At 33.5% G+C, this 72,089-nt stretch overlaps 2 protein-coding genes and 1 long non-coding RNA gene across 8 annotated transcripts; 1 reads left to right on the forward strand and 2 right to left on the reverse strand.

Annotated features, from left to right (window-relative positions):
• Window positions 1–3,627: 3,627 nt before the first annotated feature.
• Window positions 3,628–11,656, reverse strand: LOC112743593 (glutamine-dependent NAD(+) synthetase). 2 transcript variants are annotated; one of them, XM_025792872.3, is made up of 14 exons: window positions 11,515–11,656; window positions 9,252–9,454; window positions 8,839–9,167; window positions 8,402–8,625; window positions 8,100–8,203; window positions 7,861–7,995; window positions 7,579–7,747; window positions 6,606–6,741; window positions 6,305–6,443; window positions 5,807–5,983; window positions 5,538–5,705; window positions 4,833–4,928; window positions 4,266–4,394; window positions 3,628–4,158 (listed from the first exon to the last, which is right to left on the reverse strand). In XM_025792872.3, the coding sequence occupies exons 3-14, from the start codon at window positions 9,078–9,080 to the stop codon at window positions 3,946–3,948; spliced, it is 1,932 nt and encodes a 643-aa protein (XP_025648657.1). In that variant the 5' UTR covers window positions 9,081–9,167; window positions 9,252–9,454; window positions 11,515–11,656; the 3' UTR covers window positions 3,628–3,945. The 2 variants fall into 2 exon arrangements, with proteins under 2 accessions (XP_025648657.1, XP_025648656.1); XM_025792871.3 differs by having other exon boundaries at window positions 8,839–9,144; window positions 11,515–11,650.
• Window positions 11,657–11,935: 279 nt separating this feature from the next.
• Window positions 11,936–23,249, forward strand: LOC112743594 (uncharacterized). Of its 3 annotated transcripts, none has more exons than XM_072214368.1 (20): window positions 11,936–12,460; window positions 12,857–13,075; window positions 13,274–13,382; window positions 13,458–13,845; window positions 13,964–14,019; window positions 14,512–14,719; window positions 14,802–14,857; window positions 15,064–15,313; window positions 15,415–15,578; window positions 15,687–15,814; window positions 15,892–15,993; window positions 16,822–16,963; window positions 17,154–17,240; window positions 17,316–17,477; window positions 18,436–18,789; window positions 19,569–19,675; window positions 19,749–19,867; window positions 20,583–20,872; window positions 21,563–21,778; window positions 22,181–23,249. In XM_072214368.1, exons 3-20 carry the CDS (start codon window positions 13,344–13,346, stop codon window positions 22,586–22,588), a joined length of 3,276 nt encoding a protein of 1,091 aa, XP_072070469.1. In that variant the 5' UTR covers window positions 11,936–12,460; window positions 12,857–13,075; window positions 13,274–13,343; the 3' UTR covers window positions 22,589–23,249. The 3 variants fall into 3 exon arrangements, with proteins under 3 accessions (XP_072070469.1, XP_025648658.1, XP_072070468.1); XM_025792873.3 differs by having other exon boundaries at window positions 12,285–12,460; window positions 13,471–13,845; XM_072214367.1 differs by having other exon boundaries at window positions 12,288–12,460; window positions 13,471–13,845; window positions 15,064–15,169.
• A 14,815-nt stretch (window positions 23,250–38,064) lies between these two features.
• On the reverse strand, window positions 38,065–49,824 carry LOC140178311 (uncharacterized). 3 transcript variants are annotated; one of them, XR_011871032.1, is made up of 4 exons: window positions 48,808–49,824; window positions 48,643–48,735; window positions 40,775–48,562; window positions 38,065–38,255 (listed from the first exon to the last, which is right to left on the reverse strand). It is a non-coding gene; the product is annotated as an uncharacterized lncRNA (long non-coding RNA). The 3 variants fall into 3 exon arrangements; XR_011871031.1 differs by lacking the exon at window positions 38,065–38,255 and having other exon boundaries at window positions 40,608–48,386; window positions 48,496–48,562; XR_011871030.1 differs by lacking the exon at window positions 38,065–38,255 and having other exon boundaries at window positions 40,608–48,562.
• Window positions 49,825–72,089: the final 22,265 nt, after the last annotated feature.

Consider the following 72,089-nt stretch of genomic DNA (forward strand, 5'->3'; position numbering starts at 1 on the left):
TGTAAAGGGAAAGACCAAAGCAAAAACTGTTTAAAACTGCCACCCAGGAAGCGTGAAAGACCTGGGGGCAATATAGTCTTTGCATACGGGGTTTCCAGCCCATTATGAGCATTAAATACCCTACGCAAAGAATGAGGCGACAAACGGTCGTTCCAACAACGAACAGACACGCGCGCCAGAGGCACGTCCACCCCACGGACGGCCGACCTGACGACAACGCACGAGAGGAAAGATGACGCGCCACCAACGATCCTCACGGTCGTTGCTAGAGCGTCGGGGGGCACTGTTACGGCCTGGCCCAAGCAATTTACGCCGGCCCGACCCGGGCAGCACCCGACCCGAACGATCGGGAGTTAGACGCTCAAATGCCGACCCGGACACGCGTCCCTGACACACGTCCCTGATAGCTTCGCCACAGCTGTGCGAGGGAGGCCTCGAAGAAGGTGGGCCTGTCCCCGCAGGGCCCACCTCTGACACGATATATATAGGGAAGGACCTACCCTTTCCCCAAGGTACGTCATATACCACTCAACCCTTACTCGCCTGCACACTTCACTGACTTGAGCGTTGGAGTGTCTTTGCAGGTGACCCCCCTCACACAAAGTACTCGGGACATCGTCCACTCATCCTCGGCGTCCCAGAACCAGGCGAACCCCATCCAATCAATCGAAGCATCAATCCAAACCGTCCGGTACCCGACCTACCGAACAAATGACAAGAATCAAAAGTACTGAATTCGGTTTCATATTTATGACGTAAATGAAAGCTTAGGTGTCCAAGATGTTATCATTCACTCAAAGGCATCAGAAGATGAGATAGCTTCTCCTAAGCATAGTTCATTACTCCCTCACCAGCATTTCTGCAACATAATAAATGCAATTAAGAAACTAAACACAAAAGCGAAGAGGGACCAAGAAGGCAGAAGTAGCAAAGAGAACCATGCTATATTCATGTGTGCTGAAGAGCCCTGCTTTTAAAGGAAAACATCTTGGTTCTGTAAACTTTCGTCTTAAGCATAATTACCATTGATGAAAACAATGGTAACAGCCAAATCCATACAATTACAACAAAAAAATACTGAAATAAGATAACAGCACTAAATTTAGGTGATTTGACTGATTTCAGATTTATATGTCCCAGTATATATATATATATATATATATATATATATATAGAAAACTTAGATTTTGATCAATACAACCAGAGTTCAAACATAAAGAGCTAATAATAAGCAACCAAAAGATGAGTTTGCATTATTCCAACTCTTAAGTCATCAATTATCAAATGGAAGGAAATCCTTAAATAGAATTTTGAAATTCTCTTATAGTCTTACAATCTTTCCTTACTTGATGAGAGGGAATTTCTGAAATAGAAAATTTTTATTCTTCTATTTAACGCAAAATTTTGACTCATAAAAAATGTTTGTTTATTTATTTCAGAAATATGTCTATTTCGTATTTCTTTCTTATCTCCTTAGGTTTGGTTTGGTAAAATTTTTACTTTTCAAAAATAGTTTATAAAAACTAGTTTTTAGAAAATAGCTTTTTAAAAATTGTAGCATCTATGTTTAGTAAATTAAATTAAAAATAATTTTCAATAAGCATAAACAAGTGTATTTGGTAAAATTATTTTTAAAATTTAAAATACTATAATAGACATTAATATAAGAATTAAATTTGGATATTAATTAATGTATGAAGTTATATTAGATTTTTTATTTTGATAAGTACAAACTATCTTTAAAAAATTCTACTTTAGGTGCTTTCAAAAACACCCTTATATTTTAAAAGTTATAACTTATAAGTATAAGTACATGATCTTTTTTATTTATTAAACATAAAATAAGGAGTCTGTACTTTTTAAAAAGCACAAACTTTGAAGAGTTTTACCAAATGAAGCCTTGATCTTTTATGAACTAATTATTCTTTACTCCTATCTTTGTTTCTTTCTAGTATTTTAGTTCATACAAAGCATTTCTAATGGGTTAATACTCAAATTCGTCCCTGAAAGATCACGCGATCTTTATTTTCGTCCTCGAATGATTTTTTTAATCAAATTAGTCCATGAAAGATAAAATGTAAGTTAAATTAGTCCTTTTGTCAGAAAGTGCCACGTGGCAGGTTAGCGACACGTGGCATGCCACGTCTCACTTGACATGTAAAAAAGTTTTTAATAGTCAAAATAGTCCTTGAAAGTCCAGACGTAAGTCATTTTCATCCCTCAAATTTTAAAAATTAGTCAAACTAGTCCTTATATAATTTTTTTTATTTTTTTTCATAATATTAAATTTGAAATATTTTTTGATACTACTAATTTTAATAGAAATGTAATTGACAAACAAAACATTAGTAATCGTATCTTTTCTTCTTAAAAATTTTTTCAATAAAATTATCTCTCTCCTTTAGTTCTTCTCAAAATCTCTCTTATTCTTTTCTATTCTAAAACCTTTTTCTTACATTATTACATTTTGATGGAATATATATATATACTCAAAATTAAAATGTATGTATTTATTAACCTAAACAAAGTTATATGCTCAAAATCAAAATTTATGTATGTTAAACTAAACAAAGTTGTACCACTATTTTTTTCTACTACATCTTTTTAAAACATATAGGATGTAATGGTATAACTTACATATAGGATGTAATACCATAATGGAAAAAAAAAAAGATGTAGTAAAAAAAAATAGTGATACAACTTTGTTTAGTTTAACATACATAAATTTTGATTTTGAGCATATAACTTTGTTTAGGTTAATAAATACATACATTTCAATTTTGAGTATATATATATTCTAGTAAAATGTAATAATGTAAGAAAAATGTTTTAGAATAGAAAAGAATAAGAGATTTTGAGAAGAATTAAAGAAGAGAGATAATTTTATTGAAAAAAATTTTAAGAAGAAAATATACGATTACTAATGTTTTGTTTGTCAATTACATTTCTATTAAAATTAGTAGTATAAAAAAATATTTCAAATTTAATATTATAAAGAAAAAATAAAAAAATTATATAAGGACTAGTTTGACTAATTTTTAAAATTTGAGGGATGAAAATGACTTACGTCTTTCAAGGACTATTTTAACTATTAAAAACTTTTTTACATGTCAAGTGACACGTGGCATGACACGTGTCACTGACCTGCCACGTGGCACTTTCTGACAAAAGGACTAATTTGACTTACATTTTATCTTTTAGGGACTAATTTGATTAAAAAAAATCATTCGAGAACGAAAATGAAGATCGCGTGATCTTTCAGGGACGAATTTGAATATTAACCCCATTTCTAATATATTAAGCAAACTAAAATATATTCTAAAAAAATACTTAAACAAGAACAAACAAATAAGCAAAAGCAATTTTCCAGAAATTTTACAAATTCATTGAAATCTATTCTTCCATGATTTTTACAAACAATAATTAGCTGCCTCCTAATGACACTAAATCTTCCTAGTTGTGTCTTTTACATTATAATATGAGTTACATGTATACAAAAATAATCTATTTTAATATTTAGCTTTAATTATCCATGTTTATCTAACTTGCAACAGTCGAAGCTTTTCTCTCTTAAGGCATCATCCTCTTCCTTTTTTTTAAACTGCATTCTCATGGAGACAAACAATAGAAGCTGAAATGCTAGGTTGGATTAATTTCATTGCTCACGAGAGTAAACTGTACAATAAAAAAGGATGAAGCGAAATGATAGAGGTATTGTTTCTTACAGAAATCTCACAAACATGAGTATGGGTGACCGAACAATTTTCATTTAAATTTATTAATTTGGTAGACACTGAGTTTCTTAGCCACTCATACATCTCTATAGACTATATCAAGTGGGAAAAAAAAATGTACATTAATTTTTGAAAGATGAAATCTACATCTCTGTCTAGGCAGACTTCTAATTTATTCTGTTGTTTCATTCCTGGTTTGGTTAAATTTTAGTTAGAATCCGACTTTGGGATTGCCTGAACCTGCTGCAGCAACTCCCATCCCACCAACACCTTCTGATACAGCTGCTACATGGTCTCCTTCTTGAACAATGTCTTTCACATCCAACTCACTCACTAGTTCATCAATCTTCCGAAATTGATAGGGCCATCTCACATTATAGAGAAACTGGCGCAGATCAAACCTATTATCCTCCGGGGAATAACTCTGCAAGTTGAGTGAAAAATGGTAAACTTTTCATCACCAACATAATTATAAGAATACAATTAAGATTTGTACGAGGGCATACAACTCTACCCCAAGAAACTACATACCTCGGCATGATATGAAGGCGTCAAGACAGTCATTTTGTGCCGGTTGATTGAATAGTACTTGAAGAAGTGTTTCACTTTTTCGGCCACCTGTGATGGAGTCAATCTTCCACCCCATCTATAACACAGATTCTGCAACAGTAAATTACAAAAACTATACGTTATAGCTGAACCACCAAACAAACCAAATTCGTTGATTTAATGATGCAAGAAGTTACTCTCCTTTGAGTTTCATCGTACCAAGCAAAGAAATCAATATTTCTGCTAAGAAAATATCAGTGATGTTTCTCTTTTTTTATCATGAAATAATTGCCACAATTTTTAGTCTTAAGGAACAATAAACCACTTTCAGAGGCCTGTCAAATGGCTTGCAAATAGATTCTGCTTTTACTTTTTACATATTTCTGGGCCATTAAACTTTACATTATGGGATGGTCACGGGCAGAATTACCATATCTTTGACCTTTTCTTTTCAAACATTAATTCAGAGATGAAAACTTAGAACTGAAAAACCAGTGAAAGGTAGCAGAAGAAAATGAATAAGACAGGAGGGAGAAGCAAGGGATATACCTGGAACATTGAAACTGGACCACATCGGAAGATTTTCCGTAGTCTTCCATAGACTGACAGTTCCTCGTAAGTCATTCCCATATCAACTTCATCAAGCTGTTTAAAACAAAGAATGAGGTATTTGCTTACATATTTTAAAACCTTGAGTTATATATAAATTATCATTGCCTAGATAATTGCATATAAACCGAATAAGCAGAACATAATATGGCATTGCTGAAAAGGGAGAATGAAGAACGCAACTACTTGTCGCTGGACTTCACTAAGAGGTAAGAATAATAGCTTTCAAGCTCTCACATTGTCATAGGATTGAATTCATTCTTGGACACACTATTTGCTTTTATTTGGATGCTCACAATAAATGAAGCAAAGTAGTTCTTCCAAAGGATCTTTAATGACTAAATTAAGGGGATGTCCCTGAGATTTTTTTATTATAACCTGATTTAAGCTCTTCTTCCTCTTATATTGTCTTTGTACTTCATCTAGGGAAAATTTCATAATTACATTTCATTTTGATACACAGAAGTAGATGATGAGTTAAATTAATGAACTCCATGTTGTTGTAATGATATATTCCACCATTACCACCTCCACTTGACAAAAATCCCATATGGCGACAAAACACATACCAAATATGGTCGACTGAAAGGGTTCTTCAAGAGATTCAAGATCAGTGCCGGAAGATATAAGACAACAAAATATTACCTGAGTGTAGTTAGAACGTATAGGCTCCAGTTCAGCAGTAGGTGGAGCTGCTTCAATTTCTGCCAGAGATGAGTAACCAAGATGGATAGCTGCCCATCGCAGGAATGTCCTAAGGTCCTGCTTACTTATGCTACCAATAGGATTTATATCTGCTGCGCTGCAATCATACTGTAAAAGAGATAAACTTTGGTAACTGCTGTGTAATGGACCACAAAAATGAGAAATAATAGCAAGCAATGAAGAAAGTAATAATCGAAATCTGTGTAGACCTTTGTCAAGTAACCACGTAATCCTTCATCCACATTTGAGCTCCCCAAGACAAGATAAAACCCTGGTTTGTTGTGAACCCAAGGCAATAGTGATGCTAACATGAAGGCGAGCACCATCCTGATTCTAGCTTGTATGTTCTGCAAGCTTAGATTCTCAACATTAGATCCACCATCTACCTGTAAAGGCATACAAAGAAATTATTTGACCTATAACAGCATGAAAACATAAACAATTAAACACATCAGATTTCCAAGCTTTTAGTCAGGATAAAAATGGTTAGATTCCCGGCAACGAAGCTAAGTTTCTGCCAGTTTGACCAGTCAGTAACAAGGTCCCAATATCAATATGGAGATCTACATATGACTATTTATATTTGTAACACTTATTTATCTCATTATCAACATATTCTCGTGCAGAAGTCCAAGTGTATGAAAACAGAGAGTTCTGGTACTTGCTAGCTATGATTAAAATAATTCACTAGTCCATGCTTCATTTACCTTATAGCGTGGTCTCTTTCCTGTAAGTGTTTGGAACAATGACAAAAACGCAGATACAACTCCATCAATGGAAAGATCAAGGTGCCATGAACCAATTTCATCAGCCAACACCTTGGCCCGTGACCTTGTCATGTCCGAACTGCAAGGAATTTTTTTTTATAACATTATGATAACATGTGAGTGAAGCAGAAGTAGACTGATCTTTATAAACATTGATGAGGATCTATAGAAATAGCAGATATAAACTCAGTTGTACAGACAAAGATTGAAAAAACAGAAGGACATCAAATTTATTACTTACCTGTTTTCAGATCCCATAAAAACAGTATAGAATATTCGCTTGGCAAATTCTCTGCTATCAGTAGGATATTGTCCATCTTTGTAGTTTCCTATTCTTATTGCATCAGCTTTAACTTGTTCATCTCCATTTGCGATTTCTGCAGGCAGAAGTGAATAACTAATGAATGCCATATAAACTACAAGGTTTTGTTTATTCCACCTCTTCCACGTTTGAAAAAATGTAAAAGAAAAAAGAGATAGACATCCTGATTTTATTACTAGAAATTGTTTCAGATTGGTTTCAATGAAGGAATTCAAAACACACAGAACTAAGAAAAAGTACTATATCCATGAAAGTCCAATTCTATAAGCAATTCAATAATCATCTAATTATGTATCACCTCTTAACCACCCTTCCTTGAGATCCTTTTATTGGTGGTACTTAACAGAGGTTTGATTAGTGGTCAGTTGAATAGTATGCTTGTTCCTAAGGGTAAACCACAAAAAATGCACCCAAATTATTTTACCGCTGACAAAAATGTTTTTGAATTTTGTTATCAACAAAAATGCCCTCAAATAATTTGAAAACATGCCAAAAATGCCTAATCATGATCAAAGGCCTGCTCCGTTAATGGAAAAAATGTGATGTGGCTAACGGAGCATTCAACGTGGCAAGTGAGACTCTGACATTCTCCGTTTGTCACACCGTTCTTTTCCATTAACGTAGAACATTTCAGTTCATAGATGTGCATTTTTTTGTCACATTTTAAAATAATTTGAGGATATTTTTGTCAATAATAAATTTCGGAGACATTTTTGTCATTGATAAAATACTTTGGGTGCCTTTTTGGTGGTTTACTCTTGTTCCTAAATAAGCAGTATTTGTTTGTATGCACTATTAACATAGCTTCTACATACTGCCACAAGTTGGGCAGGTGATAGAAACTTGAAGGTATATAAGAATCTAACAGCACTTGACATCAATCCAAATGTACCTTTAACAACCAGCTGACACATGCAACCAACAATTGCAGCAACTGATGAACTGTCTGCTCCACCAGAAAGGGGAAGCAGAAAACCAGATGCTCCGCTTCTTCTTAAATAGTCCCATAACCAGCAACCAGGTCCAAATGCTATTTCCTCCTCAGGAGAGTGATACTTGATCTGCAAAGCATATATCATATTCAATTAGCAACTTGGCAGCCTGAGCAATTGAAGGAATAATATTGTGACATTATCTAAAAGTTGCAACTCAAAATGGTGACAACGTGCATTACCTTTAGTGGAATGGAAAGACGATGTTTAAGATTAAAAGGTACACAAAGACTATATGGTACTTCCACTGAAGGAACCTTAGTTTTACAACTTGCTTGCTCTTGAAAGCTACTTACGGATCCTCTTAGGCTTGCCACCTACCAATAGAAAAAATGGAGTTATGGAACCAAATCCAGTGTCAACAGTTGAGGATTAAAATGGCATTGCATGCATTACAGATGGGAGGTCATGCAACAAATACCATGTCTAGATCCATTTGTGCAACCACAACCTCAACATCCTTTAAAGAAAATTGTGACCCTTGTGCAATGAGATCACCATTGACCACAACACAAGCACAGCCATCTGTTACGAGTAAATTTTAAGAAATGAACAAAAGGGCCACATAAGTAAAATCTCCAAAAGCTGGAAAAGAAGCTAAAATAACAGTTAACATGTCCGTATAGCAACTTGCATATATTTGAAGGTATTCATTCTCCAGAATATGCATTAGACACCAACTTCAAAGCATTATATCATTGTATTAAGAGAAACATATTCTACCATAGTAAAGACGGCCACCATCGCATCCTTGGTGATTGCTATACATGTATACTCCGCCACGAGTGTGAGTGGCATCTATAAAAGCACGAAGACGAACATCAAGCTTTCTAAGTTGGTGATGACTTCCACTGGCATTCATAAATACTTCAACCCCATTCAATGCAAGCTCAGAATGTGGGGGAGTTGGAGTAAACAGCTCTTCACAAACTTCAGCCGAAATAGCTCTACAATTTTGAAATAAACATCGAATCAGAAGTTGGAATGACAATAAATAAATTAAGCATACACAAATACAAACACACAGTAGTTGGAACACACTAGTTCTTAACATGCATTTACACATTATCTGGAATTCGTAAGTGAACACACTAAATAACCCTAAAAAAAACTAAACTAATAAACACTTTAAAAATATAGCTTGTGATTATGCAACATACGTGTCCTTAAACTTCAGAAATCCATAACCAAAGGGAACCGATGTCTGGCCTAACGCCTCAGCTATCTCGCCGGGAAGCTGAAAATGGACAAGATGATCTCTCGGCTTCCACGCCGTGAACCATCGAAGTTCTCTATAATTGCCATCGTTCGCAAGCCACATCTTTGGGCGTATCATGAGAATCTTGCGATTCAAACAAAGAACCTGACAATTGTAGCGCTCAGAGTCCTTGATAATAGGCATTCCAATGCTACACACAATTCCATCCGTCAAATCACCAACTAAGATATCTTTCAAACATTCCCATCTGAAAACCAAAACCACAGCATACTTCACAAGGTAATCAAATCAATTTCCATCACTTTCTAATTGAAAAGAAAGAAAAATAGAAAAAGGAATGAGTGAAGTTATTACGCGTGTGTGACGGTGTCGAGTTCCAAGAAGTGGTCTTCACAGCCATAGCCAGTGAGCTCGAGCTCAGGGCCGAGCCTAATGACGGCGCCGGATTGTTTAGCGATAGCGATGGAGTCCTTGATTCGCTGAGTGTTTGAATCGAAGTCCATGGCCCATTGGTTGAGATTGCAAGTGGCAACCTTCAACAGCCTCATCCTCACGAACTTGGAACGGAAACAGAAAAGAAAGGTTTATTTGTAATGGAATGTAGCAAGTTGTTATCGAATGTGTGAATTTTGTTTCTTCTATTCTTTTTAGATAGCGTGTACATGTTAATATTTAATTTGGTCAACTAAACTTACGTATAAATCACTCACTAAAAAAAAAAAAAAACTTAACATATAAATCTTAATTTAGTCTCTTAAATTTTATTTGCATTAATTTAGTCTTTTAAATTTCATAAATATAATTCAGTATTTATTTGAGTATCATTAAATTAATAATTTTTTTTTAAAATTTTTTAATATCGACAAATTTCTAATAATAAAATAAAAGAAGTAAAATATAAAAAAAAAAGCATTTTTTTAAAAATTACAATTTACATTTTTTAAAAATTTTTTTAAAAAAAATATATTTTTACATAATAAATACACAAAAAATATTTTTATATTATTATACTTAAATATAATTGATAAATAAAAATATTTTTATATGAGATATTTAAACAAATTTTTTATTTTAAAAAAGATCTATTAAAAAAATAACTAAAATTTTTTTTTTATATAAAAATTCATTCAAACAAGTTCTCGTATTAATAATTTACATCACACAAATGTTAAATGGTGCTAGATAGTGAAATGCCAAGTTAAAATCTCTAAAATAATATGCTTTGATTTTGGTATTCAAATAGTCCAAAATATCATATCAGTTGTTTTGAAAGAAAAATTTTAATCAATACCATTTTTGAACGATCCAAAAATACCAAAACTAAACGATGTCGAATTTCAAGTGGCATACTACTATTTATGACAGCGTTTCATTAACATTTATGTATTAAAAATGGTGAATGCTACGAAGAAATAGATTCTCTTCAGTTTTTTTTTACATTTAACAGAACAGTATGATCTTTCACCTTTAATTTTATAAGTAAAATCAGAAATAAAAAAAAAAAAAAATAATGAATGGTTAGATTAAATACTGCACACCATCCAATTTTTTTTTACTGAAAAGGATCTATTCTCATGCTATGGTGTCTAAAAGATGGTGTTTATTTATTAAAAAAATTAAAAGTTATTATTTAATTTAAAAATATAAAAATAAATAATTTTTAAAAAATCAAAACTTATTACAAAAAATAAATTAAACAAAATTTAGACAAAAATTCATAAAGATCATAGAATTAACCATTAATAATTATTCTAATAACTAATATAAATCACGTTCACAAAATTTAGAGATTAAACAAAAATAATTAAAATTTTGAAGACTAAACTCAATATTGTCTCCTTATTATGTAGTAGAGGACTCAAGGAGCGTTTGAAAATGTTTAAAAGTTATTTTTTTAAATTTTTAACTTATAAAAAATAGTAATATTAATTTTTGGTGTAATTTTTAAAATTAAATTATAAATTTTTTTTGGTGATTAAATTATAGATTTTTAAAAAATTATTTAAATATTTATAAAAAAGTTAAAAAAATAACTTCTTTTATAATAAAAAATTTTTATTATATTTTTTTAAAATAAATATTTTTAAAATTAAATAAATAAATACAAAATAATTTATTTATAAGTTATTTTTAATATAAATATTTATTATTTAAATTATTTTTTTTAAAAAAGTTTAATTAAATTATTTACCGATATTATAAGAACCAGACCAGTCAATAAATCATTAAAATCAATAGTTCAACCGAAGTTCAATTAAATATCACAGATTCACAGCGCTTACCAAAAAAAATTAACTCAGCTTACAAACTTTCATCACAGTACTTACAAAACTACTCAGCAAACAAAAAATTTATGAATAGAATTAAGTCAATTTACTCAGCAACAGAATTATCACAGTGCTTATTAACAAAATTATGAATAAAATTATGAACAGCAAACAGAAATTTTATGAACAAAATTCACAAACTACACAGCATTCAATATTATCAGTGGTTATGAACAAGTATGAATAAAAAAATGAACAAATTTATGAACAGCAAAGTGACTGTGTTTAACAAATTACACAGCATTCAATATTCTCAATATTCAATGTTCTCAATTTATCACAGTACTCACCGGCTGCGAGGAGGAAAGGAAGTGACAGAAACACGGCGACACAGAGAGAGAGAGCTCGAACAGAGGAGACGGCCAACGAGCTTCCAAACGACGGCAAGGGAGCTTCCAAACGACGGCAAGGGAGCTTCCAATCACGGTGACACAGCTTCCTACCACGGCGATGGATCTTCCTACGGTGGCGGTGGAGGCTGCGTGGCTGTGGGGTTGCGGGGAGCTGCAGTGGCTGCGGCCTGCGGGGGCGGATGCGGGGGCTGCGTGGCTGCAGTGGCGGCAGAGATTGCGGTGACTGCGGGCGGTGGGCTGCAGTGCTGGGTGGCTGGGGGCTAGGTTTACTTGATGCTGTGTAGTTTCAGAGAGGAGAGGATAGTTGATGCTGGGTGAGTGGGTGTGGCTGCGTTGGTTTCCTTCTTTAGTTTCAGGGTTTTGCCGTTTTGGAATTTTTTTTTTCTAGAGTACAAAACGGCGCCGTTTTGGGAGGATTACCGGACCGAGAGACCTTTAAAAAACTGGCCGGTTCACTGGCTAACGGTCAATTCGACCAATTTTTTAACCAATTTATTTCAGACGGTTTTTAGATCTAACGGAATCGACCTATTGACTGGTTCTCATTTAATCAAGTTAAACCGGCCAATTCGGTTCGATTTTCAGAACAATGCTATTTACCAAACTGGACCTTAAGCTAGGAACGTAAAACAAACGCCATATCCGTGATTTTTAAAATATTTTTTCTGCATTTAAAATTTTAAATTAAAAAAAAAGACAACAGATTCATTTTAGTTTTGATTTGAGCAAAATTCCCGCCTCTCCCTCTGCTCAGTGTTTCTGATTCACGAAGCTTAATAAGATGATCTTCAAAAGCGACCATTAGCTTCATTAGGGATTCCTTCATTCTCTTCTCAGAATGAAATCCTCTTACAGAGTCAACAAACACGATGCTGCATTCAAGGTTCTTTTTCTTTTCTTTTCCTTTTTGATTTTTCAAGCCCCTCAAAATAAAGCAATGTGAGTTGTGATTTTCTGGCTCACGAGTTCTAACACTGTTTGTTCCCCGAGGATGGAGAAACTGTGAGCTAAGTAAAACTTTCACCTTAAGTTTGCTGACTGAGTAGAACTTATTCCCCCCAAATTTATCTTCTTCTTTTTTTTTTTCTTATAAAAGAAATCAATGTGGAATTATTTTAGATCCTCAAACCCTTGTTTCGTGATAAATTTGAGTTCAAAATTATCTGCTAATTAATAATTTGCGTGTTCGGTAGTGCTGACTAGTGACTACTTATATTGTTACAAAACTAAGAGTTAATTTCTAAATGAATTCTTTTTATTCTTATTTCTTTATTTGCAGCTGGGTTTGGAGGAGGTAATCGGATTGACGACAAAAAACGGCAATGGGTTAGCTTCAAGTGGCTTGAGTTCCAAATGTGCTTATTTGGCTGGTTCCGTAGTGGTTGTTTATGATGTGAACTTAGGTACTCAGTCACACCTAATGGTGTCTTATAGATTGCCAAAGCCTTTGAGCTGTGTGGCTATGTCACGAGATGGGCACTTTGTTGCCGCTGGAGAGGTGAGAATCAACTCTTTTAATTTGATCATGGTAGAAGTATTCTGTTTGTACGGTCACTTGTTCACATGAAGGAGTGCGCCGCAAACAGTTCATGACCTGTGAATAAATATAGCTTCCAGTTTATTTGAGAATGTTAGCACAAAGGTGGTGCTTCTTTAGAAAGACCACGTCCAACAAGAATCTAACTAGGTCTTGCAGGCAGGAAGCCAGAGCTCAGTACTAATATGGGATTCTTCTACTTCGTCCATTGTCTCTGAACTGAAAGGTCATGTATATGGAGTTGCGTGCATCTGCTTCTCACCTAATGGTTGGTTACACTTTTGCCAACTATATGATTTTCTTAATTAATTTTATTACCTACTGCTTCTTACTTATTTTATAGTATTCTGTTGCAGGTAAACATTTGGTATCGGTTGGGGGGTACATTTACCTTTGGGAGTGGCGAAGTGGTGAGCTAATAACAAAGGTTAAAGCAACTTCAGCTTGCTCTACTGTCTCAAATGTCAGCTTCTCATCGGATGCAAAATTAATCGTAACTGCTGGAGAAAAGCACTTGAAATTTTGGGTACTTGGATCATCTAGAAGTACACAAATAAATGGAACAAAGGGCAGGCCAGCATCAATAGTGATACATGAAAAGCCAACAAATCTTGCTATTCATAAAGGAAGCTCTTGTATATATATTGCTTCTTCTGTGTGGAAAAATAGCAGCTATGATAATTGTAAACAAGCTGGTGATTGCCTTCCAATTTATGCATTGACCAATTCAGGTTTGATTTGGTTCAGAATGAGTCTAAGATTGGCATTTTTGTTGAGATTTTGAGGCATTTGCATTTCTTGAACCAAAATGATTAATTCACTAATATCTCCATTTCTTTCTGTTTTCAGGAATTTTGTACCTTGTTCATTCCAGTTTGTCGCTTAAGAAGTCAGTTACTTTGAAGGTATATCAGTCTGTATCATCTCATAATATGTCAAACCATGTTAAACTTATCTTTTAATAGAGGAAATGGCAGAGATAAAAGTTTGTTTCATGAGTAACTGATGCGTATAGATTTAAAATACATTTTCTCTGCAGTAATGTTCTAAGTGTAGGCTTGAAATTCCTTATGATGATTCTAGTTTCTAAGATGGCAAACTTCTATTTTGGCCATAACTTAGGCTATCCTAATAATTGATGCCTTGGAATGGAATAAATGTTATTTCTGGGTCTGATTGTGAATTATCTGAAGTGCACAGTTTATATGGTCTTTGTCACTTATTATTTTTACATTATGTACTCTAAATGCATTCGGCAATTTCACTTAACAATAGAGTAGAACTGATGAAACCGTTGTGAACTGTACTATATTGAATACGATTATGAAATACGAATACTTATTATTATGTTGTTAGTTCCTTGTAAGTTTTCACAATTTTGTAATGATCATTTTCAGGTCCAAAAAGCTTTTGCATTATCAACATCCGGAAAGCTAGTTGCTTGTGCCTGCAACAATGGAGCAGTCCAATTATTTACCCCCATGTCTCTAGAATACCTAGGCAACATATTATATTCAGAGGAAACAGCTATCGAACAGGATTTTCAAAAGCTGCTTGCTCTGCCTGATGCTGTTGCATGTCAGTTTTCAGGCTTAGAAAAGCTTGGTGAGTGCTATATATTCAATTTAATAAATTTAATATATTCCTGTATTTCACATTTACATATTCTCTACTTCATACCCTACAGTGGTCATTTATGGAGATCATAGTCTCTACATCTGGGACATCCATGATGTGAATCAGGTAAATAAAATGTTTGTCAATATAATCATGATGAATTTGGTTACCTATTCATGGATCACGATATATTAACTTCTTGCTATCAAGGTTTGTATAAGTTAGTTGCTGACGAAGCAAAAACTTTTCTGAGTATCCTCTAGGCCATAAGGTGCCGTGTAAATTAATATTGGTTAATGCTGAAAAGCGAAAATCCTTTCCTTAATTTCCAGCCTGCCAGATGTTTTGTGCTAGTTTCACATTCCTCATGCATATGGGATATCAAGAATCTATGCTGTGAAAACATCCATGATCCGTCCCTAGCATGCACTGCTCGAGGTTGCTTTGGGGGAGTTTCTTTTACAACATGCTCTGCTGATGGTACAATTAGGCTGTGGGATCTCTCTTTGCAATCTGATTTATCAAAAGATGCTGAAGAGCATGATTCATCGAAGATGGAACTATTGGGCTCTTCATACCTAGGTAGCTTATGACTTTGGACAAAAATATCTTAATTCACTTATATAGGTTTATTAGATTATCCTTGTCTCACTATGTTGCACCATTCCTTTCTATTGCTCCAGTAAGTGCAGGAACTTTTGAACGGGATGCAGTTAAGGCAAATCTTTCAAAATCAGGATTTCGGTCACTCGCTGTTAGTTCAGATGGAAAGCATCTAGCTGCTGGTGATTGCAGAGGAAATCTCCATATATATAACCTCCAAACTTCAGATTACACATGTTTTCAGGTTGAGTTCCACATGAGTTCATTTTGAAACTGTCTTGCAGTAAACTATATCTGAAGGTATTCTGCACATTACTTTTTATGGTCACTTATGTTGTCCACATCATTTCAGGGTGCTCATGATGCAGAGATTCTTACATTAAGCTTTAGCCAGGACATGTCTGATGACATTGCAAAAAACAGCTACTTTCTTGCTTCTGGGGGACGAGATTGCATAATCCATCTGTATGATGTGGGCAGGTGTGGGTTTGCAAATTTTTAGGCTAGCTAAGTTGGCTGTTTATGCTTGTTAATGACGTTTTGGGTACATCTGGCAGAAACTTTGATCTCATTGGCAGCATCGATGATCATTCAGCTGCAGTGACATCTGTGAATATTAGCAGCAACAGTTGCAGGATCCTCAGTTGTAGTGCGGATAGGTATGCTAGTAGAGTTTTGGCTTCAAAAGCATAAAGCATATGCAAATTAAAATTGAAAAATAGATTACGTAAGTTATGCTGAACAATTGAATTCAAGACTGGGAAACTGAAGCTGTACATCTTAAGATTGAATTCTCCAGAAAACAAGTGTTCAAAAAATTTCAAAAAATCTTTGACTAATACTACAATTATGAAACTTTCTGTTAGCACATACCAAATACCAAGCCACTGAGATGATTCAACGCACACTCTCTAATTCACTCGTTATCAAGCTGGGAAAACATTCATTGAAGGCAAAACAAAAAAACCATTCTTCAATGTGTTATGTGTTATGTCATATGCCTACTTGATTATTGCTCCTATCCTATCAATCACGGATTATGTTGGGTAGTTCTGTATTTATTGAGTGAATATGACTTATGTGAGGACAACTATATTTTTTTCCCTTCTTTGGGTATAAACCACCTGCCATCTATTGGACCAATGCATTTCAGTTGAAAATTTGAAATTACCATTATACACAGTAGCAATGTGCATCACAATTATGATCATTTTAAAATTCAAACATGTAGCATGTATGTAGGTCCTGTAATAAATGCGCTGAAATTAGACTACTAGTTTTTAGTTTATCTGAATTGGTCTGAAAGCAATCTGGTCCACCCCTTTAGGCCACACTTTTACCCTCATGCTTTTTAAGTTGTGCCTTCTGGTTGTGTGCTTATTCCCTTGTTCTATATGGCCATCACTTCTTCACTCCAGCTGTCAATCCTGATACTTTTTATATGATGTGATTCCCCCTATGATTAAAATAAAGATTCTTTCATACAGTTTCCTAGTGCTCCGTGATGTAGTGCAAGCAGAAAATGGTCATAACATTTTACAGCAACATCGTCAAAAGGCTTCAAAATTTGGAACTGTTTATGACATGGCTGTGGATTGGACATGTGAGAATGTTGTCACAGTTGGGCAGGTAAAGTATATGCTTGTAACTTGTTAACCATGGTACACATCAGTTCAAAGTTGGGTTGTTGGTTGTGGAAGCCCTCCCATGTAAATTTTACTACAATTATCCAATTAGTTCTCTTCATCTGTTTAGCCATTTACTCAGAATTTGCAGAAGTAGGTCTTTTGATTGCTAATTCAATTATGGGTGTTAATAGGATAAGAAGATAAAGATTTTTAACACAGCTTCTCAGAAGCTAATTCGGTCGTACACTCATGACAAAACTTTTGGAGAACCTATAAAGGTGAGCTTTATTATTGGAGAATTACTACGTATATCATCCTACTTATGAGGGGCTGATAATTTTAATTTTTAACAGGTTATAATGGATCCAAGCTGCACTTATGTTGTCTGCTCGTTCTCTAACAAGTCCATCTGCATATATGACTTAAACACTGGAGAGATAGTTGCAAAGGCCATTGGGCATGCTGAAATTGTAACTGGTGTCATCTTCTTGCCTGATTGCAAGCGCATAGTTTCAGTGAGATTCTCTGTGCTTAATGCTCATTTCTATTTACGTTCTCTTAGGTGATTATTTGCATTTTCATTGCGAAAGTTGTGAATCTTTTTGTGCGGAGGGTGGGGGGAGTTAGTGAAGTCTTATTCTAAGATAACATTAAAGTATCTTGTTAAATAAAGGACGGTAAAACATATACATGGAGTACTGAAGATAAGCATATAACCATGCAGTTGTTTAAATAAGCACAATATGACGCATTGTGTGGCTAATGGGGAAGAGAACTTTATGCTTGCAAGCTTTCAGATATTAATTGCATTGAAGTAGAAAAAGTAGTCCTTAATATGAATTATTGACTTTCAAGTGGGACCATAATCACAGCAAGTACCATTATTCAAAATGTGAGCTGAAGACCAAAATGAACTACAACAATGGAAAAGTTTCATGGAGTTATGACTTATGAAGTTTCTCATTTTTCTTGTTACTTCTGTTGTTTAGGTTTCTAGATAGCCATTACAGGCTTCGGTAAGGATGAAGGTGAGGTCAATTGCATGGACCAAATGACCCTATTGAATTTCACAATCCCATGTAGAAGGTGAAATCTCACTATACTACTAGTTGTTGGGTTGGGAGAAATGTTTTTACATTCATAGGAATGTGAAAATATTTCCATATTTGGTAGAAAATGAAAAGATATTATTCCCAGGAACAATCTTTACCCAAAATTCCCCCCAAAGTACTCCCAGCTTCTACATGAGATTGTGAGATTTCATGGTATCATTTGGTCCATGCAAGTGATCTCACCTATTCACTTATTTGTTATTATTGTTGAATGTGCATTAATGCGATAAATGGTTATGTAGTTTACTTTGGTGGCCTAGACCTACACTTGTTTTGGTCTTACTCTTGTCATGATGTTCAAAAAAAATGTTGCTAATGCCCATGGCGTTGTAACAAATATCAACATATTATTTGTATTCAGGTAGATGGTGATGGGTGTATTTTTGTATGGAAATTGCCTGCCCCACTGTCTTCTAAGATATTGAGGAGAATAATGGAAAGAACTGATCCATTGGGTACAAGGAATTTAGCTCAGCCTCTCTCTTTTCGTCATATATGTAGTGCAGTGGATTGTCAGAACTCCAAGGTCAATCTTGAGGGTATGCAGTCATTATGGAACAACACTGAAAGCTGGGATGGATTACTTTGCCCAAAGAGTTGTCATAAAGAGGCTTCATCTTTTAAATTTAGCATTTCTAGACTTCCAAGATGGGCACAATCAAAAGTGACCAGCCCCAACTCCGTCTTCAAGAATCTTAACTATACTTCATTAGAGGTATCTGTACTCTCACTTTGAACTATTTATTTTCCCTTTCCTAGAAACTCCATTTCATTTATAGCTCCACTCCCCTGGGTTGAATATTTCCATCCTTAAAGAATATAACTGTGTAAAATGATTGTTTAAGGCTGCAAATTTGTCAGTTGACAATTCATTTTTAAAATTTTCCATAGAAAACTTATTCCTTAGAATCAAGTTAAACCTTCAATGAAATTTGAAATTGGGCTAAGGTAGTATGTCAATGCCATGGATACATTGGAAAATTCTTTGTCCACTTTGAATCAGCCATGATTGAAGTTTCAGGTATTGGAGTTGAGCATTAACAAAATTCAATTTTGCTTTTTTTTTTTTTTAAAAAATGAAAAATAATAGTTTGCCTTTGCTTCTTTTTCTCATAAAGTTGCACCAAGCTAGGCATATATCAAATCCAAACCTACATTTGTGGATACCTTTTTGGGAGAGCTTTCATCCAAATGGTCATGAAAGCATTGTCTAAACCCTAAACAACACCAGTTCAAGCTTCTGCTGTAAGGGTGTGAATCTTTAGAGTTTCTACTGCACACATGCCTGGTGCTGGAACAGAAGGGAGGGTGCGAATCTTTGTTGTTTATAAAACTAGGCTTAAGATCATTTTGTAATTGTGTCATGCACTCATGGCTACATGTAGGTGCTGGAACAAAAGGGACCCCTCTCTGCCCTTGATGGTACTCTCTGCATTATAATTTGGACCAAGCAGTTATTTTTCTAATATTTTTTCCTGCCTTGATAATGATCAGGCAGATAGTACTTCATCCCCAGAAGTTCAAATGCCATCTGATGATGATTCTTCATTGCCAAAGACTCTGAAATCTCAATGTTCTTCAACCCCTTGCAGAAGTTTTAGGTAGGTATTAAATCCGAGTCCTGAAATTCTCGTACTATATTAGTTCTTTGCTCATAACTCACTGTAATTTCAGCAATATTGCTTTGGACAACCAGTGGCGTGCTGTTTACACTGTTTGCATGGACTCTCTTTCCTCCCCGGAAATGCACAATCTTATGAACACAAAGTTTCAAGAGATTCCCTTAAGTTTAAGTGAGTCCAACCATTTTTCTCAGACCACATTCTTCTAAATATTCATGTTTACTGCTGAGAGCAAATAAGACTTACTCTAGTCAACCAAGTTTTGTTTCAAATTTGGTTTGGAGAATATGATTATAATGACAGAAGGTATTGAAAGTTTGTACTAACGTAAACCTTCAGGCTATAGACTGTAATTTCTTGTATCTGACTTTTTTGAAGCATTATAGTTAGTAGGTGTCTGGTATTGCTTGTGGTGTGGTTTGCAAATTTTGTGTCGAGACTTGAGACTGAATAATTTGTAGGAATTATTACTGTTATTTTCTTTGTAAGTGATTCATCTTATTAACTAGTAATATCCAAGTATGATAACTTGAGTAAATGTCTTGGATATTTGGCTAAGGAGGCTGGCTTCACTACATGATTACATGCTCTTGACATTAGGAACTTTTAATTCAAAATCAGATTGCACAGTGGATTATATCATACATTATTACTTCATTTTGAGATCCGTCCTCTGTGTGACTTTAAGCTTTGGCACACTCTGCAGCATCCCCTTCTGTAGGATATTCCTACGGGATGCAGCAGGAGATAGCATGTCCTATGTGAGTTTGGCTCCTTGGATAGTCTATTCAAGGCTTACCATGGGGTTATGATTTTGACATAAAGTACCAAGTGTTGCAGCCAAAGAAAATATACAACTAACTTTTATAAATATTGTTTATGGCAGAACAGGATAAGGCTGCAATTAGGAAGGACCAGAATTCATTAGGTTTCAGTAGCCATTGTGAAAATGAAGAGTTAGGTGTTGTTTCAGAAGAGCAAGTTGACTTCAATAATAGTTGTATTTCTTCTTTGTCTTCTGAAGAAATTTCTGATATAAAAGCAGAGCAGCTCCATTTAGATGAATCTGTAAGTGAGTCAAAACCAATTCTTGAAGCTAACATTGGCAGTTTGCATTGTGAAGAAGACAGTGATATGTTTAAGCAACATTTTGGCAGCTTATCAAATACACACAAGGTTTGTCTTCTTTCATGAAATAATGATGTCATATTAGGCTATTTCTTGGAAGCATTAAAGGATTTAAAAGTGTAAGAAAACTCTTATGTCCATTACTTTGAATTAGTCTCTTGGTTTTATTTGTCTTATTCTTATTCTGGGGAAATACTTATTAAGCTGCCCATTATAAAACTGAGAATATAGGTTGGCAATTGAGCTAGTTTATAACTAGCTTTAGTAGAAATTAATGCCTAGCTTATAAAATATATTGCTGGTTCTTCTTTTTAGACAGTGATGATCCCGACTAATGGAACCGATGAGGAACTGTCGGTTCTGAACGTTTCTTGCATTGTCTTGGAAAAATATTGAAAATGACCGGTGGGTGACGAACTGATTATATTTAGGAAAAGGGATTTACGCATCTAATATGTAATATAGAAATAACACTATAGTAGGACTAAGCATAAGTGACGTTTTTTCTCTAACTATAAAGTTATTGGCAACAATATTCATGGCCTGTTAATTTGTGAAAAGTTGAGGGTTTGAGCGGGGTTAATTTCTTTCCAAAACCGAGCCTTCTTTGCGGAGAAAATTTTGTCACAAATTTTGCATAATAAAGATACACTTGAACTACTCTACAACTTGAGTTATTTTCTCTCCAGATTAGACCACATTAGCTAAGTATTTTGAGCTCTTTTAATGGTTGTGCAGACAGAGTCAAGAAATTCAGTAGTTAGAAGGTTTTCTACAAGGTATGTTGTGCAGCAGGATTACCCAGGAGATTGCAAGAGACTATTTATCAGTCCTGTCAGACATATAACTAATAAAAGCATGAACTCTGAGGAAAAAGCTGCAAATTATACCTTATCCAAAAACAGATCCTTGCAGGACAACAAAATTGACAAATTAAGAAATTCTTCTAAGCAGGTATATGTGAGTTTTTATGCGGATAAACAAAACTAGCCCTTTAAACAACCAAACTGCAATTGAAGCACTTATAAAAATATTGGTATTGGTACAAAATGGATAACTATTCTGTTCTTTAAAGTTAAATTACCCCTTATATGTCATATAATCATAGTTGGTACCTAGCATTGCTTAGCTCACTTAATGACACTTCATGTCTTCATATAAGCTTCATAAGTTGCATAGTAACTATATTAACACAGCTGGTAGTATTTTATATATATATGTGCATCATGATTCTAGTTCATTCTTTTAATACCAATTCACAATGATGGTATTTGGAGATCCCCTTAATTATTTATGAACAATAAGACCATGAATGACCTAAGCTTAAATATTTGCTGTTCTAAATGTCTGTTGTAGGACCCCAAGAATTCACCACATAGTTTATTAGATTTAATATATGAATTAGACAAATGCCCTGCTGAGGAAAGTTCAAGTGATAATAAGATGCAAGAAGGAAGTAATGAGACACAAGGTGTTTTTGAAGGGAATGAAGTAGCAGAGACCATATCTGCATGCAAAGAAGCATTTGGTAGCTTGGATGCTGCAGCCGAGAGTGTGGTGCAATTGTTGTCGAAATTAGAAAAATGCGACGGAGGCGAGGCTTCTAGGGGAGCTGGGGCTCAATTTTTGAATGAGGCATCTCAGCTACTTCCACTCATTATTGAGAAAGTCAATGCAGTTTCTAAATTGGTGGAATGCAGGAAGAGTGGTAAGCAAGGAAATAGACTAGGTGTTCCAGAATTGGATCAATTGTTTGCAAGTTAGCTTAAGCTATAGGTAATAAATAGTATATCTGATAAAAAGTGTTGGAATGCTAAAGAAACATAGCTGCATTCATTAAATATGGTTAGTTAAGTTTCACCTACAGAATAGAATGCTCCTTTTCCTTGCATGTTCAACAGTCAACATTATGCCCCAGGTAGATATGTTATTTTTTTTTTTTTTCCTGAGTTAAGAGTGAGACTCGAATACGAGATCTCTAGATGAAGATGGGGAGACTATGCCATTTGAGTTATAGTTTGTTGTCAAATAGATATGCTAATTACCAAAGAAGAAATAGTCATTAATTTCTAGCATGGGAAAATGATTGCATAATTTATTGCACGAAGCTGAACTAGTAAATACCAATACTATTCTCTTTGCAAGGAATAGGAAGAAACAAAATACAACCCAAACCCAAACAAAGTTCCTTATCCATAGTAGTAGTTTTATTTTATGTTCTATTAAGTTGTCATAATATCTTGTAATCAAGTCAACGGTCAAGAATGACATCTTTGTAGTGATAGGGTTTGCGGTAGATTTGTTGAGAAATTGTAATACAAGTCTTGAAAAAACCATCACCACAAAAGCTAGCTCATATGCTTGGAGAACTCAAGATCGTATAATACTCTTTTTTCAGATATCAAATGTGATAAATTTGTTAAACATATCATAGTTGAGTGTGTCCTTTAATCTCCCTTTGTTGATAGCCTATGACAAGAAACTCATTCCTCATGACTCATGAGATTTGTCTGAAGTGCTTTTTGAATTTGAACAAACAAAATAAACTGGCTTATCCCAAGAATTTCTCCTTTCCAGGGCTTGTTGAACTTAGTTCCTTAATGGCATAGTCCACCTTATATGCCTTACTACTATTAAACAAATTAAGTGAAAAGAATGGCTTAAGAGCAAAAAGCTAAAGCCCACCTATTGAACATGAATTTGGTAAACGGGTTTTAATGAATGAGGAAAGTTCCTCCCATTTATGGCTTTGTCTTCGATTTATGATACGAGAGTCTTATATGTCAAGCTTAGAAAGAAAACCAAGATAAAAAGAAAGAAAGCGAAGTCACAAGCCGAGTTGTTTTGGGTAGTTTAATTAAAGCTTTTTATTTTCCCCTCTTTTTAATCTAAGAAAGGCCGTTGAATAATTATGTAAAAGTTGTAAAACAAAAGAGTTATTCGAGTCTCAAATCTTAACATCTAAGTAAGTAAACATCTATTTTCAGTTATTTATCTTAAGATAAAGTCAATCTCTTTCGATATACTATTATTAGGGTAAAAGGCTATTTAAGTGGTACGTTGTTAGATTGAGAGAAATAACTCAATAATGGAGCCTAATATTAGAAACTAAAATATACAATTTGCTACGATTTATTAATGCGTTATATTGATGACTCTTAAATTATTGAGGTGATTTAACTAATGTAAATCCGAAGTGTGTACAGAACTATAGATAATAGACCGATAGTTAAGTAAATTACATGATGCATGACACAAAATCCATCAATATCACAAGTTTTTAGGCGAATGAAGCTCTATTTTATTGAAATTGTGGTTTTACTCTTAAATACTATATATAGTTCCGCATAATATAAGGCGGTTTTACTCTTAAATTCAAAATCTCATTCAACAATTCTTGTAAGCATATCAATTCAATGTGAAAAAAGAAAATATTTCTCTAACATTATTCCTTACACAATCATTATTAGTTTAATGTAAGTCCTTTTTTTTTCTTCATGTCCAGCTTGATCGGTCTCTCTCCACTTTATCATTAGAAAGAAAAAGTGGCTGAAGCAAAAGCAAAGATAATCTTTTCTTTATTTATTCATTTTTTTATTTTTACCCTATCCTTTCAACTTTTAAAACTAATTCCATTGATGATTTTCATGCATTTTGAATACAATACTTACTATACAATATAGGTATACTGCCTATCTCACCTCCTACATTGTTTATCTTATCTTACCCCTTTTTTCCTTCTCTCTCTCTTGCATTTTCAAGGTTTTGCAGTGACTAATGTTGCTCATACACTTAAAATATTAGCCATACATTGCCCTATATTCAAAATATTTTATAAATCCCTAGGAAGGTATCCCTAGAAATCACTCTCTTCTATACTTATATGCCTTCTTTGTCTTGCTTTACTTAGTAACATGCCAAACTTTACATTCTCTATTGGGATTATATTCCTTCATTATAAATGCATTAATGTAGATAGTATATATCCCACATTCCCTTATATTATCTAAGGCTATGATAGGTATATGAACTCGTGGGGTTCAACTATAATACTTTAATTTAATTTCTTCTATGACAAACAAATCTAACTACTCATGTGTAATCTAATTGTCCAACAAGTGCGCAATCATAGCCATTTTGAGGCACTGTCCCAGTATATATATAAATTTATTATAAATTTAAGTTACATTTAAAAATTTATTATTAGTCAATATATTATTACATACACAGGTAAAATTTAAATTTCTAACACTTAGCCAACGAACTATAAATTATAGTTTAAATAGTATAGTCTCCACATACTCACATAGAAGTCGTGGGTTCGAGTCTCACTTCTAACTTTGAAAAAAAAAAATAAATCTTCAATTTACAAAATCGAAAATGCATAAAGACCGTTCGTTTGAGGCCAGTTAGTTGGATGCATGCCATTTGGAGTTATTAGCGGCTAAAAAGGAGGGTTTATATTTCGGATATGTTTGACATCCATTAATTAAACCATTTCCTTGTTAATATGTTCAATAAAATTTTATATAAATATTTAATCATATATTATTATACTAGTCCAAAATTTGATTCAACTATTCAATAACATAATTTTTTTACAAACATAAACATCTAATTGAAAATGATATAAAGTTATAAACTCTTTCCAGTCTCCTATACTTTTAGGGCATAATAACTAGTCTGTTAAAAAATATTTATTGTGGTCATAACTCATAACTCATAATATTATTGTGAAGTAAATGCTGCCAAAATAATGAATCCCATGATAAGGGGCAAGATGGCAAAATGTGAATGAAGTTTTTAGCGCAGAGACATATTGGGTCCAATATGGGGGCTTTGTTACTTTAAAGTGCTCTATCATTCTCTGCATTTGTTTTTATATTCACAAAAACAAAATAAAAAGCTTCTGATTTATATTGTGATGTATATGTATGTGGGGTAAAGTGCCCTCAATTAGATTGTCCTTTTGCATCAAATTTTTCCTTTGTAATCATGAGTTTCTTCCTTTTCTTTTTTATTTTTTTCCCTCCCTCTTCTTTTTCTTTTTGATTTCACACATTTAGGCATGGTCTTGTACAGTGATTTAATATCTTGTTTTTTTCATCAGAAATAAAAAAACACAAAATTAGAAAATTAAACTATTAATTATTGTTCCAATTAGAACCGTGTATCCTAGAATAACTTTTTTTTTATGTGTGTGTGCAAATTGGTGGTTATTATTATCTATAGATAATAATTACCCAAACGTATAGTTAGACATCATTATATTCAATAATGAACTAGGAAAAGATTAGTGGAATATAACTAGTATGGATTATTGGATTTGGATGCGCATATCTATACAGTATGATATTGATTGGCACAAGATTTGGTCATCAATTTCAAAATAATCTTTACATGATTTTATATACGAAATTAATGAAATTATGGCTTAGTAATATTGATTCTTCATTCATCAGTCAACTTGGTCAATCTTTAACTTTATATCACACTCACTTGAGCAAAACATGAATGGAGCACTCATCATTATTGGCTGGTAAAATCTATGGTGAATTAAAAGGGTTTTATTCTTACATTATGATATATTATTCACATGGTCATTATTTGTACATACACTCGAGTTTAATTGTTTCACAAAGATGACAAAAGCAATTACTATTACTATTTTTTATATTTACATATATCATTCAGTACCATTTAGTATGAAATTTGGAGTGTGTTCCTTTACTTCTATGCCTAACATTCATCTTTAATTTGGCCAGCATGCTCTCTATTAAATACTCAATAAGTTAATATTGGCATAGGATTTTTAATAAACTATTATTATTATAATTTTGTGATACTAAGGTAGCGTTTGGAAGAGAGACAGAGACTGAGAGACAGAGACTGAGAGACTAAGATTGAAAGACAGAAATTGAGAGATAGAAACTGAAATAAATTTTCGTATTGTATTTGGTGTAAAATGAGAAATAGAGACTGAAATAAGAATAAAACTCTAATTTAATTTGCACAAAAAATAAAATTAGAATTAATTAATTGAAATGAGGATATTTTAAATATAAAATGTTATTAAAATTTTAATCTTCATTCTCAAAAATTTCACCAGAATTATAGCCTTCTAATTTCTATCTCAATATCTCAACACAAATGCTACTTAAAAGTTTTCTTATATATATTTTTGACTTTTTTAACAAAAGAAAATTTACATTGAGAGAGGAAGACCATTATCCTCAATGTAAGGATTGAAAGCAAATTATAGAAATGTATGAAGAGAGGGTTGACCAGGTAAACCAACTTTTGTTGACTAATACAAAGCTACTGTTACAAAACTAAATTCTCTTTCTTTTATCCCTCTTTTCATTTTCTCTTAAAAGTGAAAACAAAATTATTAATGCTTTATCAAACTTTTCAAATGATAAATAATGCTAGATAGAAAAATGTATTCAATGTGGACTCAGAATTTTCTCCATTTCATTTTTCACTTAACAAAATTAAATGTTGTTTTAAATCCTTCTTAGAAAATGAAAGTAATAAGAAAGAAAAAAAAATAAGAAGCGACTTCTTATCATATAATTTATTGCATTATTATTGTTATTTTTATAAAAAAAATTTATATTATGTATTATCTTGTCTTCATCTCATTACTTGTAACAGGTCAAGTACAAAAAAGAATTATTAAGAGAATCAATTTTATTAAATTCAGAAAATATTTGACAATTTTAATAATACAAACATTTGATTGAGATTGATTAATTGAATATATTAATTATATATTCTAAGTGTTGTAGAAAAGTCCGGATAAATTCTGATTTTCAACAAACAAACATTAAGTACATAAACATTTTCTTATCAAAATAAGACAACAAAGAAAGATTTTATGAAATCAGATTTGGAAGATTCACTCCTGAAAATTTACTTTCATTATATAGTTGGCAATAATCCTCTAAGAATGAATTCAAAGAAAAGAAAGAAATTAATTAGCAATCCATAATATATGCAAAATAGCAATTAATTGAGAAATTTTCTCCAAGAATTAGATCATGTTATGAAAAGAAAGATGTTGCACTATATTATCGAGTTAAAAAAGGAAAATTTCCTCTCTTCATTGCCAATGGATATGCCATTAAAAGGTGCAACAACTAGCATAATGGAAAAAGGAATTACTTCAATATTGAAGAAGAAATATGAAGCTCTATATAATGATGATTCATTTAAGGAAGAAGGCAATTAATTTGTGTATAATTTAGGTTGTATGCATAATCTTTGTTTTTTTTTGTTTTTGAATGTGTTGATATTTTTTTATTATCTAAAATTAAGTTTACATTGAGAAACATAAAAAGCAAAGAGAGTTTATCACACAAAATTCATTTAATATTTTATTTGATTGTTTGATTTTGAAAGAGTGCTAAATTTTAGAGTGCACTTGGTTCTCCTTAACTAAATTAGATTAACATCTATGTGAATTACTAAATTTCGAATAATTTAAGTGTATTACAAGAGTATGAGTATTTTAAAATTAATCAGTATTTATAATCAATCTTAATTATAATAAAAATTCTATGATTGTTGTTATAAAAATTAGACTAAAATCACATTACACTTTGTAGGCAGCTAAACTAAAATAGATCGCTGTATTACTTTTTTTTCTTTTATGTTCTTTACAACTTTTATTTCAGGTTATTTTATATTACAAAATGAAACAAAAACTAAAATAATCTTTTAATTTATCAATTTTACTGTATAAACTATAAAAATAATTATTACTTATATTTCTTTGATTCAACTCTTCTCAAGTCACTAAAAATCCATCAAATTTTCAAAACTAAAAGGTCCTTATCATATTAAAATTGTAATACCAACTATAAGTAAGTGAAGTATAAGTAGATTTTTAGGCCTAAAACTATAAGTTGCCAAGTTAATCATTTCATGATGGTCATATTTTATCCCATAAGAAGTGTGTTTAAAATAAGAATCGGGTTACCTTCTTTTTGCATCGTATATCTACGTAGACGTTTCTAAAGCCAAGAAAATGCTGGTGTTGTTGTCACCTATGATTCAAGCCTAACGTAAGATCCACATTGAATTTTTTGGGCAATTTTTTAGTAAATTTTAAAAAATAAAAAGAGAGATTACTTATTAGAGCCTAACTTCTTGTAGGAGTGCCTAATCTAAACATTGGGTATAGATAAATTTATAACATCACATTAATTAATTAATTAATTGATTATATATATCAAGTACTTTATTGGAACTGCCAAAATTTTAACTTTAAATATGAGTCTCTGAAATCTTCCTAGTTATAAAGATTTCATTTAATCACAAAAAAAAATTCATTTTATTGTTAAAAGAAGTTAGTATCTACTAACCAGTTAACACATGAATTGATGAATAAGGCCGTTGTTTTTTTTTACTCTCAATCTTTACAACCTGGGTTTATAACATAAAATTTTATTAAGTAAACAATTATTTTTATAAATAATATAAATAATAAATTTTAAAATTAACTCAATAAAATAAAATATATTATATTTTTAAATTATTTACTTAAATTTTAATATTAAAATAACTATTCACACACTTAATAAATTAAATATCTAATATATTTATTATTCATATTATTTAATATTTTTATTATCTATTTATACTTTTTCTATAAAATATCATTAATTATTTACATATGCCCAATATAAACGGCAACAAAGAACCATATCAGTATCACCACATGGACCATTGTAATAAAAGGTTTATTATTATTATTATTATTATTATTATTATTATTATTATTATTATTATTAGAGTACACACCCAAAGTAGTTCCTAACTAATTTCAAAACAGGTACTTTAATCCCTAATCACTTTTTATTATTTTAAAAGTACTTAAAAATTATACCTGTTAACATATTAATCCATCTATCATTTTCAATAAAAAAAATTTAATATACATATTAAGCAAATAACTCCTTAATAAATTTTATTATAAGATAATTAAATTTTTGATAAATATTTTTATAAGACAAATTAATTTTTTTGTAGAAAAACCAATCCGTTTCAAAAACTTAAAATAACAAAAATTTATTTAAAATTATAGTTAATTTAAAATTTTTCAGAAATTAATTTAAATATTTATTATTATTATTATTACATACTGCACATTTTCCAGTTCTCTAAACAAAACCTCTATCCTATTTCAGGCTTTCTTTTAATAAATAAAAAATATATATTTTACCATTTTATACTAAAATATAAATATCTATTATTTTACGTAATATTTGTCAATTTTATCGTTAATGCCTACGAAATGGAGAAAGAAAATATAAGTTTTCAATTTCTCAGGTAATGCCAGCGATATTAGACTAATAAAAAATAAATTATTACATTTTTTATTTTTAAGTTAATAATTAATTTTAAAACATAAATGTTAATAAAAAAATTAAAACAAATAAAAATACAAATTTAAAATTTGTATTTTTAGTTTAAATTTTAAAAAATTTATGTTTTTATAAACTTATGAATTTAAAATAGAATGATAAACGATTTTTAAAAATTTATTAAAAATTATTTTTTGACTTATTAGTATCTAAAGAATCATTTTTGAGACTTTAATATTAAAAAATTAATATAAAATACAACCCTTTAAAATAGTATAAGAACTTAAACTTGAAAAGTTATATCAATCAAATTATCATTTAATTTGTAAAATTAAGTGTGGAATAAACCTTAACTTTGACGGCGTTATGCGTTACTTCTAACTCCGAAAAAACTAAGTTTGAGTTATTATATCATCTTGGAGGGCTAATTTATATTAACTTTTCAACTTCAAAAATTGCAGTAATATTTTTTTAAATGTTAACGAGTCAAAAGATTATTTTTAATAAATTTTTAAAAATTATTTATAGTTTTATTTTAAATTTACAAATTTGTAAAAGTACAAATTTTTTGAAATTTGAACTAAAACACAAATTTTAAATTTTTTTTTATTCATTTTAGTTTTTTTATATTTTATTTAAATTTAAACAAAAAATATTTTTTATTAATATATATTTATATTTTAAAGTTAGTATAGAATAAATAAATAATTAACTTATGTTAATAATCTGTTTTTTTGCTAGTCTAATTTTGTTGGTACTTCTTATGAAATTAAAAATTTATATTTTCTTATTTCTATTTCGCAGGCATTACATGCAAAATTGAGTATACGCAAAATTGATAAATATTACGTAAAATGGTAAATATTTATATTTTAATATAAAGTAGTACATATGATTTTTTTTTTTTTTTAAGAAAATAGCCTTCTCAGAATTTTCTGTTCTTTCCTATTAGAAAATGACAAAAATCTTAAAAGAAGCATGGAAAAGCTCATTCTCACTGTCCAATTTTTCTTTTTAAAGAAAAAAAAATAAAAAAAGGAGGGGACACAAAACCATTTAGTCTGCAATGCCGAATCTTCAGTTGCTCACTACTAGAGAACAGAAAATAAAGATTAAAAAATTTGGGTCTCTCCAAATCACGAAGTGTTATCTTCCTGTAATCTTTCTTTGCATGCTTGAATAGTGCTAATCACCTACTTTTTCATGTCACACAAATAAAATATTTGCACACCAATTTTTCTATATATAGACTGCAAAATCTAAGGTATATAACCCTCACAAATTCAGATAAGATCTTGCTGTCTCATGTGTATGTATTATTTTACTCCTTAAACTCGCATCTGCAATTAAAAATTGGCTGTATTCCATTCAATATTGTGTTATGTGCACATAATCTGAGTTATAAAGTTAATTATATAACTAATAAAATTAAACTATTGCTTGAACAAGTACATGTGACAATATAGATGTTTTAAAAAATTGGAATATATGTTAAAGCACAATGCTACTTATCTAGATACATTATTAAAAAATTTATGTCTATCTAAGAAACAAATTAATTAACATTTATTTAATACTTACCATTGATTTTCTTATTAAATATTAGACTAGTCTCTATCAATTTTAATTTAGAGTGTGGTTAAATGAAAAAGTTTATCTTTACTTAACCAACTGTTTAGAATTCAAAATTAATTACTATATTCAAGATAAATGCTTCGATCATAGAAGGAAAAAAAAAAAGACTTCTACTATCAATTTTAAACAAATCAAAGTATGTAATTTTTCTTTTTCACTGTAGGAAATATTTTTATATATTCCTGAATAATAAAAGAGGATTCGGAATAAGCTATGATATCCTTCAACAGCCAATACACATACATGGACATGTACGATGTGCAATTGAAATTTTTTGTGTGAGGTTATAATATAAAAAATGGTACCTGTATATAAAAAATTAATTATTAAATTAGTTATTATATATTTGTATATAAATATATATTATTTTATTTATTTTAATATATATTTTATATTTCACTATGTATTTGATGCTGGTGACTAATCTAATTTAGCGATTAATTTTTAGTGTACACGTAGGGCGATTGGTATTATAATACTATTTATATTCATAATATGCACATGTAGACAGATTATTGTGAAGATATCTTGTGCATAAATCCTGGGATGTGACTTTATGTTTATGAATTGAAGTTTGAAAGGGGCTAGTTCAAATATGAATGAGGCAAGAAAACACAAACATGCACCCCATTATTGAAAAAAATTACACTTTACATGTTGGAAGAAAAAAATACTATGTGGGGTGATGTATATATGTATCTTATTATTAGTGGATGCATGATAGGGAAGTGAGTGGCAAATAAAGAGAACAAAGTAAAAGATGGGGCCACAACCTAAAGGGGAAGAATTTTTGTCCCAAAATATGTTACTATTAATATATGTCCCACCAAATAATTAGAAAACACATGCATATGTATAAATGCATATATCCACTTTGGATATTGGAGAAATTATATAAGATTCTATTCAGATCATGAACCAACCAAATTATTAGATGATTAAGCATAGAAAGACAAATCAAAACCCCATTTGTGTGTGACATGATGCATATACAGTTTGAGAGAGACAAAAACCAACCACAAATTAATAATAATATATTTAATTTGTTTTTGTGGGAAGAAGGAAAAGGGTGTGTAGGTAGGAGAGAGGACATGGGAACACTTTACGCCTCATTCCATCGTCACTATACACTATGCATACGTTAGCAATCTTCTTTCTTCAGTTCCACTACCACAAGTAGTTTTCAAGTAAAATAAACATTTATTATCAAGAGATACATCAATATGTATATGCCTCATGAGATTTATGAGAGATTATTAACTATTAAACCAGTTATAATAATAATAATTGACTCCTACCAACATAGATATTTGTTGTTGTTTAAAACTCTGCCGATTTGCAATAACAAAGACTTCCATATATGTTATTATAAATATAGTTATCGGTAAAGATCTATTTTAATTAATGGTCACAAAAAATATATAATTATCGCAAAAAATAAGTTAATAAATAAAATAGATATTGATTATGATGTTTTATAGATGGACTTGACGTTTTAATCCTTTTCTTCTGTAATGTACTTTATAAGGAAAAGCTAACTGGTTCGATTGAAAATAAAATTTAAGTGTGGAATACAACAATATAAAAGACTAAGCATAAAACTCCTTTGTTTTTTCAAAGGAAAGAAGAAACTAGAGATATTATAACTAATATAGTAGACTAATAACTAATTTGCTCTGATGAATCTCCATATATAGTTCAACTATTAATGTTTATACTTTGAAGAAAAATATACGGTAAATCAACCAAAGTATGTTCTAATTATTTAATCATTGATTGGATTACTCTTTAAATTTGTTAACGACAAAATACTTTTAAAATATTATAAAAAGCGATAAAAATAACAAAAAAAATAATATTTTTATAAATAACAAGTAAATTTTGTATTTAACAAATTGTTTGTGTATTTGGTCAAAAATTTTGTGAGAATATTTAAATAATTATTTTAAAAATATATATAAAAAATAAAACTAAAATTTGATCTCTTTATTTTTTTTATTTTTTCCGCTTAAGGAATTCACAAAAAAAAATCCACTAATAAAAAACCCGAAATGATAAAGATAAAAATATCTTTTTTTAATTATGTTTGTAAAATCTGCATCGAGAATTGCATCGAAAATCTCTGAAGTTCTTTTCGAATTATTATTATTATGTTTTAGAATATTTTGAAGATATTTCTGAGTAATTTAGTAATTTAATTAAGGGGTTTTCTGGTTATATATAATTTTTCATGAAAATTTTGTACAAAAAAATACACAAGTACAAGAAGATTAATTATAAGATGATGTGTGTATTTTGTGATGGCGAAAGGTGGTATGAGTGAGGGTCCTCACTCCTTTCACCTTCACATGCATTCAAATATTATTCATTGGACAAATAATGGGCCACGCGTGTGTTAAAGTGAGGAGAGAGAATTGAATTGAATTGATGAAGAGAAACATTAATTGAGAGAACCCGTGATATGCAACTGAAAGGGATCAAATCAAAGAGGTTTTATTTATTGCATTGCATATATTTTGATTTTGAGGTTGAGATGAACCTCCAAATTCAGCCATGAATGAATAGCCAACCCACAAACAGGACCAAAGTTTAAGGAAATATACATTTCTGGATTGTGCCTGTGGGACTGGACCACTTCAAAAATTGTTTTCTTATAAATTCAATATATCTAGTACTACTAATTTATCAACTAGAGTTTTTAATTTGTAAAAAAAAAAATAATTATTTTTATGTACCAATATTTAAAACGCTAATAAAACTACTCATAAGAAAATACAACTATAATTTTATACGATAAAAATATCAAAATTTTAAATTTTTTTTAAAATAATTGTCTCCATCTTTTATCTTCAAGCTCACTTCAAATACTACTATCATTTTTTTTTTCAAAATTTAAATTTTAACAACACTCTATTACCAACACCTTAGCCATTTTTTCTCTTTTCTACTACTCCTCCACTACCACCATCCCGTATCATGAAGCCTCTTCTACTCTCAACTTCACAACTTTTCTTACTTTCTCATCTTACACAGTAATAAATATACAGCGAAAAAGAATGTTATGAGCACAACTCATACGATAAAGAAAGAAAAATCTTTTACCTCAAAAATCATAAAACAAAGAACAAATAAGCAAAAGATGAACCAACAACAACCACCAAAACTATTAAACACATAAAGATCCCAAATTCCTTTTTAGGGATGGAAAAAATATTTGCACCCGCGGATATTTACGGAATTACTTGTGACGGATAGGGGTGGCAACATGTATCCTACCCGCGGGTACCCAACCCAACCCCCATCCGATCGGGTAGGGTTGCCAACTCGATCCGCAGCGAATATGGTAGGTTGCAGGTAGAGTTCTCGCGTGGATCAGGTAGAGTAGGGTACGGGTAGGGTTCTCGTGCGGGTCGAATAGGGTGGAGTTCAAATATATTTTGCATGGGCGTTCAACGAATTGGTCCTGCGCATTTACATACTACTTTCATACCGGCAATTAAAGTTTTTTATAAATATTTATCTAAATAAAAAAGTCGATTCATGTTAATTGAATCTTGTTGATTTGTTCGATAATGGAGGCAAACTTGCAAGATAAGATGTTGAATCTAGAATCACAAGGTTAAATTTCTTAGCCATGGATATTTAAAACTTTGTAAGAATAATAGTGCAATTCAATGTGTTTCAAGCATTGTGCATCAAGATTCAATGTCAATTTGCTGCGAAATCTGACAAGTCACTTCTTTCTCCATCCAAGTGAGACACAAGTTTGTCATTCACAAATACACCATTAATAACATTGGACAGTTGGAATTCTTGGATTTCTTAACCTCTAACATCATCTATGTTAAATGATTAAAAAAGATATATAAAATCGAAAACATATCTGTATATTTAAACATGATTGAGAGAGTTTGACTTTTATGCTTTTTTTATTTTTCTCAACAAAAATATATTAAATTCTTATTTTAGGCTGAATAGAAACTCTTTGATAGAGTAAGGGCTGCAAGATAATTTTGGTAAGTTAGGGACCAAAACTCTAGAGTTTTATTTATACTTGGATATTGGTTTTCATTAAATCTTGAAGGTCTAAGTAAAATAGAATATTTAGTTTTATTCTCATTTAAACCCAAATCAAAAGTAATAATGAGTTATTTCATTTAACATTTATAACAATAAATGAGATCACATATATAAATCATATAATATGAAATAGCTAATATGATTATAATCAATTATATGTATTGTCCATAAATAGATTAAAAAACTATAATTTTCTAACAATCTCCCACTTGAGCTATACACATATATAATTTCTTGAGATAATTACACTTTACAAACTTTATGAGGGCATCTAAATGTTATTTCTCTGATTACTTTAATAATCTGATCAGTCCTATATATCAGTTATGCAATTAGTGCAGCTTTTATCACATTAGAATTGTGACTGAACCATGATGATCACTATACTATTCTACTTAACGATATAAATCAAATTTAATTGAGTAATTCAAAAATTACATGTGAAAATAATCTCATGCATGCCTATTTCTAATTGATCCAACTTAAATAAATTTTATGAGATTATAAATTAGAGTGAAAATAAAATTAAATATTTTATTTCTACAGAAACATCTATATCATAAATTTGTCTAAATCATACGGCCATCTAAATGCACGCTTTCACTGAAACAACATATCATAAAATTATATAACACCCACTTGAATAAAATTCACATGAAAGATCTTGAGTGATTATTTTTTACTAAATAAATATGCATGTATCTATGGAATTTGTGCTAATATGATCAATAGATACTTAAACACTTTGAACACTTTTATTTAATTATTTAAAGTATTAGATTACTGACACATTATCACAAAATAATTCAAATGGCCTTTTAAATCTTTTTAACAATTTGTGACAAGTACTTGTAGTCACTAAATTGAATGTTTTTAAAAGATATTTTATATTCTACTACTTTAATGAAAGAGTAACAAGTGTCTTCTCAATACGTTTTGAAAGAACTTTTTCAATGAGTATATGAATTTACATGCAATGAATTAAAATTGTCTTGATATCCAACAAAGTTATAATATGAATATTAAATTATCTCTAACTTTATTTTTTGACTTTATATATGTAAACATGTAATATTTTGTTGTAACAAAACTTGTTTGACTACTATTTAATGATCAATTCTTAACTTACTTAAATATCTTTTAAAGATACTAATAATATACAAAATAGGTATTTTTGTCACATGAAACCTATTTTTATGGGTAGTTTTATTGGTATTCTAAATATTCATGGATAAAATGGTTGTTTTTTTTAAAAAAAAAAAAAAGCCTAACATTGAAAAATATAATTTAAAGCTAAACAATATACTCACACAAGTTATATATCGTATGAATATAATTCATATAACGGTGGTCCATCACAAATATCTACCACAATATTAATATTTAGTTTTTAGACAGAAATATTAATTTGTAAGTAGAATTTTTTATATTATAATCAAACATTGATAATAAATTCTGTAAAATAATAAGTTTATCTTTAGATAAATTTATTATTCACATGGAATTAAATAATTATCACATGTATATTATCACAAATGCGCATGTAATTTGGTTAAGTACAAAACTTTTTTTAGGCTAATCTGTACCCACATAAACTATATACACATAAATTCATTTATTGCAGCTTACCAAATATTATCAACAAAATTCTGTCAAATAATAAGCTTATCTTTGTATCGACTCATTATTCACATGAAAATTTGAATGATACCTATTTATTATTGCATGTATTTTTTTCAATTGACTAAACATCAACGTTCCTTTGGGCTAATTAGTGATTACATAATTAAATAGAAAATAAATATAATATTCAATGCTTATTATTTGATCAAACAATAAATTTGTCGATTATTGTTTAGATTTATTCTTAATTAATTACCCAAGTAAATATTTACCGTTAATACGTATATGTAATTCTATTAAATATAGACCTTTCTTTGAAGCGATCAATATTTACATGAATTATGTAACACCCTAACTACCAAAGCTCACGCTTCCGGCTGCGCGCCTTTGATAGCTCGGACATTACGACGACTTTTACATCATTTAATACTAAAATATGAGCCTGTTTAAAACTTTAAACCGTAATACCGCTCCCAAAAATTCTTTCGTTCGATAACGTACATCCATAAATACCATACAACGTACAAAAACTCATAAAGAGTACATCCATATATATACATACATATGTATAAGTAATACTACAAACATAATCCAATACAATTCCTATCCCTCTTACAGATTATATCAAGATAAAGGCGAGGGTACAATAAACCATAACTAAAACAATACAGAGCATTACAACAACAATTAAATAAGCTCTTCGTAACTTCTGCGCCCATATCCTGAAAGGGGAAAATTGTAGGGGGGTGAGAACATCATCCTCGAAAGGGTTCTTAGTAGAGGGTTTTTAGGAATTACTGTAATAGGATACGTGAAGATAAACTGTACCAGTGATTCATAACCGTCTTATGCCTCTTTTCAAAAACAACGGTTTACAATGAAAGTAAAGTCGGAAATCTTTTCGGAAAGAAGAACCGTTCAATCCTCAAAAACTCAAAAGCCTTTCAAAGCGGTTTATCTAAGCGAAACCAAAATAGCCTTTCATATTTTATTCCAAACCAGAAACACAAAATCGAAATCAACCATCAGTTCATCTCATTCCAACCACGGCCCTAGGCCCAAACAATCCAACCAACAACCAATCATCACAATCCAACAGAGTCCCAGATGCAAACACAGATAGGAAGTTCAAGCACAAACAAACAGTTATTACAAGTAAAACAGTTAGCAATTAATCACATAGGCAAACCAAGTATAATATGCACACCCAACCAATGTCACACAAATGCATATGATGCATGCCTATCCCTAGTGGCTGATGATATCATCTGTCGGTTATAGAGCCAACCCGACAAGTCCTGGTAGCTAACCATTGGACTGTCCCTCTGTCGTGCATCCCCAACTCGAGTTATACTCATCATAAACTTGATCATAATCATGATCCATATCCATCACCCTCACTGGTGAATATTTATCCATCACCATCACTGGTGAATATTTATGGGGGCGAGCTCATCCGGGCCTTTCACAGTGCCCGGCCACACTTACGACATTGGGTTAACAGAGCTTCGAGTCTCAACCTGGAGCACATGGTGGCTAGCCATTGCTACTACCCAGGGAAACCCTCATCTCCAATAGTGGAAGTGCAAAAATCACAATTATCAATAATTCAGCATATACATGCATTCATTCTCATCCATGGATCAACATCCATCTCAGCCATCCGGCTTACGGTTCAGTCCAGAACCAGCCAATATTGATAATCACACAGCCATTCTGGCTCACGGTTCAATCCAGAACCACTCAATATTCATAATCATACATAGCCATTCCGGCTCATAATAAAACAACACTTCCACATTCAAAATCATCAAATTCATAAAATCGGCATTTAAGCCATAAATCATTTTCTCAATTCATTTCACTTTGAAATCAAGTTTCAACTCTTTTCAGCCTTGGCTTTAAAGATCTCATTTCTCAAATTATCTCAGGCTTATAAGCCAATTTTACTCAAGGAAAATTCCCTTTTTGAAATAAGCCACTCTCGGCTTCCTCTTTCCAAAACTTCCAAAACCATGGAAAGTTAAAGATTCCTTTTGAATCATTCAAAATCACCCATCAAACAATGGGATTTTTGTAACAAAAGTTCCTCGGCAGAGTCCCAAGTCCTTAGGGGAGAACAGCATAACTTATTTCGCCAAATTCATTTAAAATCATTAAAACATTGACTTTCCGATTTGAGTAATAAAATAGGATCCAAGCCAAACCGAGTCACGTAATCATTTACTTCCTTCAAAGCCGTTTCCTCTACTTAGGCAAAACCAGCTTTAACCCCCATGACAAATTCTAAAACGTTTCATCTGTTAAAATTGTTTTAGTCTTGCAAGGATTCAGAATTCAAAGAGTACTCAAACCTTTCTCAAAACATTTCAAAATGAAACTTGTCAATAGACACTCAGGTTCTTTCAAAGTCATTGAAACTCCTTTAATTAAAACCCCCCAAGTCAAATTCGAAGGCATAAACCCTTTTCACATCCAAATAGCTTTAAAACACAAGTTTCATCTAAATAACTTTCTTCTGAAAAAGATACAATGCCTTTCTTAAAAAGCAAGACTGAATCACAATTTCCTCTTTAATAATTCATTTCAAAAGCATGAATCATTCTTTTCTTGACAATTCAAGTAAAATAGTAGAAGTCTTTAACTCATCATTTTTTTCAGACAACATTCAATAAAGACTTGGATTTTATAGAAATTTCGGCAGCACCTCCCCTAAAACTTGGACTTTGCCACCCGGTTCGGGTCCCCACTAAACCGTTCCACAATCCTTTTCAACAGTCCAGAATCCAAAATCAATCCAAAATCAAGCTAAATCCAACAGTCGCCTCATTGGCATATCTCAAGAAAACCGTTTCAAAATCACACCAATATCAACTAAATCAACTCATTTCCAAAGCTTTAAAGAAACGGTTCCGCAACATTCATTTATCAAACCAGATCATTTAAAGCAAGCCAGGCTGAATTCAAGGGTGGATTCTATTTTTCACATTCTCAATAAAATTAACTCAAATCAATTCTCAACGGGTTAAACTCGATCTCAAAGCTTTAAAAGAATCAACTTGAAAAGCATTTCGTTTCACAAAACCACATAACAATTCAACCAACAGACGTTCATAACCAACCAAGGCAAATCAAGCCATACATAAGGCCGATACAATCACCAAATACACATCCACTCACATCAGTATCCATATGTAATAATTCCAATATATACAGTATAGTTTTTGGAAAGCGCCCCTACCTCGAAACGCAAATCCATAACCCAAACGTCTCACAGAGTCCTTTCCGCCTCAGCCCAAACTAACGGCAACCAAAACCTCAGCTCCAAGCCACCTTCGCAATAGCCATAGCAACACTAATCGCAGCATATAATAATCAGGACTCGATCCCACGTTACCAAGACTCATATTCATTAATCAAACACAACCGAATACTAACGCGAGGCTATTCGAAACATAACTTACTTACTGAACTAGCGAAATGAGGCAGTCGCAAACTCCGAGCACGACACGCAAAACACCACCCTGTGACAAATAACGCCACAACACCTCAGCCTAAATTATCTGAACAGCGACAAAAAGGCTTCGCAAACCAAAACGCTTACCACGACTGAGGAAGAATGGTTGAACCGAAACAGCGGCGATCTCTGAACCGGTTCGGCGGCGGCCCGGCAGCCACTTCAAGCGGCAGCGGTGACCTGAACAACATGTAGGGACAATGAGGTTCCCAGAAACTCAACGGAGAATGAGAACCAGCTTAAAATCCTTACCGACAAAGCCTTCCGGCGACGGCAGCGGCGTTTCCGGCGGCAGAGGTTTACCGGCGCACCCCTATGAGCGGCGACAAGGCTCCCAACAGCAGTTGGGTACAGCGGCAGGGACAGTTCCGCGACGGTTCTTCTCCGGCGGGCTCTCCCTCTTTTCCTCGTGACAACACCGGCGACTGGGTGGCGCGACTCTTTCCCCCATCGCGGTCTTATCCCTCGCCTCAGATCTGCTCTGCGACAGCGCAGGGACGGCGGCGCGGCTGGGCTAGGTGCGGCTTCAGTGGCGATGGCGAGGCAGAATGGCGTGGTTCCCTCCTCCTTCGCGACCTTCTCTCCCGCCTGAGTTCTGACCCGCGATGGCGTCGGACCCACGGGCAGCAGTGGCAGCAAGGGTTTCCTTCATGCCTGCGAGGACGACGGCGGCGAGGCGAGGCACGGCGGCAAGGCGTGACGTAGTGGTGGCAGCACTCTTCTCCCCCTGGCCGGCGTCAAGTCCTTCCTCTCCTCCTCTTCTTCCGTCTCTACCCGTTTCCTTCTAACCCTTTCCTCATTTTCTCCATGGTTACTGCATACTAATTTGGGAAAGGGAAAACATGCGTATTGCTGCTGATGGGCTCAGAGGGGGAAACGGGTTTTGGTTAGGATTTTCAGGGTTAGAGTGTTTCATTTTCAAAAATTAGGGTTAGGGGTAATTCGGTAATTTCACTTAAAAATAGGTATAATGTAGTAATTAGAAATAAATTCTAATTCAACAATAATAGTGCATAAAATATTATTTGCTCATCAATTTCACACTTTATTTTCAATAAGATGTCCAAATCCAAAATTTAGAATTAATATAATTAATTTCTCTATTTTTCAAAATAGCAATATCAATAAATTAAAATATTACTTATCTAATCCAAATCATATAAAATCCTTATTATTTCATAACTATCAACCTTATACTTTACATATAGAAAATAATCCAATAATTGTAAAATTGGATAATAATCATAACTTATCTCAAATCCAATAAATCAAAACTTGCCTTAATTACCTTTAATAAAATAATTTCTAAAATTAAGGCTATAAATAACCATATGATTTGAGACTTGATCATAATAAGACTTTTCAAAAGTTCTGGATTTTACATTCTACCCACCTTATAAAAATTTTCGCCCTCGAAAATTGATACAAAATGAAAGAATTTCCAAACAGTTCACCCTTGAACACATTTAAGGAAGAAGCAAAAATATCTCACAATATAATTATATATACGATTTTCAAATACTTTGATTGTCATAAGCATAAGGATGTAAAGGTAAGAGTGTGATTGCAAAGCAAACGTTACAAGGTAGGCTCAATGCAAAAGATAACATGGGTCAATCATGTGATAGAAGGGCAAAGCATTAAGGCTATAAAACATGATGGGGTTAAAACGACGTGCTTAACATCCGCACACTAATCTCATATCCACCTCGAAGTTTCAACTTTCCAACTCCATCAAGCACTTTACAATCCCCATACTCGATCACAAGCCTGACAACCGCAAACCCGTTCGCAAGGGACAAAACACCCACAACTCATAGCGTTGTACACCTACCGTTTCAACTTCCATATACACATATCACGTCTTAAAGAACTAACTCATCGCGTTACGTATACGTCTACAAGTCGCACGTGATATCAAAACAATTCTCGAGTCTACTCAGAAGGATACAAGATTTAGAAAGGAGAGTCAAATGTCAATGATAGCAATAATAGATTTGAGAGAATATATCCAATCCCAGATAACCAAGGATACTCAAGCAATGAAGTTTACTAGACACAATTCAATTGACAACCTCAAAGATAACCCTTGAATCAAAGAAATCCAATAGGATCAACAAGGAGAAGGATCAGCGCATTAGTTTGAAACAAATTCAAGGTGAGTCGAAGAAGTATGAAGTTTATAGAGAAGAATCTCTCAAACCCAAGACAAAGCTCACAGAACTCAAGAGCATAATTGAAATACTTCCGAATACATTGTTCTTAAAAGAATCGAAAACTTATAAAAATATCACTTCGCAGTCTGAAAGAGAAGTTAAACAACAAACATCCTTTAAGGGAGTAACAAAAGCATAAACGTGGCTTTACTTCAATACAATTTCATGTTGAAGTAGATTTTGTAGAGTTCCAAAAACAAAATGCACACAACTTTGGCTAAGAGCTAAAATATTTCCTCAAATATTTTAGAAAGATAATTAGAGCACAACTTAACCAAAAGCAGTTCATAAAAACTCGGAAGTGATCAAATGCTTGTTCAAAACTTCTAAAAATTCATATTCAAACAAGCGTGTATAACACTTATAGCAAGTACGAAAGAGGAAGTTAAACTCTTTTTAGAAAAGAAACTCCGAAGTAAAAATTTGCTTACAATTTGGTAAAGGAAATAAGTAGTGCATTACAAACGAACCGATTTCCACTAAACAAGGAAGCTTTTCAAAACTTCATTTAAAATAGTGCATGCCAACTTTAAATTAACTTCGCCAAAATTGAACAATGGTTTCAATCTCAATCAAACAACAGAAAATAAATTCCGTTTAAAACTTCTTACAAGAGAATTCAAAACTTCCTTAAAAGTTCAAAACAAGACTCCAAAAGTATACTTGAAATCACCATTTCAAAAGGATATTCAAGAATATTAGGATGTACTTAAAAAGGAGTCAAGCCATACAAGAAAGAATCTTAAACCAAAGTAGTTCAAACAAGATTCACTAGGCATGAGTCATCAAACAAGCTTTCCATTGATCCAAGAGAATACTAAGCCTTAGGAAAAGACCAATCAATTATTAGAAATTTCCCAAGGATAAATCTTTGATTAAAAACTCTTGTAAAGACAATGAGAGGATAGACGATGCACGAATTTGAAACAAATCAAGCTGACTCACATAAGAGTGAGATTCACAAGGGAGGAAAAACCAAGATCAATGATAATGTTCACAAGGTGCAAAAGATTAGTTAAAAACAGAATCACGTATGACATTCATAGAGGTGAAAATCTTAAGAAGGAACGATTCCATTCATAAGAAGAAAGCTATGAATCCAACATTTTCAAAAGAACAACAATGGCATAAACCATATAGCATGCTAAATCAAACTCAATTCAAAATAAGTTAAGTAAAGCTTATCAAACGAAACTCAACCGAGACAAAATTAGTAAATCCCTTCTTTTCAAAATTTTGAAAAATATCCAAATACAAAATCAAATGAAGATGTGCATTGGAACTATAGTGAAATTACTAGAAAATCAATTTACTTTTAAAGTAAGTGCAGTTCCATAAACCAGTAAAAGTACAGGCGATGTGTTAAGATAAGTAGTTGTTAAACTGTGTAAGAAATCTTCAAAGTTTCACATATAGATAAGTGTATATCTAGTCAACAGCAATTTTTATAAAAATCTCAAAATTAGCTGTAATCACTGTCAAATAAGAGGAAAACTGAATCAACAAGTTCTCTAAGAATGAACACGGAACCCGGAGTTAAAAGTCACAGAACATTAAGACAAGTTCAAGGCTATATCAAAGAATACTTGAATCAAGAAGAACTCAAACAGAGGAGGATAGATGCAACAAGGATCTTAAACCAGCATATGCACTTAAGGTCAAACAAGAATGCATATGGATAGAGGAATAGAGTTGAAAAATCAAACTACTTTTCAAAAGGACTAGCAAACAAGAGCTTCAAGTTAGGATATAAAAGAACAGGTCGACTCGAACAAAATTCAAGACACACAACTGAATAGCCTCGAGAAATAGTTTCCAACGTTCCCAAAACCCGCGATTCGCTTTACTCAAAACTCGTATATCATCTATGATACCCATTAGTGCTCTCATATACATAATTCACTAGTATTAAGCCGGCCAAACTTAATATCAGAAATTATGCAATGCAACACTAACAGCGTTAATCAATAGACCGTCATGTGCATAAAGCTCTAATTCTCGTCATTCGACAAGACCTAATACATGACAAACACTCAGAGTATGCAATTGAAGCATAGTTAGTCCATTCCTCAGGCTCTACAGGAAGAACTGCTCTGATACCATAATGTAACACTCTAACTACCAAAGCTCACGCTTCCGGCTGCGCGCCTTTGATAGCTCGGACATTACGACGACTTTTACATCATTTAATACTAAAATATGAGCCTGTTTAAAACTTTAAACCGCAATACCGCTCCCAAAAATTCTTTCGTTCGATAACGTACATCCATAAATACCATACAACGTACAAAAACTCATAAAGAGTACATCCATATATATACATACATATGTATAAGTAATACTACAAACATAATCCAATACAATTCCTATCCCTCTTACAGATTATATCAAGATAAAGGCGAGGGTACAATAAACCATAACTAAAACAATACAGAGCATTACAACAACAATTAAATAAGCTCTTCGTAACTTCTGCGCCCATATCTTGAAAGGGGAAAATTGTAGGGGGGTGAGAACATCATCCTCGAAAGGGTTCTCAGTAGAGGGTTTTTAGGAATTACTGTAATAGGATACGTGAAGATAAACTGTACCAGTGATTCATAACCGTCTTATGCCTCTTTTCAAAAACAACGGTTTACAATGAAAGTAAAGTCGGAAATCTTTTCGGAAAGAAGAACCGTTCAATTCTCAAAAACTCAAAAGCCTTTCAAAGCGGTTTATCTAAGCGAAACCAAAATAGCCTTTCATATTTTATTCCAAACCAGAAACACAAAATCGAAATCAACCATCAGTTCATCTCATTCCAACCACGGCCCTAGGCCCAAACAATCCAACCAACAACCAATCACCACAATCCAACAGAGTCCCAGATGCAAACACAGATAGGAAGTTCAAGCACAAACAAACAGTTATTACAAGTAAAACAGTTAGCAATTAATCACATAGGCAAACCAAGTATAATATGCACACCCAACCAATGTCACACAAATGCATATGATGCATGCCTATCCCTAGTGGCTGATGATATCATCTGTCGGTTATAGAGCCAACCCGACAAGTCCTGGTAGCTAACCATTGGGCTGTCCCTCTGTCGTGCATCCCCAACTCGAGTTATACTCATCATAAACTTGATCATAATCATGATCCATATCCATCACCTTCACTGGTGAATATTTATCCATCACCATCACTGGTGAATATTTATGGGGGCGAGCTCATCCGGGCCTTTCACAGTGCCCGGCCACACTTACGACATTGGGTTAACAGAGCTTCGAGTCTCAACCTGGAGCACATGGTGGCTAGTCATTGCTACTACCCAGGGAAACCCTCATCTCCAATAGTGGAAGTGCAAAAATCACAATTATCAATAATTCAGCATATACATGCATTCATTCTCATCCATGGATCAACATCCATCTCAGCCATCCGGCTTACGGTTCAGTCCAGAACCAGCCAATATTGATAATCACACACAGCCATTCTGGCTCACGGTTCAATCCAGAACCACTCAATATTCATAATCATACATAGCCATTCCGGCTCATAATAAAACAGCACTTCCACATTCAAAATCATCAAATTCATAAAATCGGCATTTAAGCCATAAATCATTTTCTCAATTCATTTCACTTTGAAATCAAGTTTCAACTCTTTTCAGCCTTGGCTTTAAAGATCTCATTTCTCAAATTATCTCAGGCTCATAAGCCAATTTTACTCAAGGAAAATTCCCTTTTTGAAATAAGCCACTCTCGGCTTCCTCTTTCCAAAACTTCCAAAACCATGGAAAGTTAAAGATTCCTTTTGAATCATTCAAAATCACCCATCCAACAATGGGATTTTTGTAACAAAAGTTCCTCGGCAGAGTCCCAAGTCCTTAGGGGAGAACAGCATAACTCATTTCGCCAAATTCATTTAAAATCATTAAAACATTGGCTTTCCGATTTGAGTAATAAAATAGGATCCAAGCCAAACCGAGTCACGTAATCATTTACTTCCTTCAAAGCCGTTTCCTCTACTTAGGCAAAACCAGCTTTAACCCCCATGACAAATTCTAAAACGTTTCATCTGTTAAAATTATTTTAGTCTTGCAAGGATTCAGAATTCAAAGAGTACTCAAACCTTTCTCAAAACATTTCAAAATGAAACTTGTCAATAGACACTCAGGTTCTTTCAAAGTCATTGAAACTCCTTTAATTAAAACCCCCCAAGTCAAATTCGAAGGCATAAACCCTTTTCACATCCAAACAGCTTTAAAACACAAATTTCATCTAAATAACTTTCTTTTGAAAAAGATACAATGCCTTTCTTAAAAAGCAAGACTGAATCACAATTTCCTCTTTAATAATTCATTTCAAAAGCATGAATCATTCTTTTCTTGACAATTCAAGTAAAATAGTAGAAGTCTTTAACTCATCATTTTTTTCAGACAACATTCAATAAAGACTCGGATTTTATAGAAATTTCGGCAGCACCTCCCCTAAAACTTGGACTTTGCCACCCGGTTCGGGTCCCCACTAAACCGTTCCACAATCCTTTTCAACAGTCCAGAATCCAAAATCAATCCAAAATCAAGCTAAATCCAACAGTCGCCTCATTGGCATATCTCAAGAAAACCGTTTCAAAATCACACCAATATAAACTAAATCAACTCATTTCCAAAGCTTTAAAGAAACGGTTCCGCAACATTCATTTATCAAACCAGATCATTTAAAGCAAGCCAGGCTGAATTCAAGGGTGGATTCTATTTTTCACATTCTCAATAAAATTAACTCAAATCAATTCTCAACGGGTTAAACTCGATCTCAAAGCTTTAAAAGAATCAACTTGAAAAGCATTTCGTTTCACAAAACCACATAACAATTCAACCAACAGACGTTCATAACCAACCAAGGCAAATCAAGCCATACATAAGGCCGATACAATCACCAAATACACATCCACTCACATCAGTATCCATATGTAATAATTCCAATATATACAGTATAGTTTTTGGAAAGCGCCCCTACCTCGAAACGCAAATCCATAACCCAAACGTCTCACAGAGTCCTTTCCGCCTCAGCCCAAACTAACGACAACCAAAACCTCAGCTCCAAGCCACCTTCGCAATAGCCATAGCAACACTAATCGCAGCATATAATAATCAGGACTTGATCCCACGTTACCAAGACTCATATTCATTAATCAAACACAACCGAATACTAACGCGAGGCTATTCGAAACATAACTTACTTACTGAACTAGCGAAACGAGGCAGTCGCAAACTCCGAGCACGACACGCAAGCATCGATACACCACCCTGTGACAAATAACGCCACAACACCTCAGCCTAAATTATCTGAACAGCGACAAAAAGGCTTCGCAAACCAAAACACTTACCAAGACTGAGGAAGAATGGTTGAACCGAAACAGCGGCGATCTCTGAACCGGTTCGGCGGCGGCCCGGCAGCCACTTCAAGCGGCAGCGGTGACCTGAACAACATGTAGGGACAATGAGGTTCCCAGAAACTCAACGGAGAATGAGAACCAGCTTAAAATCCTTACCGACAAAGCCTTCCGGCGACGGCAACGGCGTTTCCGGCGGCAGAGGTTTACCGGCGCACCCCCATGAGCGGCGACAAGGCTCCTAACAGCAGTTGGGTACAGCGGCAGGGACAGTTCCGCGATGGTTCTTCTCCGGCGGGCTCTCCCTCTTTTCCTCGCGACAACACCGGCGACTGGGTGGCGTGACTCTTTCCCCCATCGCGGTCCTATCCCTCGCCTCAGATCTGCTCTGCGACAGCGCAGGGACGGCGGCGCGGCTGGGCTGGGTGCGGCTTCAGTGGCGATGGCGAGGCAGAATGGCGCGGTTCCCTCCTCCTTCGCGACCTTCTCTCCCGCCTGAGTTCTGACCCGCGATGGCGTCGGACCCACGGGCAGCAGTGGCAGCAAGGGTTTCCTTCATGCCTGCGAGGACGACGGCGGCGAGGCGAGGCACGGCGGCAAGGCGTGACGTAGTGGTGGCAGCACTCTTCTCCCCCTGGCCGGCGTCAAGTCCTTCCTCTCCTCCCCTTCTTCCGTCTCTACCCGTTTCCTTCTAACCCTTTCCTCCTTTTCTCCATGGTTGCTGCATACTAATTTGGGAAAGGGAAAACATGCGTATTGCTGCTGATGGGCTCAGAGGGGGAAACGGGTTCTGGTTAGGATTTTCAGGGTTAGAGTGTTTCATTTTCAAAAATTAGGGTTAAGGGTAATTCGGTAATTTCACTTAAAAATAGGTATAATGTAGTAATTAGAAATAAATTCTAATTCAACAATAATAGTGCATAAAATATTATTTGCTCATCAATTTCACACTTTATTTTCAATAAGATGTCCAAATCCAAAATTTAGAATTAATATAATTAATTTCTTTATTTTTCAAAATAGCAATATCAATAAATTAAAATATTACTTATCTAATCCAAATCATATAAAATCCTTATTATTTCATAACTATCAACCTTATACTTTACATATAGAAAATAATCCAATAATTGTAAAATTGGATAATAATCATAACTTATCTCAAATCCAATAAATCAAAACTTACCTTAATTACCTTTAATAAAATAATTTCTAAAATTAAGGCTATAAATAACCATATGATTTGAGACTTGATCATAATAAAACTTTTCAAAAGTTCTGGATTTTACAAATTACATATCATAATATTTTTAATATTCTAAAATAAATTAATTTTTATAAAAGAAGCTACTTTAATAACATCATGTTTAACCAATTTATTCTAAAATTAAATTTTATAAAATAAATAAGTATTATAATTCAAATTGTTACTAATTTATTTATGTAACAAAATCAAATCCTCATTTAACACAAAAATAATAAACAAAATAATACAGTACATTATATATCAATCATATAATATTGTGATTTCTTATTATTCGTACATATATTCACATACGAAAATGATTAATTTTATTATGTAACAAAATTATATTCACAATAAATCATAAAAGGAATCAAATTTCAAACAAAAGAATATGTAAACCAGCTACTCATGAATTAACATTCATATCAATAGATCCATAGTAAAATTCATTTATTTATTTTAATACAACTATAACTACATCCATATTCATATACAAAAAAAAAAATGAATGAATATTCATACAAATTGATAACATATGATTCAAGGTGGCAAGAATTAGATCGGTCAATAAATTGATTAAGTAACTAGTTTAATAATTTAATAGTCCAACAAAAATTAAACAAAAATCAAACCAATGTAATTAAATATTAAATAAATTTATTAAAAAGTATCATACAATTAATCTAAATCTCAACATTATGAACATAATTAATAAAATTAATTGGTACCAGTGACGGATTCAAAAAATTTTATAAGTGTTGGCAAAATATGTATAACATAATAATAATTTTATAATTATATTTTATTATTATAAAATATAATTAATCTTCTAGTTATTTAACTAATAAATTAAAATATTTATATAGTAATTTAAATAATAACATATAATTTAGAATTTTATTTTTTTAAATTTAATATTTTAAAAAGATTGAATAATTCTTTTATTGTTAATACAATTAAATGTTTTATTTTTTATATATATTACTAAATAATCATTTAAAAATTCATATCTTATAAGATTACGAAATTGACTCTTTATAATATTTATAATTAATTTTTTTTAATTGATGTCGTTATTACTGAAAAAACTAGAACTAACTTAAAAGAAAAAACATCAATAGATATTTGTATATTTGGATGTTACTCTTCATTTTAACTGTTCTTTGTTAGTTAATATTACTATATTTTAAAATTTAAATTACTAATAGATCTTATTATTCAATAATATTTAACCATGTAATAAAAAAATATACAATAATATAATTACAAAATAAAATACAAAATAATTGAATGAATTAAAAATACAAAAAAATAAAAATAAATCTTTAATTGAATAAAAAAATTAAAGAATGAAATTAAGGAATTTTCTAGAGACAGAGAGTCAAGAAAGAACAAAAAAAGAGAATTAGAATTTTAGAAAGCATAAAAAAAATTATGTTTTTAGTACTTAAATTTAAATTATTGACTTAATTTTTAATTATCTTTTTATTATTATTATTTAATATTTTTATAATCAATATAATATTATTATAAAATAATGAGATCTTTTTTTATACATTATGAAAATAGAAATAAATTAAAAAAATATAGTGGAATCAAATTTATTTATTAAATGGGGCAAATAAATTTTTATTCTATATAGTACATGTAATTTTATAAAATTTTAATGGGAGTACTTGCCCCACACTCCCTAAGGTAGATCTGTCTCTGACTGATACCATCAAAATTATGGAAATAACCAAAATCTCAAGATTATGGACATAAGTACCATCAAGATTATGGACATCCATACAATTAACCTGAACCTCAACATTATGTTAATCTATACCATTGCATCAAAAATAAACAAATTAACAAGATTCCATCAATAATAAATAAAATTATTTCAGAAAAATTAACTCAAAAAATGAATTGACAAGAATCATAAAATGAACAAAAATAAAAAAAATTAACTTATAAAAAAATTAACAAGAATCAGAAAAATAAAAAATTAACAAGAATTGGAGAAATTAACTCAAAAATCGGAATCATAAAAAAGAAACCAAGGAAAAGAAAAGACTGGAACGGACAAAAAAGACGGCCAAGCAGAGACGAGTTTAGGGCGACAAAGAGAGCAGAAAAGGCTTAGAGTCCACAGTAGTAGAAACAGATGCTCGGCAGGACAAAGGCAGCCAACGACAGAAACTTCGAACTGACCTTCTATAACACCCTAACTTTTAGCACCTCATGATCGTACTAAAAGTCCGAGCGCTATTTACCTCTAAACCTTTTTATTTTATACTATATTTAATATCGAGCCTTTACGAATACGAACCAAAATCTTAATAAGGAAAACGAAAAGTCTTCACTTTAAATCTCTTAATCACAAATATATATATATTCACATAGCAATATATACGTAGACTTATTTCAAGATTCTCAAAACAAATCCTACCCCTTTAAAAATGAAAAACAATAAACGACGAGGGAAAAATAAATTCTAACAACTTAACTAGTGAACAGGATCTTCTGTGCTCCTGTAGCTCCGTACTAAACCTTCACACCTATAGCTAAAAGGGTGGAAATAGGGGTAAGAACTGGGGAGTTCTTAGTAGGGTTAGGGTGTATAGTTATACTCATTTTATTACTATAGCCAACAGCAACAAAACTCATAATACAAACAACTTTAACAGACCAAAGATACAGAGAGAATCACAAGCCAAGAAGCGTACACACACAATCACAGAAACACATATCACAGAGAAGTATGCGCAAACAAGTATGATGCATGTCTATCCCTAGTGCAGGTAATGAGCTCATCTGTCAGTTTCGACCAACTCCCGACGTAACTCAGCAACCTTTGTCTGAGTTTGGTTTTCAGTGTCATAACCTCTGTAAGCAACCTCTGTCTTACAGGTGTGACTCTCTTGGGCCGATGTATGCAAACATAATCTCTGTAAGCAATCTCGGTCTTACAGGTGAGGCTCTCTCTGGCTAATGTATGTATTGATAACCTTTGTAAGCAACCTCCGTCTTACAAGTGTGACCATCCCCTGGATTGGTCGATCTATCTCTAGAAAGCAAATCTCGGTGGACTTACCACCACATTTCTGTTCGTTTTTAGCAGGTAAACAATCATCTCAACTCGTTCTCAGTATCAAACAATATCTCTGCTTATCTCCTCTTCCTTTTGTTCTTTCTTTCGCTTATTTTATTCCTTCTCTCTACTCTCCTGTGGTAGAGGTTCTTTAGATTCTTTTAATCCTTTTTTTTCTTCTTCTTATTTTTCTCTTTATCTTCACACTCTTCCCTCATCTCTCCCTAGATATTTTATGAAGAGTGAATCATAAGATTTTCAACTTAAGTTTCGTCTTTCTATAGCTTTTAAGTAGGTTACTGTTTAACTCTTCTATTCTATTATAGTACAAATTACTAATGTATAATATATTTCAAAAATACATTGATAATAATCTTAATAAATTAATAACAATAATAATAATTTTCTTTATTACTCAAAACTTATATCATAAGCTTTATTATTAAATTTTTATAAATTACTCTGAATCTTTGAGCTTTTTAAAATACTTGTATTTTTATTCTAACATATTTTATAATTTATTAAAATACTCTTACATATAGTATAATTAACAAAATAACCTTGCATCTTTTATAAAAGACCCATTTCACCCTTAAACTTTTTAATTATTACCCAAAATACTCCAAAACGTATATAATTACAAAACTAACTTCAATTTTTATTAAATTACTATTTCAATCTCAAATATAAATTTTATTTCCTTGATTATAACTTTACCAAAAGACTAAATCTCATTTCCAAAATTCTTCAAGCTTTCAGTTTGAGTTTTAAGTCCATTTTTAAGTTTTACTATTACCGATTTTTCGCCGCTATTCATCTAATCTCTGGGCCATCAAACCCCATCAATTTTAATCAACAATTCTCATTCACACCATCACCAAAATCATTAAAATAATCCCAACTAGGCTGTTCTTCATGGCCGAACCACAATTCACAAACAACAATAATAATTCAACATAAACTTAATCAAACTCAACTAATAATTAATCAAATCAACATTCACATTTAATTATTATAAAGTTACCAAAACTCGACTTCCATACAGATATTACAACAACGAAAATTTCGAAAAAGCTTTCTGACCGAGCTGTTGAAGAAGAAAACGTCAGAAATCATCTGTGCCTCCTATAACTCCAATTGGCCGAACTCAAAGGAAATGAGAGTTGTATCACCGTCAACTTCTACCGAACAAAAGTAATACCAACACGTAGAGGAGCAAGATATGAACACTTTTATCGAATTAGATTTTTTATTAGAGTTACGAATATCAAAAAATTGAAGCCGAAAATTTAAAAGCTCGGTTTCTCTCTCTCCCTCCCACAGTCTCTCTTTTCTTTTTCTCCAAATGCACATTCGGTGATGCATGAGAAATGAAGGATTATTATGGATAAAAGATCATTACGTGTCATGGTTATAAAGAAAACAACTGTCATGCTTTATAATAATAATAATAATAATAATAATAATAATAATAAATAAAATTAATTTAATTTTACCTATCAAAATAGTTTCTAATAAATAATTTAAACTAATAGAATAATTTATAATTAAATTAAACTTCAATAATCATAAAATTTTATTTAATTATTTTTGTTCAAAATAATTTTCTTAAAAATAAAATTTTAATATAATATAATAATTCATAAATAACTAATTATTTCATTTTCAAAAATTTAGGGTGTTACATCCTATTCCACTTATAAAATAAGTTCGAACTCTACAAAAAGGGGACTAAATTCATGAGAGAAATACAAGCAATGTCAAGGATGAACACTGATAGAGGACCAAAAGTAGGTTAGCAGTTTCATAAAATAGATTTTTCGTTGCAAGTATAGCTCCGAATCAACAATTGACCCTAATCAAATTTTAATTCTAAAAATTATCACAATCTAAAGCAAATATAAACCGAGAGTATTTAAACTTCCAGGTCGTCTTCCCTAAGAGTTGCAATGAAATGTTCTATTATTGGCTATGGAGGAAAAGGAGGTTTGGTGGCATGAGACAAGAAGTGTAAATAGCAAGAAAATAAAGATGCATGCAAGTAATTAAATGAAAAACAATTAAAGTAACACAAATAGAAATTAAATGGTAAAAAGAGCTCTTGGCAAGAATTGGGGAACTAAGACTTCCTATTCTAGTTATGGACCACAAACATGGTAATTAATCCTAATTAGTCAATCCTAACATCGAGAATTAGTCAAAAGGGCATAATTGATCCCAATCCACAAGTCCTAGCCAACACTATTAATGGGAGGCTTAGAGTTAGTAGAAACCAAATCAATTAACAATCCTCACACAATGTGGAATGGACATCCACAACTCAACTTTATCCAATCACACAAATTTTCTACCAAGAGTGTGAAAAACTAGGCAAAAATCCAACCAAGTATTTTATCAAACACTTGGAGGGCATAAAAAGAAAGCATGATAAAATAACAAAGAATAATAAATTCTACAACTACCAAGCAAGGAAAGTAAGAATAGAAACTCAATTCAACAATAAAAGAGCATGAAACATAAATTGCATTAAATGTAAATCAAAATAACAAAAGTGTTCATCAATATACAAAATAACCAAAATGAAAAATTAACAAGATTAACTAAGAAAATTAAGGCAATAGAACAAAGAAAAGTAGAAAAAACTATATGAAAAGAAGAATTAAAAGTAGAAATTACAAGAAAATTAAACTAAGAAACCCTAATTCTAGAGAGAAGGGAGAGCTTCTCTCTCTAGAAAATGACCTACATGATGCTAAACTAACCCTAATTTCCATAGTTGTCAGAACCAAACCAGTGATCGAACCGATCAGGTTACTGGGTCACTGGGTCACTGGTTCAACCGGTGAGTCACTGGTTGAACCGATAGAACCGGTCGTACATAAATAAAAAATATAAAATAGTAAAAAATTGAATAAAGTGACAATTATGTCCATCCTTAAAATTTTTTACTTCAAATTAATTAGCCCTTGAAAAAAATAAAATATCAATTTGGTCCTTCAAGATAGTAAACGATGAACACATTACGTCCCTCCATTAATTTTTCATGTGAAATTTAGTGGTGATGCTTAGATGTCCCTACTAATTAGTCTTAAGTCAAAATCTTCGAAGACCTACTAACTCAATACTCTAAAAAATTTAAAATAAATATCTTTACTAACATTTTAATATGTAAATGTAAATATTAAAATATTTGATACTTATTTTAATAATTCTATAAATTCTAAAGAATTAAAAAAATTGAGTATAAAACTAAAATTAAATTAAATAAATATAAAATAATTCAGTTGTGTATATATATAATATATAGAATAATTAGCACATAAATTTCCAAAAGAACACACCAACCTGGTGGCATTCCTTATCCTTGCCTAGCAAGGGGATAAGGGTTCGAAACCCATTGCATGCATTTTTGAATACATTTGAATATTGGATCGGCCGGTTCACGGATTGCATCGATTGGCCGGTTCCGTCCGGTTTGTGACGAACCGCCCGGTTTTAGGCGGTTTGCTTCCTTCTTCGGTCCAAAGCTAAAATCGAACCGACTGGACCACCGGTTCACCGATTTTCCGGTCAAACCAGTCGGTCCGGTCCAGTCCGGTTCTTACAACTATGCTAATTTCTCCCCCCCTTCACATGGAATGAAGACCCCTTTGATATAGCAAGAATCAGCTTTAGAAAGTCCCACAAGTGGGCTCTAGAGGCCCAGAAATCGCCCCCAGCGATTTGCATTAATGAGGTCGCGTGCTGGGACTTGTGCGTACGCACAGGTGTGTGCGTACCCACACATGCTGATTTTCCTCCTGTGCGTGGATACAGGTGCTGATTTTGACCCTTGTGCATGGGCACAGGCTGAAATACTTCTCTCCTTTGATTTTTTCATGTTTTCTCCCAATTCCATGCTTTTCTTCCACTCTTATCAAGCCATTCCAACCTATTACACCTGAAATCACTTGGCAAAACCATCAAGGCATCGAATGGGATAAAAATGGTATAAAAGTGGTTAAATTAAGCACAAAATAGTATTTTTTACAATTATGCTCAATTTAGGGAGAGAACACAAAAGCATGCTATTTAGGTGAATAAATGTGGATTTATATGATGAAATCCACTCAAATCAATCCAAAATATATCGTCAAATATGGATTCATCAATTCTCCCACACTTAAACAATAGCATGTCCTCATGCTAATCACAATCAAAGGAAAAGGGTAAAAACGGCGAGCAATTTATTCAATGCATCTACTTACATGCATGCAACTATACTAAATGCTATCTATCTATACCTATACTATGGTTCCTATTGAGTTTGGCAAAAAACAAACAATAGAATCTCAATCAATGCAAAATAGATCATTAGGGCCAAAACAAGGAATTGATGCAATATGATCCACATCTAAAGATTTGATTTGAAATTTTCAAAGACTAACAAGCAACTTGCAAAAAGATACAAGATAAGAGATGGGAACATAGAATTGAGCGATCAAACCCCTCACCGGATGTGTTTACACTCTAATCGCTCAGTGTGTAGGGCTTAATCACTCAATGCTCATTTAATCATGTTTTTCAAAGATTTGCAAGTCATCTAACAATCAACTAATACTTGATGAATGAATGCAAATATCATGAGGTCTTTGGAGGGTTGTGATAAACCACTATTTTACGATTTATTTTGTATTGAATTGGATAGATTTATCCATTATTCTCACATTTATGCATATAATTCGCATGTTTTATATTTCCCTTCCTAATTTTGTGCTATGATTGAAAACATGCTTCTTTGGCCTTAAATTTGCTAATTTTTAATCCTTTTCTATTACCATCGATGCCGTGATATGTGTGTTAAGTGATTTCAGGTTTTCTGGGGCAGGAATGACTTAGAGGATGGAAAAGAAGCATACAAAAGTGGAAGGAACACAAGAAATCAAGAATTTCAGAATCTTGTAGCGACACGCACGCATGGGCGACGCATACGCGTGACTAGTATAGCAAGAAATCGACGCGTACGCGTGGATGACGCGTACGCGTGACTAGAAATTCGTCCAACGACGCGTACGCGTGACGAGCGTCATGTGTTGTAAATTACAGAAAATGATGGGGGCAATTTCTGGGCTGTTTTGGATCCAATTTCAGGCCCGGAAATACTGATTAGAGACTGCAGAGTGGAGCTGGAAAGGGGTAAATCAATCATTCACTTCTCATTCACATTAGTTAAGTTAAGATGTAGTTTTCTAGGGAGAGAGGCTCTCTCTAGGTTTTAGGGTTTTTAGGTTTAGCTTTTCTAAATTTCAGATTTCTACTTTGCTTTAATTTAGTTTTCTTCTACTCTTACTTGTTCTAGCACTTTAGTTATCTATTACTCTTATTGATTACTTTTTGTTGCCAATTTAGTTTATGAATTCTTATGTTTCCTTTGATCCATATTAATGCAATTTATGTTTCCATATTTATGATTGCTTTCTTTAATTTGTGTTATTGATGCTTGCAATTGGTTGTTTAAATTTAATATTCCTTGTTGCTTTTCTATACTTTTATTTTGTGCCTACCAAGTATTTGATAAAATATTTGGTTGGATTTTAAATTAGATTTTTACGTTCTTAACTTGGATTGAGTAATTTGGAGACTCTTGAATTGTCAAAGTCTCTTGTTGGTTGGTGATTGAAAGTTGCTAGTTGGCTTGAACTTCACTAACTCTAGTCTTTGATTAAGACTTGTAAACTCAAGTTGAATTACTCACTTGACTTACCTTCAATTGTTAGAGGTTAACTAAGTGAGAGCAAAAGGCAATTACCATTACAAGTGACTATGATAATGGGGATAGGAATTCCAATTATCAATCCTTGCTAGGACTTTTCCCAATTGTTAGTTTACTTCCTTGTCATTTACATTCCTTGTTCAACATTTAAAAAATCCTAAAAATACTTTTTCATAACCAATAGTAACATACTTCCCTGCAATTCCTTGAGAGACGACTCGAGATTTAAATACTTCAGTTTATTTTTATTGGGTTTGTATTGTGACAAACAAATTAAATTTTGATTGAGATTTAATTATCGGTTTAGACTATACTTGCAACGCGATAATTTTTGTGAAAATCTTTATCGACATTTTTCCTCCGTCAGGTTGTAATGGGACTAGGGTAAAGGTAGGATTAATATGGTTAAGTGGACTTGTAGATTGAATCTTTGATTAGTTTAAGTATCCCACCTAATCCTATATCAACCTATGTACACAAAAGAAAAACAACCTAACTTCCCATTCATTTCTTTTCTCACATTCACTTATGCATCTTCTTTCCAATTCACACACATATGCATCCTTTATTTACATTCTTATTATCATTTCCTTTTCTTTTCTTTTCTTTTCTTTTTCTTTTTTTTTTCTCTTTTTTTTTATAAACAAAGTATATACACCAAAATTTCTCTTTTCTTTTATCACCAAAAAGAGATGCATATGTTTTACGTAATAGATGCATGAGTGTTTACCCATTTTTCCAAATTTTAATTTCTCAATGAATGCCCAAAGTAAACTAACTACCAATATTTCCCAAAAATTCTCCCACACTCCTCAATCCAAGCTAATCAAAGATACAATTCATGGACATTACTGGTTTTTCGCTTAGGGTAAAAGATGTGCTTAATATTAGAACAAAAGGGAATTAAAGGCTCAAAAGTGGTTTACAAAGGTAGATATAAGGGTTGGCCATATGGGTTAGTGAGTTCAATTTCAAAAATGGCCTCAATCATACTAAATTCATTCAAAACATCAAATATAGGACATATAGACTAAAGCAAATCTATGATCACAATCATAAAAGGAGTATAACACACAAGAACAAAAATTGTGGTTGAAAATGTGCAACCACATAATTAAAGCTCAAATCTCACAAGGTCTTTTGTTCAAGCTCTTTTCTATGTTCCATAAAAGAAATGCTTCAAGCAAGTTCAAAAACAAGTTTTCAAATCTAATCAATGGAATACCCTAAAAGAGATTTCTTGAAAATTCTTTATTGTTTTACCAAACTTATTTCCTATACTAGGCAAATGCAAATGCAAATATTTACTACAATAAAACTATAAGCAAACCAAGATATATACAAGCAAACTAAACAAAGTGCAATGTAATGAAATAATAAACAAATATTCACAAAACATAACTATTAAAAACTAGAAAATAGTGCAAACTATTGAGAAAGATAAATTTACGCCCCAAAAATTGTGGATCCTCCCCCTCACTTAAACGTTGCACGGTCCTCCATGCATGCACTCAATTTGGGGGTGAAGAACTATGAGGCTCCACCTTTAGCTGGTGGGCACTGGGGCTTCGGGTTGCTGTATAAACAAATAAACAATAATTGAGGAAAAGTAAATTGTGTGTGGTATGATAAAAGGCAATGTGTGTATTCTAAGTGTGCACGATTTAGAACACACATATTGACCGGGTAAAAATAGAGACCACACAAGTAAAAGAAATAGCATGTGTTCCTCAATTAAATGGCTTAGGTTGCAAGTAAAGAATAAGCAAGAGATAGGGCACAAACAAACCTAGAGAACCACAACTAAAGTGAATTGAATATTTAAGATATTGGTTATTGAAATTGTGCAAGTGGAAGCGCAAAATTGATATAGAAGCACAATAAACAATAACCAATCCAACAATGAACAGAAAACTCCTTATTCATCATAAAACATAATGAAATAGTCACATGGTAAAGGTACTTGTTGCAAAAAGTGCCAAATTTGATAACAATCAAGTCAAGTCATTCAAACAAATGCAAAGCATTAACAAGAAACAAGTACCTTGTAATGTGATGAATTCGATATGAAAATCATGATGAACAAGTGATTTCAACTCAATTTACTAAAGGAAAAGTGCAAAACTCAAGATTCCAAACAAGGATAAAGTTTAATGCATAAGGTAGCTACAACATATGAATCAAACTCAAAATGCATTTAGGCAATCAAACAAGGACTTAATGCTTAGTGCACATATTCATTAAAAATTAAACAAGAAGCAACCCAATCAACATCAATCAAACACTTACAATTTATTTAATCAACAAATAACTAAAGCAAACTTAATAAAATTACTACAATCAAAATGAGATGCAAAGAAAACTAACGAGAATAAGAAGAAAATATGGCAAAAGCAAGAGAAGAGAGGGATGGAGGGGGGTGGAAGTGTGTTAGGGCTTCACTCAAAGTACAATAAAAAGTTTGTCCAAAATATCACTTGTGCGTACGCACACTAGGCGGAACAGGGGAGGTGTGCGCTCACACAAGGTGTGCGAACGCTCCGAACAGAAAGGGAATTAAGAAGTGTGCGTACGTGGTGTGGAATTTCTAACCACAAACTAACTGGCAAGTGCACCGGGTCGTACCAAGTAATACCTCAAGTGAGTGAGGGTCGATCCCACGAGGATTGATAGATCAAGCAACAATGATTGATTGATTGGCTTAGTTAGACAAACAGAAAAGAGTGTTTAAATATTCAAAGAGCATTAAACAATCGTACAGAAATTAAAATAGTAAAGTAAATGGGTTGAGGATAAAATATGGGGAAAGCAGTTAAAGTTTCAGAGTTATCTAATTTTCCAGGTTAACTTTTCTTACTAGCTATTTTAATCATGTAGGATTTAATTTATGGCAAACTATGTGTGACTGGACCCTAATTCTTTAGACCTTTCTAGTCTCTTCTAAAATTCATCAACAGCCAATTCATTGGTCAATTAATTCCAATTAGAGGGTGATGATCAAATTCCAGTTTATATGCCACAAAAACTCTAATTACCCAAAAATAAGGGGATTATATGTCACGTATCCAGTTAAATCCAGATAATTAGAATTTAGGAGAATATGTTTTCAAGCTGTTGTTCAAGTAAAGAGTTTTTCCAAGTTATACAAGAACTCAAATAGAAAGAGGGTCATACTTCTGTTTTACCCAAATTCATAAGATAAAGAGCAAAAAACAATTCTTAAATTATAAATCCACACATGAATTAAAATAGAAAAAGCAATAAAATCAATCCATACAAATAAACAGAGCTCCTAACCTTAACAGTGGAGGTTTAGTTGCTCATGGTTCAGAGAAAAATAAGGATTCTAAATTGGAATGGAATAATGTTGTGTTGAAATCACCCTGTTGGCATCCCTTTTTATATCTAATCCTAATTAATTTAAAATTTATCTTCTTAAAACTAAAATAATATCTTTTTCTAAAAATAAAGTTCAAATCAGAATTAATTAAAGCAATCAGCATGTCTTCAATTTGATGGATGGGGACCACTTGCTTCGTAGGTTCCACACCTAACTTTGAGTGGGCATAACCATTCTTGTGTGAATCTCCCTTGAGTCTCTGTTATTCCTTGGCTCTAGTCTGTGTTTCTGGGCCGAAAACTGGGTCGAAACTCGGCCTAAAATCGCCCCCTGTGTTTTCTGCATTTTCAACATATCGCGCATGTCACGCGTACGCGTCAGTCACGCGTACGCATCGATGGCCTTTTTCGCGTGTCACGCGTACGCGTCAGGCACGCGCACGCGTCACTCCTCGCTGGTCAGCTCCTTGGTTTCTTCTTTTTCTCTGTAGAAACTCCATCAAATTTATCCGAATGCTATCTAAAATAAACAAAATTGCACAAGACTCAAAGTAGCATCCATAGTGGCTGAAAAATAATAAATTCTTGATAAAACTTAACAAATTAAATGCAAATTCACTAGGAAAAGATAGGAAAGATGCTCACGCATCACAACACCAAACTTGAATTGTTGCTTGTCCTCAAGCAACCAAAATAATATAACCTTAGGATGTGAATTTTGAATGAGAGTGAGTGTTCAATTAAGCTCATGTCTCTTCTTATAGTGGGGTTTACAACTGCAATCCTGAATAGTTTTAGCATCTCACTCCTTTGAATCAAAAGGATGTTAGTGTCATTTGAAATTAGAATCCGGATAATATTATGAATCCTCTAATCTTTTGTAACTCAATTTAACCCTTGAACACAGCAATTTTTTTTCTTTTCTTTGGTGCTTTGCACCTTGAGCCTAGCCGTGACTTTAAATGTTTTGTCTCAAACTTTACTTGACACAGAAACACCACAAGCACTTAACTGGGGAACTCTTTTTGGAGTTTTGATTTTTCTTTTAGCTACTCCCAGACAGTGGTGCTCAAAGCCTTTGACATACTCTTCTAATTGCAATTGATCTCGACTCTAAATATTTTGTCTCAAGGATTACTTGACACAAGACCACAAGCATATAACTAGGGAAACAACTCTTTGAGCTTTTAATCATGTCTGGCCTCCCTAGTCATTGATGCTCAGAGCCTTGGACCTGGCTTTCTCTCTCTTTTTTTTTCAATGCTGTTTCTTTTTCTTCAAGGATTAAACTTTTACTTATTTCAGAGAAGTCATAATAATTCTCTAAATCCCTGTTCCTAGTACATCAACATTCTTTGATTCAAATTTAAATATGCACTGTTCATGTCATGCATTCAGAGTTATAGAAAATACCACCACATGTAAGTGAATAAGACTACTCTTCAATATAAACTCAATTTCTCATGCAATATATCACTCTTTTTTCTTTTTAGATTCAAGTTCAGTGAGCGGTACATGAGACAAATAACATAATGAAACTAATTCTAATAATTGAAAGTACTAAAGACCATGCAGGCAATCAAAGCAACAAAAAACAGAAAACACAAAATAAGAACGGAAGAGAAATAGAATGAAAGGAACTCAACCACCTCAATTATGTTAGTGGCCATCTCATTCCTCAGGTTGTGCTCCTCCTGTGAAGATGATTCGCCTCCCTTTGGTGCCATAAGAATAAACAGAAAACTTCTAAGTGAAGCGTCAACACCAAACTTAAAGGTTTACTTGTCCTCAAGCAAAGAAGAACTGAAAACAAAAAGAAACAACTATTATGATGACAGAAGAATAAAAGGATAAAAGAACAAGAGAGAATTAGGATTAGGAGAGAGAGAAAGAAAATTAAAACTGGGCGGCAAACTAGTGTAGTTGTGCGGCGAAGGCGACGCGTACGCGTACGCGTAAGTCGTGAATTTTCCCTAATGACGCGTGATCGTCAGGCACGCGTCCGCGTGCCCATGATTTGTGCGATTTGCACAAAAACAGCCTCGCGCACGCGCAACTCTCTGTTCGCGTGGCCTGGGAACCAATAATTGCATGCGACGCGTGCGCGTCATGCACGCACACGCGTGGATGGTCATTTGTGTAGATGACGCGCACGCGTCAGGGACGCGTACGCGTGAACAAGTTTTGTGCTTCTAGCACACTTTTAGCCCCAAGCCAGCACAACTCTCTGCCCAAACACTTATTAACGTCGATTTTAAGGTCACGCGTACCCGTGGACTTGTTTGTGCGAAAGGCATCATTCATGCGCCACTCCCGCGCAACTCTCTGGTCATTTTTATTTTTCACGCACACCCATATGACGCGTACGCGTCAGTGACGCTTGCGCGTTGGGTGCTCTCTTGCTCTAAGATAGCTACATGATCTGAAAAACAGTAAAAACTTAGTAAAAATCAAATAAGGAAGAAAACTACTACTACGAAAAATAGCTAAGGATACGAATTTATCGGGTTGCCTCCCAACAAGCGCTTCTTTAACGTCACTAGCATGACGGTCAGTTCTGCTAGTTTAGCAGATGAGTGGACCTCTGGCGATCAATCTCACCTCGAAGATAGTGCTTCAGCCTCTGACCATTTACTGTAAATTTTTTGTCAGAATTCTCTTCATGTATTTCCACTTGACCATATGGTGAAGCTCTGGTAACCACAAACCGTCCTGACCACCAGAATTTCAGCTTTTCGGGAAAGAATTTGAGCCTTGAATTATATAGAAGCACTCTCTGTCCTGGCTCAAAGATTTTGATGGCAATCTTCTAGTCATTAAGTAGCTTGGTTCTCTCCTTATAGAGCTTGGCATTCTCATAATCTGAATATCTGAATTCATCAAGCTCATTCAACTGAAGCATTTGCTTAATTCCTGCAGCTTCTGAATCAAGATTCAGGTACCTGATTGCCCAGTAAGCCTTGTGCTCCAGCTCAACTGGCAAGTGACAGGCTTTGCCATAGACCAACTGATATGGGAACATGCCAATTGGAGTCTTGTACGCCGTCCGGTATGCCCAGAGAGCATCATCAAGCTTCCTAGACCAGTCTTTTCTTGAAACACTAACGGTCTTCTCTAGAATCCTCTTAAGTTTCCTGTTGGAAACTTCAACCTGTCCACTTGTCTGAGGGTGATAGGGGGTTTCCACCTTATGACGGACTCCATATCTTTGCAGAAGAGAATTCAGTTGTCTGTTACAGAAGTGACTTCCTCCATCACTAATGAGTGTCCTTGGAGACACCAAACCGGCTAAAGATATACCTCTGAAGAAAGCTCATTACCACCTTGGCATCATTGGTGGGTAGAGCCACTGTTTTCACCCACTTGGACACATAATCAACTGCCACTAGAATGTAGTTGTTTGAATGTGAGGGTGGGAAAGGTCCCATGAAATCAATACCCCACACATTAAACAACTCAACCTCAAGAATCCCCTGCTGTGGCATTTCATGGTTGGCAGGAAGATTTGTGGCCTTTGCACATCTATCAAGTGCTTCACGAATTTTCTTGAATCTCTAAAGAGAGTCGGCTAGTAAAACTCGCTCTGAATGACCTTTGTAGCTGTCCTTTCACCACCAAAGTGGCCTCCATAATCAGAACCATGACAGTGCCAAAGAATCTGCTATGTTTCTTCATCTGGGACACATCTCCGGATGATACCATCTGAACACCTCTTAAAAAGGTATGGTTCCTCCCAAATGTAGTACTTTGCATCAGTCAATAGCTTCTTTACTTGTTGCCTACTGTACTCTTTTGGAATGAAATTCATGGCTTTATAATTTACAATGTCTGCAAACCATGGGGCCTGCTAAATGAGGAATAATTGCTCATCCGAAAACGTCTCAGTCACAGCTGTGGGTGATTGTACTCCTGCTTCAGGCTCAATTCTGGAGAGATGGTCAGCTACTTGATTTTCTGACCCTTTCCTATCTTTTATCTCAATATCAAACTCCTGAAGGAGCAACACCCATCTGATTAATCTTGGTTTAGAATCCTGTTTGGTTAGAAGGTACTTCAAAGCAGCATGATCAGTATAAACAATAACCTTAGAACCAAGTAAGTAGGACCTAAACTTATCAACAGCATACACAACAGCTAATAATTCCTTTTCTGTAGTTGTGTAATTCTTTTGAGCATCATTTAACACACGACTGGCATAGTAAATGACATGTACAAGCTTACCATGCATCTGTCCTAAAACAGCTCCTATAGCAAAATTACTAGCATCACACATTAATTTAAATGGTAAATCCCAGTCAGGGGGAGCTATAATGGGAGCAGAGGTCAGGTTTGCTTTCAGAGTTTCAAAAGCATGCAGACAATCAGAATCAAAGATAAAAGGGACATCAGCAACCAACAGGTTGCTTAAAGGTTTAGCAATTTTAGAAAAATCCTTTATAAATCTTCTATAAAATCCTGCATGACCCAAGAAACTCCTGACTGCCTTAACATTAGTTGGTGGTGGTAATTTTTTAATTACCTCCAACTTTGCTCTATCAACTTCAATTCCCTTACTTGAAATCCGGTGTCCAAGAACAATACTTTCTATAATCATAAAATGGCATTTTTTCCAATTTAAAACAAGGTTTGATTCTTGACACCATTTCAGAACAAGAGATAAATGCTTAAGGCAGGATTCAAAAGAATTGCCAAAGACAGAAAAGTCATCCATAAATACCTCAATAAACCTTTCAACCATATCAGAAAAAATTGAAAGCATACACCTCTGAAAATTTGCTGGAGCATTGCAAAGTCCAAAAGGCATTCTTCTGTAGGCAAATAGTCCAAAGGGTCATGTGAATGCTGTCTTCTCTTAATCTTGAGGGTCCACTGCAATTTAGTTATATCCAGAATAGCCATCTAGAAAGCAATAAAATGCATGACCAGCTAACCTCTCAAGCATCTGATCAATGAAAGGCAGAAGAAAGTAATCCTTCCTTGTAGCAGTGTTGAGCCTCCTATAGTCTATACACATTCTCCATCCTGTGATTGTTCTTGTAGGAATAAGCTCATTCTCTTGATTCTTGATCACTGTCATCCCTCCTTTCTTGGGAACTACCTGCACAGGACTTACCCATGGACTGTCAGAAATAGGATAAATAATACCTGCTTCCCATAGTTTCATTACCTTTTTTTGGACCACATCTTTCATAGTTGGATTGAGTCTCCTTTGTGGTTGCACAACTTGTTTAGCATCATCTTCAAGGAGGATCTTGTGCATGCACTTGGTTGGACTAATCTCCTTCAAGTTACTAATGGTCCACCCAAGAGCTGTTTTATGGCTCCTGAGCACTAAAATAAGCGCATCTTCCTCTTCAGACTTCAGGAAAGAGCTAATAATCATTGGATATGAATCATTTCCACCCAAGAACACATATTTCAGAGAAGGAGGTAAATGTTTGAATTCAAGCTTGGGGACTTCCTCCTCCTTTATTGGCGTGTTCATCAACTCTTTTTTGGGTGGTGAGTCATCAACTTCAATGAATTCATATTCAGAAATAGGATCTAGAACATCATCAAGTACCTCAGCTTCCAGTACTTCTTGAACAAGTGGTTCAATAACATCTATTTTCATACACCCCTCAGAATTATTAGGGTGCTTGAGGGCTTCAAAAGTATTTAGGACCACCTGTTCTTCATTGACCCTCAGGGTTAATTCACCCTTTTGCACATCAATCAGAGTTCTACCTGTAGCTAAAAAGGGTCTACCAAGTATAATAGAGGGTTTTATCTCCTCTTCCATGTCTAATATAACAAAATCAACAGGGAAAATAAATGGTCCTACTTTAACAAGTAAATCCTCAACCACACCCACAGGCAATTTAATAGAAAGATCAGCAAGTTGAAGAGAAATACGAGTGGGTTTTACCTCCTCAATTTGAAGCTTTTTCATCACTGAAAGTGGCATGAGGTTGATTCTAGCTCCAAGATCACATAAAGCTCTCTGAACGCCGACATCTCCAATGGTGCAAGGAATGACAAAACTCCCTGGGTCTGGCATCTTCTCAGGAAGGTTGTGTTGAATTATAGCACTACATTCCTTGGTTAACACCACTGTCTCTTGTTCCTTCCAATTCCTCTTGTGGGTCAACAATTCTTTCATAAATTTAGCATAGAGAGGCATTTGCTCCAGAGCCTCTACAAAAGGAATGTTGATCTGCAGCTTCTTGAAGACATCTAAAAATTTAGAGAATTACTTTTCTTTGGACGCCTTCTGGAGCCTCTGAGGATATGTCATTTTTGGCTTGTATTCAGGGGCATTTGGCAAGGTGGGATAAGTGTCAAGAGAGTCAGGAAATGGGTTGTCTGCACGTTTAGGAGGGGCATGCTCTACATCTCCCTTCTTCTCCTCTAGAGCTTCTTTTTCAACTAGCTCTTCATTGGCCTTGGTCTCAGAGCCAGCTACCTTACCACTTCTCAATTGAATAGCCTTGCAATCTTCGCTTGGGTTCACCACTGTATCACCTGGAAATGTACTTGCAGACTTCTCAGGTATTTGCTTGCTTAGTTGGCCCATTTGCACTTCTAAGTTTCTAATGGAGGCTCTGGTTTCCTGCATAAAACTCCTCATCATCTCCCAATTAGAATCTTCTTGGGACTTAGAGTTTGCCTGCTGAGGTGGTTGTTGCTGCTGAGACTGAAATTGGTGGTTATTGTAATTGTTCTGTTGGAAACCGCCTTGAGAACTATTGTTGAAGTTTTGAGGTCTCTGAGGTTGGTCCCTCCATCCCAAATTTGGGTGATTCCTCCACCTCTAATTGTATATTTTAGAATATGGATCATTTTTGGAATTCCTAGGACCACTCCCCATGTAATTGACCTGTTCAGAACTGGGTTGAGCATAATCATAATTATAATTTTGCACAAAATTACCTGCCATGTCATAAGAGACTTCCTGTGGTGGATTTTGGGTGTTGATAGCTGAGACTTGCATGCCACCCATCTGTTGAGTAAGTAAATTTATTTGCTGAGACATAAGCTTGTTCTGGGCAAGAAGAGCATTAACAGCTTCTACTTCCAACACGTCTCTCTTCTGAGAGGTCTCAGAGTTCACAGAATTCCTGTTAGATTAGTATAAATATTGGTTGCTAGCAACCAATTCAATAAGCTCAATAGTCTCCTCTGGTGTCTTCTTCTTGTGCAATGAACCCCCTGCAGAGGTATCTAAGCTCATCTTAGACATCTCACCCAAGCCTTCATAAAAGATATCTAGTTGGGTCTATTTGGAGAACATGTCTGGAGGGCATTGCCTAGTCAGTAGCTTGTATCTCTCCCAAACTTCATAAAGAGTTTCACCCTCCTTCTGCCTGAAGGTCTGAACCTCCAACCTAATCTTAGTCAACTTCTTTGGTGGGAAAAATTTAGTAAAAAACTCAGTAACAACCTTTTCCCAAGTATTCAAACTCTCCTTTGGTTGGGAATCTAGCCATAGCTTTGCTTTATCCCTCAAAGCAAACGGGAAGAGCATGAGCCTGTACACCTCTGGGTTCACTCTATTTGTCTTCACAGTATCACAAATCTGCAGAAAATCAGATATAAACCAATTTGGATATTCATGAGGAAACCCATGATACTGGTAGTTCTGTTGCACCAGGGTGACCAATTGTGGCTTCAACTCAAAGTTATTTGCAGCTATAGGGGGTACCATAATGCTTTTTCCATAAAGATCCGTAGTAGGGGCAGAGTAAGAGCCAAGCACTCTCCTTTGTTGATCATCCCCATTCGGATTTGCCACATTGGCATTAACAGCATTATTATTATCCATAGTGGACTCTGCAGACTTGTAAAGTCTTGCTTGTTGTAAACGTCACCTACAAGTCCTTTCAGGTTCAGGATCAAAGTCTAACAAAGGTTCCTTGTCCCTGTTCCTACTCATAAACAGACAGAAGACAAGAAAAGATGGGATTCTCTACGTCAGAATGCAGAGAACTCCCAGTGAGGTAACCTGTGTAAAATAATAAAATAAAAATACTAAATAAATAAATGAGTAAAAAAATCGAAACTACTTACTGAATTTAATAAAAAAAATTGAAAATTAACAGGAAAAATAAATAGGAAAAATAAAATTAACTAGGTGACACCAAACTTAATTTCAGAAATTAAGAAAAAATATTAATACTATTACTAAAGAAAATTTCGAAATTAATAAGGCAAAATTTAAATAAAATTAAAACTAAAACGCCTAATCTAAACAATCAAACAACTGATAGTTGTTAATCACAGTCAATCCCCAGCAACGGTGCCAAAAATTTGGTGCAAAATTTCTAACCACAAACTAACCGACAAGTGCACCGGGTCGTACCAAGTAATACCTCAGGTGAGTGAGGGTCGATCCCACAAGGATTGATGGATCAAGCAACAATGATTGATTGATTGGCTTAGTTAGACAAACAGAAAAGAGTATTTGAATATTCAAAGAGCATTAAACAATCATACAGAAATTAAAATAGTAAAGTAAATGGGTTGAGGATAAAATATGGGGAAAGCAGTTAAGGTTTCAGAGTTATCTAATTTTCCGGGTTAACTTTTCTTACTAGCTATTTTAATCATGTAGGATTTAATTTATGGCAAACTATATGTGACTAGACCCTAATTCCTTAGACCTTTCTAGTCTCCTCTAAAATTCATCAATAGCCAATTCCTTGGTCAATTAATTCCAATTAGAGGGTGATGATCAAATTCGAGTTTATATGCCACAAAAACTCTAATTACCCAAAAATAAGGAGATTATATGTCACGTATCCAGTTAAATCCAGATAATTAGAATTTAGGAGAATATGTTTTCAAGCTGTTGTTCAAGTAAAGAGCTTTTCCAAGTTATACAAGAACTCAAATAGAAAGAGGGTCATACTTCCGTTCCACCCAAATTCATAAGATAAAGAGCGAAAAACAATTCTTAAATTATAAATCCACACATGAATTAAAATAGAAAAAGTAATAAAATCAATCCATACAAATAAACAGAGCTCCTAACCTTAACAGTGGAGGTTTAGTTGCTCATGGTTCAGAGAAAAATAAGGATTGTAAATCGGAATGGAATAATGTTGTGTTGGAATCACCCTGTTGGCATCGCTTTTTATATCTAATCCTAATTAATTTAAAATTTATCTTCTTAAAACTAAAATAATATCTTTTTCTAAAAATAAAGTTCAAATCAGAATTAATTAAAGCAGTCAGCATGTCTTCAATTTGATGGATGGGGACCACTTGCTTCGTAGGGTCCACGCCTAACTTTGAGTGGGCATAACCATTCTTGTGTGAATCTCCCTTGAGTCTCTGTTATCCTTGGCTCTAGTTTGTGTTTCTGGGTCGAAACTCGGCCTAAAATCGCCCCCAGCGTTTTCTGCGTTTTCTGCATATCGCGCATGTCACGCGTACGCGTCAATGGCCTTTTTCGCGTGTCACGCGTACGCGTCAGGCACATGCACGCGTCGCTCCTCGCTGGTCAGCACCTTGGTTTCTTCTCTTTCTCTGTAGAAACTCCATCAAATTCATCCGAATGCTACCTAAAATAAACAAAATTGCACAAGACTCAAAGTAGCATCCATAGTGGCTGAAAGATAATAAATTCTTGATAAAACTTAACAAATTAAATGCAAATTCACTAGGAAAAGATAGGAAAGATGCTCACGCATCAGTACGCACAAAGGTGTGCGTACGCACAGAACATTTTTTTTAGGGAAAGGATCATGTGTGCGTGGGCACACAAGTCCGTGCGCACGCACAGAAGCAACAGGTGGATTGGGGTTCATGCGCACAGGGCGTGCCAGCGCTCCCAATAGAATGGGTGCAAGGGAAGTGTGCGTACGCACAGACTGGTGCATACGCATAGATTGCGCAAAAAGAAGGTTACGTGCGGGTGTGCGTACGCACAAAGCGCAAGAAAACAGGGGAATGCACGCGCACAAAGCGTGTGAGCGCTCCCATCAGAGTGCATACAGGCTGGTGTGCGTACGCACAGGATGCAAAATTTTGGTGGTGTGTGCGTG

The sequence above is a fragment of the Arachis hypogaea genome, chromosome 14 (genome assembly GCF_003086295.3).
Source record: "Arachis hypogaea cultivar Tifrunner chromosome 14, arahy.Tifrunner.gnm2.J5K5, whole genome shotgun sequence".
Lineage (NCBI taxonomy): Eukaryota > Viridiplantae > Streptophyta > Magnoliopsida > Fabales > Fabaceae > Arachis > Arachis hypogaea.

Excerpts from the sequence above, each read along its gene's own strand:
- LOC112743593 (XM_025792871.3), bottom strand. The coding sequence starts at position 9,445 with ATGAGGCTGTTGAAGGTTGCCACTTGCAATCTCAACCAATGGGCCATG. Across the intron at positions 5,984-6,304 it reads GAAAGAGACCACGCTATAAG|GTAGATGGTGGATCTAATGT; the intron begins GTAAATGAAGCA and ends ATGCCTTTACAG. Across the intron at positions 4,929-5,537 it reads TACGTTCTAACTACACTCAG|CTTGATGAAGTTGATATGGG; the intron begins GTAATATTTTGT and ends TGTTTTAAACAG.
- LOC112743594 (XM_025792873.3), top strand. The coding sequence starts at position 12,416 with ATGAAATCCTCTTACAGAGTCAACAAACACGATGCTGCATTCAAG. Across the intron at positions 13,383-13,470 it reads CATCTGCTTCTCACCTAATG|GTAAACATTTGGTATCGGTT; the intron begins GTTGGTTACACT and ends ATTCTGTTGCAG. Across the intron at positions 21,779-22,180 it reads TAAGAAATTCTTCTAAGCAG|GACCCCAAGAATTCACCACA; the intron begins GTATATGTGAGT and ends TGTCTGTTGTAG.